The 61,745-nt window shown below is 32.5% G+C and overlaps 1 protein-coding gene across 1 annotated transcript; it reads right to left on the bottom strand.

Moving 5' to 3' along the window:
* Positions 1-41,922: 41,922 nt before the first annotated feature.
* On the bottom strand, positions 41,923-61,504 carry LOC134687702 (interferon-induced very large GTPase 1-like). Its single transcript, XM_063548160.1, has 8 exons — positions 61,361-61,504; positions 60,404-60,553; positions 59,012-59,203; positions 57,692-57,778; positions 55,786-55,854; positions 54,889-55,014; positions 46,411-46,509; positions 41,923-45,219 (listed from the first exon to the last, which is right to left on the bottom strand). The coding sequence occupies exons 1-8, from the start codon at positions 61,502-61,504 to the stop codon at positions 41,923-41,925; spliced, it is 4,164 nt and encodes a 1,387-aa protein (XP_063404230.1).
* Positions 61,505-61,745: the final 241 nt, after the last annotated feature.

Below are 61,745 nucleotides of genomic sequence, written 5' to 3'. Positions count from 1 at the left end.
GAATATACAGGATAAAAATTGTTCATACAGTATGGTTGTATCTAGTATTCTGGGGGCTCTGAGTGAGATTAAAACCAATTGTTTTAAGTTACATGGCATAAGGCTAAAGCATTAATTGCATGGGTTAAAGTACATGGAAAAGTATTCTTTTTATTTTTTCATTTGTATTTAATAAGGAAGAAAAATCAGAGTATGATTTTGAAAGTCTTAGAATATTCTGTCAACTTTTGAGCGACGTAGTCTAAAACAAATGTATGGATATGTCATTTCATTAATCTCTGGTAAACGAAACGTGTGTATAACTAGTAAATCATGCATGATTGAAATGATATGATCCTTTTAATATTTTTGAAAAAAGAACATTATTTATAATCTTAAATCGCTGATTTTTTTAATTAAAACACGTATACAATAGTCAGACTTTAGTGCAAAATATTTGAATACCCAAATCTAAATATACACAAGTTGATGAAAAATACACACAAAATTTTTCTAAATATGCTGCCGACATTTTCCCTTAAGGAACTTACTTTAAATAGATCAAATGTTAACTTTTTTTTTGTTATTTCGAAAAGACAGATAAAATTTTACAGTTATTTCTTATAATTTAATTCTAAATTCCATTTAAAACCAGAGAAAATCATGAAAAAACGTTGATGACGTCACGGTCACATGACTGAATTTTGTCTGATAAACTAAACAACGTCAGCAAATCAGAAGACTCGTTTCATCCAAAACTAAATTATTCATGGATGATAATAACTAACGATAACGAAACGTCGCGATAATAAGTCCGTAACAATACATAAGATGGACGTAACCCTTACAAAAGTAGCGTTTTATCTGTTAAGGCTTGGTTTGTACTTTTGTATAAACATAATTTCTTTATATAATAAATATGTTAAACTTTTCCTGAAATGCTGTAGTTCAAGCTACAAAAATATGTTTTGTCATTCATCCAATTTCACCTCGAGAGATGCACACGCCTGATGAAGTTAATTTGTTTAGCGAAATATTGCCTATTTCTATTTAAAATTTAACAGAAATTTTTAATATATAAATTAGTGTGTTTAAGTTATAATCTCAGACATTAATATAATACGATATCACAGTAGCATGGGTTCGAATCCCGGCGAGGGAAGAACCAAAAATTTGCGAAAGCAAATTTACACATCTCACATTTTTGGGTTGATGTTTAGACGAGTTGTATATACATTATGTACACAGCCATGTATCACCATCATTGATGGCGATCCGATGGATACATCTGTTGTAGAGTTGTCACTGACTCAGACGTACTTATATATATATATATATATATGTCTAACATTGTTGGGTTGATGTTTAGACGAGTTGTATATATATATATATATGTATATATAAAACGTTTAAATAATAGTCAACGATTTTCCTCACGAGGGCGCTGGATCGTTACGAGTAACGATACATGAACATAATAAATGAATCAGGCGTTTTATATATATATATATATAAAACGTCTGAATAGTAGTCAACGATTTTCCCCACGAGGGCGCTGGATCGTTACGTGTTACGATAAATGTACACAATAAATAAATTATATAAACGCCTAAAAAAGTGTACACAACAACACTGTGTCTAAACCACACCGACAAAATTTGTTCGGACTCGATGGTATCTAACATCCGGCACAATGACGGAACATTAATAGACAGAAGAAAGATAGGTTTCTCCTTATTTTCTTATTTTTTTCTATGATATCGAAGTATATATATACATATACAACTATTTTCTATTATTATATGCAGTATTTTCTACAACCGTTCTATATTAACGAAGAAATAAGTAAAAATGCATGTCAAAATGACGAATTGAGTGAACCTTGCCTCAAAATTGTTTAATTTCTCGTTAAATTGTTTACATTGTACGGAAAGAAAGGTACGGGAAGATATATACTGACACAGAGATTGCAAAACTTGTTTTTATGAACATGTCAATTCTTGTATTTCTGAGTATGGAACGAAAGAAATGGGTCATGTCAAAATGGAACTGGCCGGTTTCGTCAATGTTTTCTTTGCATTCAAAATTTTTTAACAGCAGAATAGATAGAAATGAAGGTTATAACGAAAATTGAGGTTAAAGCTCTCAAATATGCGTTTTCTTTATGAACTATGGAGAAATTAGAGTTAAACTTTAAGGTCTTAAAAAATCGAAACACACAATTGATATGTGATTTTCTCATACAATAGGATAGGCACCTTTATAAGTAATCTAATCATTCTATGTATGTTATCTTTTCTATGATCGTTAAAAATAAATCTTCTTAAGGATAAACGTTGATGATAAGAAAAATGTATATATGCATGCATAATCGACATGGAAATTGAATGTTTGTTTATAGGAAGAAAAGGATTACAACTACCATGCATCAAAGGTGGGGTCGGGGGGGGGGGGGCAATCTGTACGTCTTCTAGATTCGCCACTTATCTTATAAAGTGTTTACCGAATTAAAATATTGTAAGAAATAAGAAAACAGGGAAACCCGCAAAATCGGATTATGTGAGTTTGATTATGTTTATTATAAACATTCTCATTGATATTTTTAAACAAGCGACACTAAGTGATTCGAATTCATAGCGTTTTGAACTATTTGTATAAAACTGCATACGTCAAAAGTTAGAAGGTTTGACTGTAACATATATGAGTATGGAACACAGATATAACGATTTCCCCCCTATTTGCCATATGTCTATTGCCCTTGCCCTTGACCTCATTTATATATTATTGTTCATTCGGCCACAGACATTCATCAAAAATTAAATTACGACCATTTAAGCATTTGTGACATGTCAGTGCGTACACTTTAATATAAATAATATGTCTTTTTTTTTTTTTATTGAAAAAAAAAACGCCAGTGAAGTTGTTTGCTATGTCCGATCCGGTTCGTGAAATTTGAAATTTTCAGTTGTTACACTTTTTTTTTTAAATTAAAGAACGGTGTTATTTTGTTTGGAATTCTTGATTATTTTAGCTCACTTGACCCAACAGGAAAAGTTTTTTTTCCATCACTTGCCACTGGTCGACCGTCGTTCATTATCTTTCAATACAATTTTTTACATAAATGTTCACATCTAAAATTACTAGGCTGCATTTAACAAATTTTATTTAAAATCATATGTCTTTTTTAATTATAATTAGGGTATCTAGTTTTAAAAAGTTTACTGTGACCCCGCTTGTCAACCAAGAAATAAACAAAGAAGGGGGAGGGGGCATGTAAGTGCATGATGTCAATTAATTAAAAACAGCTTTTTATCAATTTCTATCTATTTTTTATTTTCAAACATATATATAAAAGTCATATAGCAAAAATAGAAGATATACAAATAAATCGACTTGGCCGATATCCTAATAAAACTTATTGATAAAATTGAGAATGGAAATGGGGAATGCGTCAAAGAGACAACAACCCGACCATAGAATAAAACAACAGCAGAGGGTCACCAACAGGTCTTCAATGTACCGAGAAATTTCCGCACCCGGAGGCGTCCTTCAGCTGGCCCCTAAACAAATATATACTAGTTGACCTTTACTTTAGAGTTTTTTTTCATTTCATTGCGTTTTTACACGCCCGTCACAATTTTGACAGGACGTATTATTGTATACATCCGTCCGTCTGTCCTTCCTTCAATCTATCCTTCTGTCCAGCGTAAACATGTCGCACTGTAACTTGAGAACAGCTTATCTAGTTTTCATGAAACTTAACAAAGTTATTTCTTGAAATGGTCAAACGATCTGTAAACCGTTTTAGTGAAAATAAAATTTAATCTTTTTGAGTTACAGAACTTTGTAAGTAAAACAGGAGTGTGTTTTTTTAACATGTCACGCCATATCTCAAAACGATTTATCATTATTGCATCAAACTTTACACACTTCTTAGTAGTATAAATCTTCTGCATACTTTTTGGTGATGTTTTATTAAATTTTGTTTATTAAGCGTTATTTAGTTGTTTTTTTTGTAAAAATAAGGTGGGGGGGGGGGGGTCACATATTGCGATGTATCTCAAAACCTATATAAAAATATCATAATGTTAATGTTAAAAAAGTAATTAGATATCAGTGTTTGCTATTGAGTATTTATATTCCATTTAAAATTAGTTTGGAGATCAGTGAAATAACGGATACGCCTTTCATTAGGAAAATGTGTAGTACTATAATTACCTATGTAAATAAATGAAAACACGCCAAGTTTACTTTATAATAAACATATATTTAAATTCTTTCGAAAGACAATGTTCAGATCCGTGTTAACGTTGCTTTTCATAAATTGTTGGTTTTAAGAACAAATAAAAAAAAACCGGGTGATATATAGAGACGAAACTGGGTGATTGGAAATAAACAACAATGACGAAACCGGTGTATTTAAATTTGACATGACCCATTTCTTTCGTTCCATACACAGAAATACAAGTATTGAGATGCTCATAATGACTAGTTTTGCAATCTCCGTGTCAGTATCTATCTTTCCGTACCTTTCATTCCGTACAATGTGAACAATTTAACGAGAAATTAAACAATTTCGAGGCAAGGTTCACTCAATTCGTCATTTTGACATGCATTTTTACTTATTTCTTCGTTAATATAGAACGGTTGTAGAAAATATTGCATATCACAATAGAAAATAGTTGTATATGTATATATAGTCTTCGATATCATAAAAAAAAGAAAATAAGGAGAAACCTAGCTTTCTTCTGTCTATTAATGTTCCGTCATTGTGCCGGATGTTAGATACCATCGAGTCCGAACAAATTTTGCCGGTGTGGTTTAGACACAGTGAACAACTCCAAATACAAAAAAAGGTAACTATAAATTTAATTATTTATAAATATTTCGGATAACAGATATCATTCGTCAGTCAGATTCTGATGTCAAAGATCGTAAAGATGATTCATTTGACATCAGAATGTAACTGACGAAGGATATCTGTTATGCGAAATATTTATAAATATTTACATTTATAGTTACCTTTTTTGTATTTGGAGTTATTGTGTACACTTTTTTAGGCGTATATATATATATATATATATATAAGTGCCTATAAATAGCAGCACATGACATACAAATCTATGGGAGTGTGGATTAATCAGTACAGAGATTAATTCAATTACACAAATAAAATTATAGATTGCCTAACAATGTAATTTTAACACACTATTTAATATGTAAATATAAGAATGTTTAAAATATTTACAAAATGATGAAAATAAACGCAATATTTCGCTAGACCAACTAGCTTTATCAAGCGTGCATCTATCCAGGTGAAATCGGATGTAGATGATAAGAAACTTTTGCAGCTCAATGTATATGTTGAACTTAGCTGCCTTGAAAATAAGAAAAATTATTAAGAAAGTTTTGCAGCTCAATGTCTATGTTGAATTTGGATTGAGCTGCCTTAAAAATAAAAAAATAAATAAATTTTTGCAGCTCCATGTAAATGTTGCTCTTGGATTTAGCTGCCTTAAAAATACATAATTGGAAGTTGAAATTAGCAACGTCCATTGGTCCAATTGCTAATTTCAACTTCCAATTATGTATTTTTAAGGCAGCTAAATCCAAGAGCAACATTTACATGGAGCTGCAAAAATTTATTTATTTTTTTATTTTTAAGGCAGCTCAATCCAAATTCAACATAGACATTGAGCTGCAAAACTTACTTAATAATTTTTCTTATTTTCAAGGCAGCTAAGTTCAACATATACATTGAGCTGCAAAAGTTTCTTATCATCTACATCCGATTTCACCTGGATAGATGCACGCTTGATAAAGCTAGTTGGTCTAGCGAAATATTGCGTTTATTTTCATCATTTTGTAAATATTTTAAACATTCTTATATTTACATATTAAATAGTGTGTTAAAATTACATTGTTAGGCAATCTATATATATATATATATATAGATATACTAGTAGTCAATTGGATTTTAAATAGACCTTTGCATATAAGGTATCTCAGTGCATACCACGGTTATATAGATTTGAAAATCTGCCATATCAATAATGTTTTAAAATAGTTATCAAACAAAATCTCATAAATTGGATTTTGAAAAGGACTTGTCAGATAGCCAAGCAACTTTCTATTTTAAATCCTCACATATTTTTTTATTTCATCCGGGGTGATCTGATTGAGTACAACCTTGAAGTGAATAATACATCCGGTTGCCATTAATGAATTGCACCGACCAGGTTTTGATCCTTCAACTGGACCCAAATATTTAGTTCTAATACAACTTAATTAATATTAAATCTGAAAAAAAGGATTGAAAATACTTATCACAAATAAATTCTGATTGGTTGCTTAATGATGCGGCTGAGCTACAGCAACAGCTTTTGGCTTAAATAAGATAAAGAATTTCAGTCTTTCTCGTCTCAGGATAAGACATTAAAAAAAATGCAGTTCCGATCAACTGTCATTAATTCATGATCGATTTACTATGCATATATTGCACATTGAATATATAAAAAAGAAGATGTGGTATGATTGCCAATGAGACAACTATCCACAAAAGACCAAAATGACACAAACATTAACAACTATAGGTCACCGTACGGCCTTCAACAATAAGCAAAGCCCATACCGCATAGTCAGCTATAAAAGGCCCCGATGAGACAATGAAAACTAACGGCCTTATCTATGTAAAAAAAATGAACGAAAAACAAGTATGCAACACATAAACAAACGACAACAATTGAATTTCAGGCTCCTGACTTGGGATAGGCACATACATAAATAATGTGGCGGGGTTAAACATGTTAGCGGGATCCCAACCCTTCCCCTAACCTGGGACAGTGGTATAACAGTACAACATAAGAACGAACTATAAAAATCTGTTGAAAAAGGCTTAACTCATCAGATAGACAAAACATACAAGTGGACGTTGCCGGGTACTTATACATCCCGACAAAAAAAACACAATGAACAGATCTGAGAGTACTCGCAGTTATCTGACAGCTAGTTCAAAGCCACTAACAACTAATAAAAAAATCATGCCTCTAAGACTAAACACTCAATCCGTACACATCCAACATACAATGGATTTAGTGTAAAGACGTCATAAACAGCCAGAAAAAAACATGACCTTGTGCAATGCTAAGTTACAGGTATCGACAGATTGTAGATCCATGAAAATGTATATGTTTATAACAAACTAGTAATATTTAGTTAGCTTTTAATCTACTGATAACAAAATTGATATTTATACCAATAAAAACAATATTCAAAGATCTTATTACAGTGTTGAATAGGTATCCTTTTAGAATAAGTTTATTTAAAGGGGCAACAAGTTTACATGGATCATTTCTAAATTTCCGGGCAAGGTTAACAACATTTCCGTAAAAATGAGGATGTGCTATCCCGTTTGAAATAAGTTTTCTACAGGTACAACCAAACTTCAAAACCAAATCTTTATATCTATGGAAAAAATAAGTAATGGTTTTAAGTAATTTATGGTAACGATATCCCTGGTTTAATAATTTACCAGTAATACATAGGTTGTATAATTATAGAAATTCAGTTTTGAAATATCAATTATTAATACATGTTTATTTGCTTTGTTAATCTGCAATATGCACCATTTGTTTGGCTATACAATGTTGCTTTACAATTTAAAAAAAAATCATTATCTGTATCTTATAACATCCGCCAATTTAGGCACACATCCATAAAAGCAGAGTCGTGTCTATTTGTAAATGTTTTCAACAAGTAAAGTTAACATTTTTTTTAAATCAAGGATGTATAACGCAATGTTATGATTGTCGTATCACATGCTTCAACAATGGAGAAAAATTATCCTTTTTAGTGATTCTCTTGTTGGAGTTTAAAAAGTGCAAAGTTTACGGACGTCGGACGGCAAATGAGGTACATCCGTTAAAAAAAAATTCCGTCATATTCATCAACTGAGAAGAAAAACAGTTGTATTATAATGCATATATTCTACCATATATAGACTATTGTAGTTCAGTTTGGGGAAATTACTAACAAACAGATTCAGATAGAATCACAAAACTTCAAAAAAGAGTAGCAAGAATTGTACTGGAATGCGATATTTTTTCATATTTAAAATAGCTATCTTTTACCAAAGAATAAAATACCAACAATCAATTATAATGTATAAAATAGTAAATGGACTAACACCTGGTTACTCAGCAATGCTAAACATTGGTAATGTGCAACACCACAACTTACAATATGTCTCAAATAATGATCTTTTTGTTCCAAGACCAAATACAAATTTTTATAAAAATATCTTTTCCTTTCCTGCAACCAAACTTTACCACTCGAAATAAAAAGATGTCGTAATGTGGAATCATTAAAGCAACATTGTTATAATCATTTTCTTGAAAATAATTCAAATAATTTGTTTTCCTGTAACATAATTTTATCAAATATTGCCATTTATTACCATTTGTATATTTGAATAATTGACTTGTGTATATACTAGTTGTATATATTGTAATTTATATTGTATTTTAATGTAAGAATGTATAAATGTTAACTGTATGCATGTATTTTGTTTGAGGGCCTCAATGAAAATTAGACTAGTTCTTATTGAGTTACCCTCTTTAAATAAAGAATTTATTATTATTATTATTATTATTATTATTATTATTATTATTATTATTATTATTATTATTATTATTATTATTATTATTATTATTATTATTATTATAATCTTATAATAATATTATTATTATTATTATTATTATTATTATTAATCTTTTTAAGTTTTTTTTTTATTGACGATAAAAAAAAGTCGACAAAACATAAATAAGGTGGAAACTTTTATAATTAAATTAACGGTACCAATTTTGTTTCACCAGATGCGCATTTCGACAATACATGTCTCTTCAGTGATGTTCGTGGTCAAAATATTTGAAATCCAAAGCTTATATAAAAGATGAAGAGCTATAATCCAAAAAGTCCAAAAAGTATAGGCAAATCCGTGAAAGGAATCAGAGCTTTGCATGAGGGAGAAGCATTCCTTAATTTATAATAATTTCTAATATTTTGTAACAGCAAATTTTAATAACACAAAATATTCGTTACTGTATCTTATTTTTTTTGCATTTGTATTCTAAACGATATATTTTCCTGTATCCTAATAAATGTTTTAACCCTACTGTGTATTGGTTTTTGTTACTGACAACGTACCATTGAGGTGTACTGAGGTGTATTTTCAGGAATTTTCCGAGTATTACCAGAACGCCATGCGATAACGTCACGGAAAGGCATGTGATAGAAATCAAAGCATCTGATAATTTATCTTCTCGGCAATTCGTATATTTTCCCTTTGATCTTACTGCCTAATATTTTCGAGTATCAACGTACTGGCTGTATCACTGAAAATATTAGGCAATACATTGTGTGACGTCAAAATTACCGACTAACGGGCTCGTCTATATATTCCACATGATATAGTCAGTATAAAAAAACGAAACTACCTATTATTCTATATATATCAGCCCGTTAAACATCAGCTCATGGCCAAAATCATTTCCTGAGACTGCCGGCTCTCGGGCTGATAAGAGGTCTGATATGAAAAAGGGCATGTTATATTCTATGTTTACCATATACTTTGATAAAAAATTACTTTTTACAGTATGATGTTAACACCAAAATTAACGTAAATTCCAAATTTCATGTAATAAAGTTTAACGGGCTGATGTGAAAACTTTATCAACTGCTTCCGGTTATTATCGCATGCCTTTCCGTGACGTTATCTCATGGCCACTCGACGTCACTTTGCAAATTCAGGAAAATACACCTCATTACATGCTATTTTAAATATCAGATGATATTTAAAACTATTATAATGCATCGGATATGAAAAACACCATGCAAAAATCGGACAGTGTTTATTGTCATTTGAATCCCATTTTTTCTACCAGTTGATTTTGCTAAATTGATAGATACCTCATTTCTGTTTAAATAATTGTATTATCGATCAATATTTAATAATTTTAAATAGAGCCATGAAGATAAGGTATATCAGTGCATCACGGAAATATAGATTTTTTGAAAACCTGCCAAACCAATCAATACTGTTTTAAAATAGTTATCAAACAAAATATGACTAACTTGATTTTGAAAAGAACTTGTCAGATAGCCAAAAAAATATGAGTATGGTACATATATAGATTTTTAAAAACCTATGTTGTATCTTACAATGCATACTAAAAAGAATTACCTTGAATCTATCATAAGAGTTTTGTTTTTCACGTTTTCTCCCTTCGTCAGTAGGAAAATAATATAAAAAATTACGCTTATATGTTACAAAGTAATTTTATTTCTTTTGAAAATAAATAAATTCAAAAAAATCAACATTGAGGTTCAAAGAACATTCTTATCCTTGTATGCTATTTGCAAAATAATGTTTGTCCTGAGAAAAAAAGCAAATATTTAAAATTAAGGTGTGGTCACGTCTCTCCAACATTTGGTAATTAGACTAAAATAACATAAGGGATTATGGGGTCCTCTTAAGGACTGGATCTTGATATCTACCTGTAATTCACCTGTTCTTAATCAAAATATTGTTAAAAAGGTAAATATTTTTTTAAAGTTATATATGTTTTTAATAGTCTCCCAAAATTGTAAAAGTCGATATAATCTAAGGCAATGATGTATTTTTTTCTTTTATATCAAAAAAGATGTGCATGGTATGATAGACAATAAGACAACTCTCTACAAGAGACCAAATGACATTGAAGTTAACAATTATACATAAAAAATGAAGATGTGGTATGATTGCCAATGAGAAAACTATAGTCACAAATGACACAGATATTAAAACAAATATATGTCACCGTACGGCCTTCAACACTGAGCAAAGTCATACCGCATAGTCAGCTATAAAAGGACACGAGAAGCTTAAGACAAATGTTTAACAAATCAAACGAGAAAACTAACGGCCTAATTTATGTAAAAAAATAATGAACGAAAAACGAATATATTACAATTAGTATAAACGACAACCACTGAAGTACAGGCTCCAACACTCCCCCTTATCTTGAGACATTTGGTGCAACAGAACAATAAAAGAACTATACAAAAACAGAAATAAGCAACAAATAATTTAAGACTAAATTATCAATCACTACGCATCCAGTATCCGTTACCGTACGGCCGGAAGCAATTTTTTTGCTTTTTCTTTTAATAATTTTGTCTATTTTTCATAGTAATGTATTATAGATTACAATGTTTCGATCTTGAATGAAAATTAACATTTTGTATTTTGAGAGCTATTAAGAATTTATTTATCTTGAGTCATGAAGCTTATACAAAAGTACAAAACGCAGCTTATTATCACCGATACAGTTTATATAAAATTCTCAGTCAACTTGCATTGAACATCAAAAATACTAGTAGTGCACAATATTCACCAAGTCAGTTCCCACAGTTAAACACTATATAGATCACGACGAGAAGTGATATACCCAATTTGTATCAGCTCCGTTTTCGTGGAAAAGAGGACAGATATACGACTGACTCTTTCATCTGCTAATATAAAAAAGAAGATGTAGTATGATTGCCAATTAGATAACTATCGACAAAAGACCAAAATGGCACAAACATTAACAACTATAGGTCACCGTACGGCCTTCAACAATGAGCAAAGCCCATACCACATAGTCAGCTATAAAAGGTCCCGATAAGACAATGTAAAACAATTCAAAAGAGAAAACTAACGGCCTTATTTTTGTAAAAAAAAATGAACGAAAAACAAATATGTAACACATAAACAAACGACAACCACTGAATTACAGGCTCCTGACTTGGGACAGGCACATACATAAGCATGACATGAAAACTGGCTTCGGCTCTTGTGAAACAGAACGACTAAGTAGATATATGGTTCTTCGCACTAGAAGACAATAGCTTTCGGTGACTTTTTACATAAATAAAACTTGGCTGTTTTGCATTGGTTTAGATTTTAACTTTTTCATGTTACACAAATACAAAAATATATCAAGTACTAGAATAAATTACAAAAATGAGGTACAGTCAGTGAACATTTCGATTTTTCATGTTACTTTTAATAAAAAAAAATCTTTAAAAAAAATTTATTTCGAGATTATTTCTTGATATTTTTTTATGAAATTTTCAGTTTGTTTACGATTTCCATTGTCTATACAAGATTTTTTTTTGTTCAATAAAGTTTTTAATTTTGTAAATCAAATACGGATGAAAATAACTATGTAACAGTTTCGGGTTATACTCGACCAAAAATATATGGTTTGTTAATGTTTTAATATAACTTTTTTTTTAACAATATCCCTTTTTACAATATTTTAGTTAAGACCTGATATAGGTGAATTACAGGTAATTATCACGATACCAGTCCTTATGAGGACCCCCTTATCCCTAATGTTGTTTTAGTCTAAATATCAAATGTTGGAGAAACGTGACTAAACCAAAATTAAAGATAGGATATGTAGATTTTAATTTTGACTAGTCATTTTATAAATATATTCGCCGTTCATAAATCTTTACATGCTAAGGAAATGAAATGAAGACCAAAATTTAGTCTCCGACTTTAAGCGATGATAATCAAATTTCACAAGAAATATAGGTTGGTCCAGTTCAGTTTGTTGTTCCTAGAAATAATTGAATAATTAATTTACAATATATCCCAGAAGTACCCTTTCAATTTATTGGTGTTTTCGTTGTTTTGTTTTGTTGTGTTTTGTTTTTGTTTTGTTTGGTGGCTGATTATAAGATGTCTCCTCAGTATATAAAAAACAAGATTTCTTTGTGCTTGAAAACATTTTGAATTCCTTACCTTCATTTTATCATATCCATACTGATTTCAGATTTTTCAAACGTCGGCCATATTTAGCTTACTTCAAAAGGTCTTTGGTTCTCTATACGCTTTACAATGGTGTAACAGTATAGACCAATCAGAGCTTACAGCCATAGAGAATATTCAAGGCCAACCTTGTAAGCTAACATGATATCTTTATAAATAACTATTTTTTTTAATTGAAACATATGATTTGCATTTAAAACATATCTGCATATACATTCAGCATATTATGCAATATCTTGTAATTATAAAGTGGGGGTTCGTACAATGTATAGACTCATTGTAGTGATATGTTGTATTATCAAACACGTCTTAATATACGTACACTACCACAAGAAATTCATTATTATTGCTTAACAAATAAATAAATAAAACCAATCATAAATTAAAAAATATATATCTACAGTTGCGATGTTATAATGGTAACTTAGAGTAAGAAATCCTAAATATCTTATAAATTGTTTTCTATCTTTAACAGTTCTAATATGATCGATACAATTAAAATAAAAGAGAAAGTCTTCAATCAATATGACACAATATACATGTACTTAAAACACAAATAAAGATTGGAGTACACTGTGGTTAAAGGGGCACTAGCTGTCAAATTCATGTTCACCGATTCTAATCAAATTCTCATATTTGATTTATAACAATGTAAAATATTTATCCAAACTATTAAAAGTCTAAATAAAACAATATTCAAGACACAGGCATGAAAATACGTAGCTTCGTTTCGTGTGTATTTGAGTCTAGTCGCCATCTAATTATTTATCGAGTTGACCTCTATAGTCATCAGTTGATCATATAAGCGATGTAGACATACAAATAGACATAAATAGATGAAGTAACCACGTGCTGTTGAATTTTTCAAGGTCTATTTAATTTCATATTACAGATGAAAAATAAACGTTTTTACCTTTTACCTTTTTACGTTTTTAGAATGTTTATTTGTGGATCGAATCAGTCAATCAAATTGTTTACCTTTGTTTCACTTTCAATGTTGACATTCTCTTCCTGTAAATAACTTTACACATACAATTCACATGTTTTCTCCTCTTATATTTAATGCGTTTCCCTCGGTTTTAGTTTGTTATACCGATTTTGTTTTTTGTCCATGGATTTATGAGTTTGAACAGCGGTATACTACTGTTGCCTTTTTTTATCCATCTCAAGCTAGGAGGTTAAATTAAAGTTCACATGAATATGGATTCAATGAGATCGAATAATTCACTTGCAAGTGAATACTTTTTGGCTCATTTTGACAAAATTGAACCTTATTGGCTACTAAAAAGGAAGTTATATTATTATTTGTATTTTATTACTGATTGAGCAAACAAAAATATATTCGGTTTTTATATATCTCGTACCTAGTGCCCCTTTAGATGTAATATGACCAAATTATGGTACGTCGCATCCGGGTGTATACGAAAATAGTTCGAAAAAAATATTCCCTTGAATTTGATAGTTGTAGGTAATTCATCCTACATTTTATTGCAGTAACAGATTTCTGTGTCATAAACATATGTCTTGGGTATTTCAAAGCACCATTGTTTTTCTATTTGGGATTTCTATAGAGTATTTTGTAATATTGAGGTTACATGGTGACTAAACCTTGTACACAGATAAAATAAGGGGAGAAATTTGTTAACTACCAGTGATGGTTATTTTCTTATATGCAATGAAGTGTTATGTGAATTTTTTTCTATAGTACTGGACAGGATAAAACTTTACTCATGCCAAGTATTTATTGGTAGAGGCTGCGGGTAAATATGTTCAAAGATAAATTCTACACATTTTTTTGAAAAGTGCAAATTTAACAAAGACTAATAGGGGAAAATGAATGGTGGTATTACACCTTTAAAGCATTTGTTAAATATAAAATATATAAGAATTTTGGAATACAGATAAAAAAAAACTATGTTTTCAATTTCACTGAATAGAGAATTCGCCAATTTTTGACAAGAAATGACTGATTTTTTTTTTTATTATTATGTATAGTTTTCATTAATTTATACCTGATTGATATTTTTCACAACCAGTTGAATTTTTTTTATATGCAACGTGTTTTCGTTGGTTAATATTCAATGTTCTTGCTGTTCTTTGAAAATCCTGTTATGACGTAATGAAAAAAGCCGGCCATTCATAACGACGTCACATTTACAGAACACATGTTTATCGTGAACAATTATTAGAAATATAAAATTAATCCATCGCTTAAAGCATTCAGCTTAAAGCCGATTATAAGATACTTAGAACGATGTGAAACGTTTTCATCGTCAGTCGTCTCTACGCGCTACGATTGACGTCATATATTGAATATGAAAAATTTACATTCTTTAAAATCGTTTTTCCCCTGCATCGAAAGAGAGGCACACTATACCAGAGTGACATTCAAACTCACATTCCAATAATAAACTGACAAATAGATCATTTATGTTTATATTCAATGTTCTTGCTGTCCTCTGAAAATCCTGTTATGACGTTTCGAAAAACCCGACAATTCATAATGACGTCTAAGAAATCATGTTCTTGAATTTGATGTTATTACAAAATACAGAATAAAGCCATTTTTATACACGAAAGGCATAGACGGAATTAATATATCCTTAGAGATACAGACACTTTATCTTGTTATTGCATTGAAAACGACATTATGAGACCAAATTTATTGCTTTTGTTCGCGGTTTTCGAGAGCAGTCCGGGTTGTTTCTAGTGAGTCTGTGTTTTATCAGGTGATTTTACAAATTTCATATAGCTTTTAATGTTATGTGTCAGTGTATTTACGTTTAAAAACAATAAGAAAAGGGTTCAAATTTAGTAATTTTTAAGGCACGAAACCAATACATACATTAAATTGATAATGGTGTACAAACACTAAGTATCGTTCATACATAGGGGCTTGTTACCATTGCCGGGTTTACTATCCATACGAACCCCTAAAAAAACACAAGGGAGGAAGCTAATTTGCGACAATGCTTCAAATTATTGTTTTTCCGATAGGTGTCGTTTTAGTACTTTCATTTTCAAATTTAGGGCCTCGATTCGTTCTATTTCAGAAATGTTGAGTTTGTTTTAAGGATTACAATAGTTATATAGGTTACTTAAGGTAACAAATATATGTCATTGGAGAGATAATTCAAGTGGGAACATATATATCCAGGTCACAAAGTAAGTGAAAGTCTAAGAAAAAAATTACAACAATAATTTGAAGCATTGTCGCAAATTAGCTTCCTCCCTTGTGTTTTTTTAGGGGTTCGTATGGATAGTAAACCCGGCAATGGTAACAAGCCCCTGTGGTTCATATGTACATTATGTTGTTTGTCACATCCTATGAATTTCATGCACAGTATATATTCGTGATGTCAAAAATCTAATGTAAGCATAGACAATTTGGATTTAACGTGCATACACATAGTGTGTTAAGCTGATGAACTATTCATTTCATTGTTGAAAGTACTGAATATGAAATTTTAATTGTCAATGGCAATAAAATTGGGGTGAATTAAGGTGGTATGGGTGTCTTTCGCCATCTTGGATTGTAAAAAACAGAGAATCTAAGGTCCATATTTTCTTTCAAGTTAGCAAAATTTGATGCAGGAATGCAGATTTTTAATGTGAATTTTCATTTCAAAGAACCAATTTATAAGAAAATAACTTATTAATATTAATTTTTTTTACAAGTGCAGATTATTTTTGGTTGTTTTTTTACTATTTTCAAATTGGCTATTTAAGGGGAGGTAACTCTAAAACAGTGCATTTTCTGAAGGACTCTACATGAAATTTTCATATTTTGTCTTTTAGCCGGAAAAAACGTACGGTGACCCTATCTTTTCTTTTGATATTCTAAAAACATTGTCTGAAAGCAATCTTTTCCTAATTTATTTTACAATTCTATCATTTTGTTTAGTTTCTATTCACAAAATGTTGTTTTTTCCTGTATAATCCATACAAAATTTGTCATTTTGTCACAACCTGTAGCTTGAGAAAATGCGCGGTGACCTATCATTTTTATAATATTTTTGAACATGTATCAATAGATACTACATTTTGGCAAAGTATGAACAAATTCTATCATTTTTATTTTAGACTCCAATACCACCTTAAGTGTGTGTGTATTTCTTATTAATGGATTTATTTGTGGGGGCGGGGTCAAGCCTCATTTGGTAGAATATTTTATTTTACATAGCGTTTTTTTCTGATTCTTCGGTGCTGTCAAGTAGGTTTCTTACTTCTTTTTTAAACAGGGGTCAACCCAAAAAATATATTATTAACTGTAAAACCAAAGTGTCAATAAATGAAGTTGAAAAGATTATGAGTGCCCAGTGCTGTGTTCTAAAGACGGTTTTATAAAGGTTCTAGTAATTTCAAATTTTACACTAGAAACGTGTGGTAGAACGTTTTCCAAACAGAAAACATTAAATTGAAAAAGGTTAACTTTGTCAACATGGAAAACTTTCGGCCTTTTAAATTTGGAAACCCGAAGCGTAACCGTTATATAATTGCTGTATACATTTCTTTAAAATATAAATGTTCAGAGTACTTGATAATCACAAGTTTGGCATGGTTTATATTTTTGAATTCACAAAAATACTGAACCTAGAGGAAAATCAATTCGGAAAGTCCATAATCACATGGCAAAATCAAATAACAAAACGCATAAAAAACGAATGGACAAGAACTGTCATATTCCTGACTTGGTACAGGCATTTTCAAATGTAGAAAATGGTGGATTAAACCTGGTTTTAAAGTGCTAACCCTCTCACTTTGATGACAGTCTCATCAAATTCCGTTATATTTACCATCCTTTTGAAATTAACTAAATCCCACCTTTACACAGCAGCGGCAAAACCGAACCCTCAAACAGGATGTAAAATATTCATCTTTTAAGCATCAAGCAGCAACAACGTCAATATGAAGCATCATCATTTCCAACCTTAAGCACTGGCGACAACATCAAATTCCGGAATTTATTGACTATACACAATTCATTCACTGAAGCAGCAAGAAATAATTTCGAAATCAACTCAATCATATCATTGTGCAGTATCAGCAACAAAATCCAGCACCAGCAACAACAACACCGAAATGAGTGAAACGGGTGTACTTTACAAACTGAAGCAGTTAAAAACAATTTCGAAACTGATATTAAAATAAAAAGAAAAGTTCTAATGACACCTGCAGCATTAGCATGTACAATCCAGCCGTTACAACACCGACCTCAAGCAATGCAAAATACCTCTCTTGGCAAAATAAAATAGAATATTTAAAAGATAAAAAAAAAAAATCTATTTGTAGACCTATTTAATGGAAATCTGAGAAAAATATGCAGCCTCTTTTTGAAACACTGATAAGTATATCAATCACATGCCTTGAGAGATCGACATAGGAATAAAATATAGTGCCAACGTCATTCGAAGTTAAGAATACGGACCTAGCTGAAATTTGAAACTATATAGGAAATGCGTACATATGTCTTCTTGGAAAGCATTATTATCCGGACTTTAACCACTTCCGTCTAGAAACTACTAGTAGACAGAAAATTGAATCATAGCAATCATATGTTAAAACCATTGATACATTATAGTCTACACAACCAACTGAGGAAAAATTGCAGAGTAATCTCATGCTCATATATTTTTTCCTTAGATGTGTTGGTTAGAATTATCTGATTAAAAGTTGAAATGTTCAAATCTGTACATACAAATCGTATAATGTTGAATGACAATGTCAAACGAACAATCTTTAACAATCTTCAAGTTGACGGTGTGTTTATATGAGTCATGTCTAGAGGTACTCGAGTATAGCTCGGTAGTACCGAGAATCTATACCAAATCAATAATCGTCTTATCGATTTCCTGTAACAAAATTGTTGTTTGCTTTATATAAAATTCATCTTCTTAAGAACTGTGTTCTGCTTTAGTCGAGTTGTTGACTCTTTGACACATCGGCCATTTTCATTCTCAATTTTATCACTGGTTGATCATACTGTGAAAGTACTTTTATTCGTGGGGTACCAATTTTCGTGGTTTGCTTGGATGAGTTTATCCACGAATTTAAGTGTCCAAAGAAATAAAACAACCATTTTCCAGATCAGGACATGGAAAGATACCCATGTAGGTTTGACTACTGTTATGATCTAGAGAATATGTTGAATAATGCCAAGTCTGAGAATACTTTAAATAGTAGTCACAGGGCAAATGCATTATGAACTACAACTGCGTGCAGGATTATATCCATTTAATCTTAAATAACCCAACTGTACAACTTTTGATCTTTTAAATCTCATAAAAAATATTTTTTATGGATGAAAGTCAGATTTCCGGTATTGATATGCTAGTTAGATAAAGTGTTCAGTTTAATCCTCATAGATCTCGTACATATGGGAAATAATTATTTCATGCTGGGCTTGATTTTGATAAGAATTATTTTACAATTCAAGATATGTTTATAGCATTTGTTTATGTTACTGTTTTCCTTAGGTGACATGCTGATGGCCTAATTATCACATTTGATGGTCTTTTATCTGTTGGTCACCTTATCTTGGGTTAATTAGTTTTGTCACTACGGTTAATACGGGTTAATGTTTACTTAGCAATTTCCTTCAATCCAGACTAAGTGTAACCGTTGTTTCTAAAGGCTTCAATTTTTCATATTTTTTTTCTTTCTAGAAAACTTAAATCCACAAATTTAAAAACCCACGAACATGTAAATACTGCTGAAACCACGAAAATTGATACCCACGAATTAAAGTACTTTAACAGTACTAGTAAATAAAATACATGTTTTTCGAATTCTTCTGCTAAATTAAAATGTCTACGAAAATACGTGGGCTATACATAGTTAAACACTTTAAACTAAACATGTCTTAACCATTTCGTCACATCAGTACCGTCAGAGCAAATATTATCGTTTGCAGGACTGTAATACTGAGGCCATTCTGTCTCGGTTGCTATCCATCCAATAAGAGCTGTTCGACAGTAATACTTTGTCTCTTTTCAGTAGTAATTTCTTTTCTCCAATCAGGGGGATTGGAATCATTGTGACACTATTTCCTATTTATCTTTTCTGTCAGTTCTTTTATTTCTTTTACTTAATTGGCGACAAACGTTTTATTTGAACCTAACCAGCTCGATACAATTTCGATATCGTTCCATAATATGACACAATTAACATTAATAGGTATCAAAGTTGAAAAATGATTCTAAAAACACAAATTTAAATATTTTGGATAATGCAATAAATAATATTTTTCTTTATTCAAATGAATAATCTTTCACATACATTTCTAATCTGTCTAAAAATTTGCAGATTCAGGCAAAACATTAGACCGATTGTGTAATACTATTATACAATCCAAGAAAGCGGTATGTAATTAATCTATTTTTAATCCGAAACGTGGTACGCACAAGCTCCATAAGCGTTCATGCTATGATTCAGGAATACATGTATTACATTGTCTCTGTTGGAATCTGAACAATTTTTGAAGTAAGGACGATGTAAAACGGTCTGTGTACCTTCATTTATATCTCATCTGATGTCAAAACATGCATACCATTAATATATTTGATATATATGTGTGTAGGTAAAAAGGCGCAAATGAGTTCCTTATATTGGCGTAATTGATGTATTTGAATAACAAATGTGGCGGAAATGATACCCCCGAAAAACAGTAATAAAATCAACGGTACCAATTTTGTTGCACCAGATGCGCATTTCGACAATACATGTCTCTTCAGTGATGCTCGTGGCCAAAATATTTGAAATCCAAAGCATATATAAAAGATGAAGAGCTATCATCCAAAAGGTCCAAAAAGTATAGCCAAATTCGTATAAGGAATCAGAGCTTTGCATGATGGAGATACATTCCGTAATTGGCGCAAAAGGACTTCTGGCATGATTGTTTGTGACATGTTTTAATATAATATCATTTAAATTATAAATTTTAAATAAAGGCAACAGAAGTATACCACTGTTCAAAACTCATAAATCCATGGACAAAAAACAAAATCGGGGTAACAAACCTTCAACTGAGGGAAACACATTAAATATAAGAGGAGAACAACAAATGACCATGTGGCCTTTTAAACTTCTTTGGATTCGAGCGTCACTAACGAGTCTGCTGTAGACGAAACGCGCGTATCTATGATGAGTTTATGGACAATACAAGACATGTCTTCGTTTAGAGAATAACTGAATGGAATGAAATTGCAATCAAACATGGCATGAATTTTCATTATGAGGTGCTGACCAATTGTTGTTACTTTGAAGCAGATCGATCATCCAAGATGGCCGCCGGGAAGGACTTAATTTTACATAGAACCCTGTTGGAAGTGCATACACTTGTCTTCTGTTAGAGAACCACGAAATGGAATGAAATAAAACATGGCATGAGTGTTCCTATGAGGTGCTGACCAATTGTTATAACTTTGGAGGCCATCAATCATCCAAGATGGCGGTCAATTGGTTCTTAGTTTGACATAGGACGCTATGAGTAATACATAAAAATGTTTACATAAAAATCACATATTGTAACTGCTTACTAGAATGTGTAAAAAAACATATTTAGGGGTAACATTTAGTGCATGAAGTACAACTTCATATTGCAGAGGATCTAAGCCAAAAAGGCATGAAAGCATTGTTTAAGCTGAAGAGATCGTTTTAAGGAAAACCAAATAGTATATTACTACTATTTTACATTTATTTAATCACACAGCGGGGCCAATACCTTTATATGGATTCTGAAATTTGGGAATATATGTCTTCCTATATATATAATTGATCCAAAAAAGTACATACAAAAATCTGTAAATTTGCACTTGTCGGTAAAAATAAATCATCCAACTTGGCCTGAATAGAGGTATATAAGAACATATTGTGAATTCAAAAACATTTTCAAAATTAGAAAAATATTTAAGTTGTGGTAATGAAAATGAAAGAAGGTGTTAACTAGTGTTTCTCTAGAAGAAAACGTTTGTATGAATTTCCCTTAGGGTCCTATGTTAAACTTACTCGACCAGCTGGCAGCCATGGTGAATGAAAAATCAGCTATAAGTAACAACACTTGGTCGGCATCTCAAAAGAAACGCTCATACCATGTTTGGTTTCAATCCATTAAGCGGTTTTCCAGAAGAAAACATTAGTATATATTTCCCATAGGGTTCTTTTTAAACTAAGTCACCCGTTGACAGCCATCTTGGTTGTTGAATTAGCTGCAAAGTAACAACACTTTGTCTGCACCTCATCAGGAACATTCAAGCCAAAAAACAAATAAATACAAATTATTTTTTCACTAATCACGTACTAAGGCAGAATGATTACAGTTTTATTATAACTACAAGACACAACATACAATACTGAACATGATTTGAATGATTGGGTTGATTAAAACATTGAACATATACACATTCATTAATGCAAAAAACTGCATAAAAGGAACAAAACTGTTGAATAAAACCCAGCAATATGAGTGCCACCTGGGAAAAAAATTCATACATTAATATAAATTCAATAAAGTGGACAGCTTTTAATTCAATTGTTCAATAATAGTGTATCTCTTTGTTTTGACAGTTGGTTTAGAAGATTATTAATCATATAAATGGTGCCTATATCTTCGTTGCTTAACAGCCAAATTAATTTGTTTTCATCTGAAAGTTTACTAAAATCCTTATTTACTTTTTTAAAATACGTACTGTTGTTAAGCATGGGCATTGGATTAAAAAAGAGGATCTCATCTTAAACAGAATTTTTACATAAGCTATATTTTATTTTATTTTATCTAAGGAACAAGATCTTCCATTTTCAATGTTTAGATTATGTGAGATTGCTCTAGAATGAAACCAAACATAGTACGACTGTCTCTAATGATGTAGTCACCAAGTGTTGTTACTTTGTGGCCAAATTATCATCCAAGATGGTCACCAGCAGGGAAATTAGTTTATCATAAGACCCTACTGGAAATACACACAAATGCTTCTTCAAGAAGAGCACTAAATGGAATGTAACCAAACTTTTGAGATGCTGATGTTGTTGTTTGTTGACGATTTTTTTTAAAGATAGCCACCAGGAGGACCTAGGAGGAGATTTTAATCTGCCACATATACCAACTAGCAAACAACAACTGTAAATCCTAATCCACAGTAAGAAAAAACATTAAATGAAAAGCTAATTGAAATCTCAAATAACAACGACATGAAACAAATGGTAAATGAAACAACTAAAGGACAAAATACACTAGACCTACTCATGACAACCAATCAAGGACTTGTAAGTAAAATCGAAGTACATCCTGGAATGAGTAACCATAGTAAATAGAGATAAGAAGACCATAACATCAAAAATGAAACACAGACTGGTGCACCTATTTGAAAAGGACGACATGAATGGACTCCAAGAAAACATCCCAGTCAACTTTGGGAAAACACCGTTAGAGAAAACTGGATATATTTCTAAATGATCATACTACAAGCAATTAAAGAATTCATCCCAAAGAAAAGTATAGATAGTGAAGAACATGTGCCATTGATGTCTACACTTATCAAAAGACTGATACGACGTAGACAGCGAAGATACAGTGCTGCTAAAAAACATAACACCAAAAAAAATTGGAACAAGTACAAACAGATGAGAGACCTTGTCAAGGAGACAATGAACGAGACCCACGATAACTATGTTCGACAAATCCTAAATCAAGAGAACGAAGAAAACACTTAACCAAACCTTAGCAAAAAAATCTGGAAGTATATACCGGTAAATCAGGCAAAAAGACAAAACGGGAATATGTTACATATCAGACCGAAAGGGGTTGAGATACTGCTTAAATTTCTAGACCTAACGGTCCAGATGAACTACCGACTAGAATCTTGATAGAAACACACTGCGAAATTGCACCTATCCTCACAAAAATTTTCCTGTGACAAGTAAACATCACAGTTATCTACGAAAAGGGTGACAACAGTCGAGCAGTAAACTACCGCCCTGTATCGTTAACCACAAATTGTTGTTAAGTCATGGAACACATAATCTATAAGCACATCATGGAACATCTTGAAGAAAACTAAATCCTATCCGACTTCCAACACGGATTCAGACCAACTGACCATGTGAAACCAAAGTCATTAACACCATAGAAACAGTTGCAAGAGAACTGGACCATCGAGGACAAATATGCATGCTTATCCTTGATTTATCGAAAGCGTTCAATACAGTTCCCCACCAAAGACTTCTAAAGAAAATCTCACACTATGGGATAACATAAAACGTAAAACACTCTACAATGGATTTCTGCATGGCTCACTGAGCGACACCAGATATAATGTCTTGATGGAGAACCAAGTGAGAATAAACCAGTACGATTAAGAGTTTCACAGGATACAGTATTGGGACCACTTTTGTTGCCTAATATACATCAACAATAAGGGAGAAACAATCTCATCCGTCTATTTGCTGACGACTCGCTAACATATCGATCAAGGGTAGTGAGGACAGCTTGCAACTACAACAAGATCCAACAGAACTGACTAAATGGTCGGAGAGGTGGCAAATAACATTCCACCCAGCTTAATGCTACACTGAGGGTAACAAGAAAGAAAAATCCAGCAATAAAAGAGTATTCTCATTTGGGATCCACACATGAAGTAAGTCATAACGAAAACAACCCGAGTACAATTATTCATAAGACGTATCTGGAAGTGTCCACAAGACATCAAAGCGCATGCCTATACATCGCTAGTACGCCCACATCTTGAGTACGCCTCTGCAGTATGTGATCCGTATCGACAACATCACATTGACTCCCTAGGAATGGTCCCCAAAAAAGCTGCCAGATTTAAGACATCAACATACAGTCGACAACAGGGACAGTTACAAACATCATGTAATTCCTAGACTGGCAAATAGAATTTAGACGAACATCCAGTAGACTGGGCATGTTTTACAAAGCAACACATGAAAAGCGACTGTCAACATATACCACCATACGTGAAAAGACCATATACCTCAACAAGACAATACCATCCTGAAAAATTCCCCCAAGACCTGTGCCTCTACAGATGCTTCCAAATGCAGCTATATACAACCCACCATCGACGACTGGAACAGTCTGTCTCTTGAAGTCTTCCAAGCTACATCTCTGGAACACGTAATGATTTGAATTATTGTAAGCTATTTTTCATGATTTCCAAAACCAAAGTAAATTCAAGTGAGCAAACACCAGCTTTTGTTAGCCTCTAGTTTTATAAATATTTTGTAATACAAAAATTTGTAACTTAAGCCATATCATACAATAATTTGTAAAACCAAGGATTTTTATAGTACTATACAAATCTTTGGTAAAACAAACCTCGGGGGAGGGAGCACTTCCTATATACAAGGTGATAGGATGTGCCGCTGGAATAGGTAACTTTTCTAGCTTGAAAATATGGGAATAGGTTGGGAAAACAATAAGAGATGTATAATAAGGTCAATAAAGTTCCAATGACTTGTAGTATATGAAAAGCCCTGTCATTTTTTTCACAGCCGGAAGTCTCGCCGTAAGTAAACATTACGAACAGAATCTTAAAATTGAGAATGGAAATGGGGAATGTGTCAAAGAGACAACAACCCGACCAAATAAAACCAGATGCTCCGCAGGGCGTAGCTTTATACGACCGCAGAGGTTGAACCCTGAACAGTTGGGGCAAGTATGGACACAACATTCAAGCTGGATTCAGCTCTAAATTTGGATTGTGATTAAATAGTTGACACAGCATAGGTTTCTGACACAGAATGAATGTGTTCTAATGAACTTAAAATTTTTGTTTTCTCTCAGTGCAATTCACTATGCTGTTGAATATTAATCCTCTCAAAAAAATGTTTGAAGAAATTTTCTTTTTATTTATGAAATTTCAAATGAGAAAAATTGAACCCAATTTTTTAATCACATCCCCCTTTCCCTTATTCCAAAACTGATCTCAATTAAAATATTCTAATGGAGTTTGCAACAATAACTACTCATTTAAATACATCATAAAATATTAAGATGTAAAAAAAATGCTTGTTATCACTGAATGGTAAAGATTATTTAAATTTATCAGTTGGTGGTAAAAAGTGAATATACATTGTATATTGTATATAACAAAGATTTAAGTTGATTCTGGACAAAGAAAGATAACTCCAATTAAAAAAAAATCTTGCTATTGCACAATATTATGCAATAAGATATTTCTTGCTTACTATTCTGGACAAAGAAAGATAACTCTAATAAAAAAAAATTTGCTATTTCACAATATTGTGTAATTAGATGTTTCTTGCCATTGCGCAATACTGTGCAATTGAAAAGACTTGCTATTGCACAATACTTAATATAATAATTTTAGATCCTGGTTTGGACCAACTTGAAAACTGGGCCCATAATCAAAAATCTAAGTACATGTTTAGATTCAGCATATCAAAGAGGCCTAAGAATTTAATTTTTGTTAAAATCAAACTAAGTTTAATTTTGGACCCTTTGGACTTTTAATGTAGACCAATTTGAAAACAGGACCAAAAATGAAGAATTTACATACACAGTTAGATTTGGCATATCAAAGAACCCCATTTATTCAATTTTTGATGAAATCAAACAAAGTTTAATTTTGGACCCCGATTTGGACCAACTTGAAAACTGGGCCAATAATCAAGAATCTAAGTTCATTTTTAGATTCAACATATCAAAGAACCCAACCGATTCATTTTTTGTCAAAATCAAACTAAGTTTAATTTTGGACCCTTTGGACCTTAATGTAGACCAATTCGAAAACGGGACAAAAAGTTAAGAATCTACATACACAGTTAGATTCGACATATCAAAGAACCCCAATTATTCAATTTTGATGAAATCAAACAAAGTTTAATTTTGGACCCTTTGGGCCCCTTTTTCCTAAACTGTTGGGACCAAAACTCCCAAAATCAATACCAACCTTCCTTTTATGGTCATAAACCTTGTGTTTCAATTTCATAGATCTCTATTAAATTATACTAATGTTATGGTGCGAAAACCAAGAATAATGCTTATTTGGGTCCCTTTTTGGCCCCTAATTCCTAAACTGTTGGGACCTAAACTCCCAAAATCAATACCAACCTTTCTTTTGTGGTCATAAACATTGTGTTTAAATTTCATTGATTTCTATTTACTTAAACTAAAGTTATTGTGCGACAACCAAGAATAATGCTTATTTGGGCCCTTTTTGGCCCCTAATTCCTAAACTGTTGTAACCAAAACTCTCAAAATCAATCCAAACCTTTCTTTTGTGGTCATAAACCTTGTGTCAAAATTTCATAGATTTCTTTTAACTTAAACTAAAGTTATAGTGCGAAAACCAAGAAAATGCTTATTTAGGCCCTTTTTGGCCCCAAATTCCTAAAATGTTGGAACCAAATCTCCCAAAATCAATACCAACCTTCCTTTCATGGTCATAAACCTTGTGTTAAAATTTCATAGATTTTTATTCACTTTTACTAAAGTAAGAGTGCGAAAACTAAAAGTATTCGGACGACGACGACGACGCCGACGACGACGCCGCCGACGACGACGACGCCAACGTGATAGCAATATACGACGAAATTTTTTTCAAAATTTGCGGTCGTATAAAAACCACAGCAGAAGGTCACCAACAGGTCTTCAATGTAGCGAGAAATATTCCCGCACCCGGAGGCGTCCTTCAGCTGGCTATCGTTTCACAAAGAATCGTACGACAATCTTAGATCGTACGTCGGTCGTAAGTCATTTTTTTATTTCCAGTGTGTTGATGTTGATGTTGATAATTTTTAATTTAATAAATTTATAATCATTATAATTATATGTGTGGTTTGTTGAAAGACATTTCGTTTTCTGAAAGAAAACCGCTCAGTGGTTAATTATGTGATTGTGTAAAGCAAAATTATATCCGGATGAAATTTGATCCGTAGGTAAAAATGTCACAGTAGATGTTGTTATTTTTTTATCCGGAGGAAAATATTTCCCTGGGATATTTTTTCTTTTGCCGTGAAATTCTATCTGGGTACTTGACTTATTGAATAGTTATAAGAAAAAACTTATGCATTAAAAAATCTATGAAATAATAATATTTAGTGTATTTGAATTAAAGCGAATAGTTAAAAAAAAATAATATATATATAATGGGAAATGATAATTTCACAAATTATCATCGAAAAAAGTTCCTGAAATATTCGAGTCAATATCATCCTTTTAAAAAAAAATTATCATGAAACATAGGGAAGAAAACCAGAAGTAATTTCAAAGATCGTAATTGTGAAAATAATATCATGATTAAAAAAGGTTAGTAAAATATATGATCATATATGTAAAAGTGAGTTGTTTTCCGATCTCAGTACAAATATAAACAATGTATAAGTAAGGTAGAAATATAGTTGCATTACTACTGTTAACAGTAATAGAAGAATTTGAGTATGATGATATTTTTAACCACATAAATAGTTTTGTCTGGGGACAAAGATGTAGTGGTAAATTATATGGAAATCAGATATATCATAGCATAACGATATATTGGAACAAAAGCGTGTTTAACAGCTGGATAGTATTTACCTGTGAAATGTGATCTGTCTTATTAAATCAAATTGTAAAATTGTAAGTCATCTTTTTATATAAAAGAGTATATAAAAAATAACTCTTCACAAGAGACCAAAATGACACAGAAATGAACAACTATAGGTAATCGTACAGTCTTCAACCATGAGCAAAACCCACCCATACCTCATAGTCAGCTATAATGACCAGTTAAACAATTCAAACGGAAAACGAACTGACTGCCATACTTATATAAAAAAGAACAAAAAACAAAGTGTTAACACATCAACAAACAACGTGTTTATCGCAATATTCAGTAAAAAATCTCTTCAAATATTCTAAAGATCCAGCACACCTTGACACTGGAGGATTTTTTTGTTCAGATATAAATCCTATCATTAGATAAATCAGTAGGTAAATAATAAAATATGAAGCATTATAATGTTAAAAATATTTTCTACTAACACGAAAAAACTAAGACATGTTCAACGCAAAGTTCAGTAAAAAATATCCTTTTCATATTCTATGGATCTACCTCAGGGTGCACTGAGATACTTCAGGGAGTTAAAATATCCATATCTACGGATATTAACGTAGAAAACTTATATTATATTGCTAAAAAAATATTGGGTACGACTTAGTAGAAGTACGAGTTGGTAGAAGTACGAGTTGCCGAAAGTACGAGTTGGCTGAGTACGAGTTGCCGAAAGTGCGAGTTGACATGTATCCTCTGATAGCATGCAGGAAGTCCGAAAATAGAGGAGAGAGACCTAAAGCAGGTATCGTTTTTCCTTCCTGAAATATTTCTCCAGTTTATGGAGCACTAATATGCGGCCCTTATATGCAAGGTCTAATATTTATATTTAAAAAATAGATTAATCACAGTAATGATTGGGTCATTTTATGTTTTTACGTTTAAGGAGAGGATTAAGTCCGTTTTCGGGTGCGGGATTTTCTCACTGTGAAGACGGGAAAAAACGACGTTTTGGCCAAGGATTTCGTAATAAAATAAAAAAGTAGTTTACAACATTCATACTTTTATCTTATATTCCATTTGAACACTAGCGAAAAATCTACCTAGACACATTCCTCATTTCCATTTTAAATTTGACGAAAAGCGTGTTTTTTTATTGATCATTATTTATTTTTTTTGGGGGGGGGATTATTTTGTGTTTGTTTGTTATAATCTTTATGCATCTCGGTGCCCAAAATTAGATAATAAAAATTAAATTATCTTATAATTGTTAATCATTTTAGTGTCTATCTGATACAGAGGGTACAAAGATATATTTATATGCAAAATCAACTATTCAGCAGTTGTTGTAAAAAAATATACTTACTTGTCAGTTATTGACTGCCACACATTTGTTTTCCTTTCATTGGTGACTGAGAGAGTAAATTTGGATTTTATTACATCAATATTAGGAGTAACCTCCTCCACCAGTTTCTTTATTTCCTTGGAAGACTGACCAGTTCGGTTTTCTGGACATGTTTTCAGGCTTATTTTCCGGAGAAGCAGAGGTCAATTTACCCGGATGTTACAATCGTCAAAGCCCAATTTGCCTCTCCTTCACTAGAGAGCTAATCTTAAGACAAACGTAAACGTAAGTCTACGTTTTCGTTTACGATCACCTTTGTGAAACACTCGTAGCTGAAATCTTACGCTAAGCGTACGTTTAATCGTAAACGTAGATCGTACGATTCTTTGTGAAACGATAGCCTGGCCCCTAAACAAATATATACTAGTTCAGTGATAATGAACGCCATACTAATTTCCAAATTGTACACAAGAAACTAAAACTAAAATAATACAAGACTAACAAAGGCCAGAGGCTCCTGACTTGGGACAGGCGCAAAAATGCGGCTGGGTTAAACATGTTTGTGAGATCTCAACCCTCCCCCTATACCTCTAACCAATGTAGAAAAGTAAACGCATAACAATACGCACATTAAAATTCAGTTCAAGAGAAGTCCGTGTCTGATGTCAGAAGATGTAACCAAAGAAAATAAACAAAATGACAATAATACATAAATAACAACAGACTACTAGCAGTTAACTGATGTGTTGTCTTTAATATTCCCATTTTCAAACACAGAAATCCCAACCAATATGGGAAAAGGTTTTGAAGATCTGGATTTTATGAAAAGTATGGGATAACAAAACCCTAGCGACACCCCGTATCATTTAAGTATTGAAGTGAACGTAGATTGTTTCGCCTGATTTTCAATGTTTTGAAATGGAGGTATCTCTGAAATAGGGCATTTTCTAAAGGAATATATTTAAGCCGGAAAAAACTTACGGGGGCCATATCTTTTCTTTTGATATTCTCAAGCATTCTTTAAAAGCTATCTTCGCGTATTTTATCTTACAATTCCATCATTTAGTTTAATTAGCTTCTATAATCATATAATGCTGTTTCCCTGTATAATCTATACAACATTTGTCTTTTTGTCTTTTTTGTCATAACTTGTAACTTGAGAAAATTATCGGTGACCTATTATTGTTATATTATTTACAAATTGAAATATCATGATATATACTATATTTATACTATACCACCTTAATTAGTAGACGTGTAAAGCCCCAGTCACAACAGATGGTACGATTTTTTGTATTGAAGATCTATAAGATAAAGTTGTCGTGGCACTATCATGCAAAATGTCAAAATAAAATATTTCGAGTGGTCACATCAGCTACGATATGTCCACGATGGGTACACTATACTGCCCAAACATCAGGCGCCGTTCGATCCAAGGCGTCGGGCGTTTCGTTGGTTCCTATACTGTTCACGGGTCGAATCAACGCTAACAGGACAATATTTTGCTTTTGTTGGAGTCCGGCAAGGCGCCTATTCAGCAGGGCCAAGTGTAACCGTTCTTGTGGATGCAGGAATTTGGAAGGTGGGGGCGAAGTTTTAAATTTTTTTTGGACCTTTTTGGGGCTAAAAAACATGAAATGAGGGTAAGATGCACTTTTTAACGGTTCCTGGCGTGAGGCATGCATATACTATAGTTGCTGTAAGGTGTAAGGGATGGACATTTTTTATGCTGTAATCTCTTTATTGATTGTCTATGGCATAAAATGATAGTATGGATCCAAAGCTATGTCTGGGACTTGTCAGTAAAAAATAGACATGAAAAATTCAAGTTTGTTGTATGTTAAGTTAATATAACCTCAAGATTTCTTGTTGTAAACAAGAAATACGCTGGGCGATTCGATGAAATTTACAATACGACCGACACCAGTTAAAAGAGTCAAACAAGCAACTTTTATCCAAATGTTTGGTTGATATGTTTCACCCAACAAAATTAAGGGAGGTGAGGGGTTCCAAATCAACCAAAGGCTACGAATGAGTCTGAAATGACAAGGAATTTATGAATGACGGTCGACAAATGGAGACATAAAGGCCACACTCAGCAGTCAGGTTGCAGTCTGGTCTTGAAAAAAGTATTCAAAATATCACTTCGGTGACATTCCGGTCAGACATGCAAATCCCGGCCTAAAAAAAATACGCCCGTTTTTTATTTATCATGTCCTTTTAATGTTTAATAATTCTGTTAAGAATTTTCGTTTCTAAAAGCAAAAAAGTCCACAAGATTATTGTTTTCAATCCAGATACGGCCAGAATTTTTATGTAATGCAAAAATCAGAGTCATATATTTTCTCTCAAATACCTTAGACTGCCTCCTCAAATCAAATGGTTCGTACCTTAGACTTTAAATCTATCTAGAGCTTATACTGACTGGAGATCATTATTCAGCTATCATGTTATTTTAAAATAGGCTGGAGCGTTTGGGGTTTGACATGATTTCGTAGGTAAATTATATTGCTGTGGATTTTTTTTTTATGAGAGTGCAATAGATATAGAGTATTATTTTCTGATCCTTTCTGCTTGGTTGAATTGTGAAATTAGAAGTCACTACGTTCTTGCTCAATCATGTGTCGCTTTGAAGGTATCATGGTTGTCATCCTCAGCCTAAACAATGTGTTACTGTAATTTTGAATTTCAAAATCATGGACTGAGGGACGATTTTTAGACTCACTGGTCAACTCCACCATAGCGAATCACATGACTTTGACTTAAGCGAAACATATCTTTATAAGTAAAGAATTGTCGCATAAAAATTAAATACACGGGAAATGGCAAAGTTCACGAAGTCTAGTCTGATTAACCATTTTCCAAAAAAAAAAGTCCAGGCAATGGGGGGAAGGGGGAGTACACCACGGTCGGTCTATGCCCCCTCTGGATCCGCCACTGGTTGATTTCTGTGTCATTTGGGCATTTGTGATTTGTGGAGAGTTGTTGCATTTGCAATTTTACCACATCTACTTTCTTATATTTAGTGATCTCAAACTTAAACTGATCTTCTTCATTGCAGTGGTCATCGTCAAAACCAAGTTAAGCATCACATAAATTAATAGTTCAAGTGATAAGTAAAATCGCAAAAATACTGAACTCCGATGAAAATTCAAAACCGAAAGTTCCTGATCAAATCGTAAAATCAAAAGCTCGAACACATCAAACGAATGGATAACATATTTGCGAAAAAAAACTAGAGGCTCTAAAGAGCCTGTGTCGCTCACCTTGGTCTATGTGAATATTAAATAAAGGACGCAGATGGATTCATCACAAAATTGTGTTTTGATGATGGTGATGTGTTTGTACATCTTACTTTACTGAACATTCTTGCTGCTTACAATTATCTCTATCTATAATGAACCTGGGCCAGTAGTTTCAGTGGAAAATTGTTAAAAATTGACTGTAAAGGACAATAACTCCTTAGGGGGTCAATTGACCATTTAGGTCATGTTGACTTATTTGTAAATCTTACTTCGCTGAACATTATTGCTGTTTACAGTTTCTGTCTATCTATAATAATATTTAAGATAATAACCAAAACAGCAAAATTTCCTTAAAATTTCCAATTCAGGGGCAGCAATCCAACAATGGGTTGTCCAATTCATCTGAAAATTTCAGGGCAGATAGATCTTGACCTGATAAACAATTCTACCCCCGTGACAGATTTGCTCTAAATGCTTTGGTTTTTGAGTTATAAGCCAAAAAACTGCATTTTACCCCTATGTTCTACTTTTAGCCGTGGCAGCCATCCTGGTTGGATGGCCGGGTCACCGGACACATTTTTTTAACTAAATACCCCAAAGATGATTTTGGTTAAGTTTGGATTGATTTAGCTCAGTAGTTTCAGAGGAAAAGATTTTTGTAAAAGATTACTAAGATTTACGAAAAATGGTTAAAAATTGGCTATAAAGGGCAATAACTCCTAAAGGGGTCATATGACCATTTTAGTCATTTGACTTATTTGTAGATCTTACTTTGCTGAACATTATTGCTGTTTACAGTTTACCTCTATCTATAATAATATTCAAGATAATAACCAAAAACAGCAAAAATTCCTTAAAATTACCAATTCAGGGGCAGCAACCCAACAACGGGTTGTCAGATTCATTTACAAATTTCAGGGCAGATAGATCTTGACCTGATAAACAATTGTACCCCATGTCAGATTTGCTCTAAATGCTTTGCTTTTTGAGTTATAAGCCAAAAACTGCATTTTACCCCTGTGTTCTATTTTTAGCCATGGCGGCCATCTTGGTTGGTTGGCCGGGTCACAGGACACAGTTTTTAAACTAAATACCCCAATGATGATTGTGGCCAAGTTTGGTTTAATTTGGCCCAGTAGTTTCAGAGGAGATGATATTTGTAAAAGTTAACGACGCCTGACGACGGACGACGACGGACGACGGACGACGGACGCCGGACGCCGGACGCCGGACGACGGACGCAAAGTGATGGGAAAAGCTCACTTGGCCCTTTGCGCCAGGTAAGCTAGAAACCAGTCTTGGGACCAAATTTCCCTCGCCTAGCTGCTCGTGAATTCCAGTCCTATTACTGGTATTTTTCGCAAATATCCCTCCATAACATGATATATCTGTTGAAAATACCGTGTTTTATTAAGGCAGTGTTCAAATTTCATCAATTGATTGAAATGACAAATCACAGTTACAATCAAACATTGACGGAATAACACACAGTCATAAGGAGCAAGACTTGCATGTGTGCGTAAACACGATCAGCGTCTGCTGCTTCAATGTATGCATGAATTACCAAACATGCGAATCTACACTGTCAAAATATGTAATATATCCTAACGATCGACCTATTCGTTATAGTGACCGTAAACTTTACACAAATGCATGAAGGTGGCTCGGGTGTCTTCCTCCATTTTTTAATTTGAAGTAGCGTAGAACTTTATTGAAATGTTAAAACTTTGAGAATAGTATGTACGAAGAAATTTAGGTGTGTCTGAGACTTTTCAGATTTGAGGAAAGTACATGCAAATTTTAGCAAAAGGAGCAATATCCTGCTAGAAATGGCCGTACAAGTTGAATGTGAACCTGCACGAATGAAAAATATATGTTGAAATATAACTCAGGAGAAAGTTGATGAATTTCGGAAAGTTGAAATCATATCATTTGTCGAAGGTTCTAATTTGAAGTCTTCAACATGAATTAATATCGAAGAAACGATCAACATATAAAACAGAATTTTTTAGTTTTGGCATTATATCCATTGATATATTTAAGATTCGAGTATTGAAGAAAATGCATGTACGGAGTCATGAATATGACAGCTGTTATCCATTCGTTTGATGTGTTCGATGTTTTGATTTTGCTTTAAATTTGATTAGGGACTTTCCACGGAGTTCGTAATTTTACAGTTATTTTACTTTTCACAGAAATAAGGTTAAAATAAATTAAAGAAATAAGAAAAAAAACTTAAATGCACGATGTATACAGGGAGCGATGCGCTGGTCTATCATTATTGTGTTGGTCTATCATTATTGTGTTATGTTGGTATCTTTGAATTCCATCATGTGTAAATGTGTAATGCAGTCTGGGACAATCTATAGAGAGGGGTGTTCGCGGAAGAAGGCCGGAAAAATACAATAGGAAAGATTGATTGATTTTAACGCCACTTTCCGAACATTGTGATATTTCGAGTCGGTCAGTTTTTACTGGTGGAGGAAGACAACAAGAAAGACAATATCAAACAACTCGCTAATAATTTAATAAAGAAACACATTAAAATGTTTACAACGTACTTTTATAGTACAGTTCAACTTTCAAAATAAAATAACACCGAAACAACAACAAAATACAAAATAAAAGTCCAATTAAATGGCAGTAGCTGTTAATTTCAATCTTTCTGAATCAAGATAACAAGATAATGTCTAAAATAAAATCAACATGACTGAATATAGTTATTGGACGGATTCAGGACAAAACTTAAAGGTTGCATAGAAACAGTATTTTCTTCAATTTCTCTCATTTACTGTTTTTTTTTAATATTACCAAATTATGTTTAAAATACATTTATTAACATTTTCCTGTTAAAATATAAAACAATTCAATACTCAAAATATATACTGTACAACATGATATAACACTGTTATAAATATAAATATAAATTATTAACAAAGTATAGCTTTTGAAAATATTGATCAAAATATATTGACAATTTTTTTTTAACGTAGACTGACCACTGTCAAAACACGGACATTTAAGATGGATCTTGTCTACTACTGTTCATTCTAAATGAAGTAAAAGTTGTATTGCCAAACAAGTCCAAAGTCAGGTCTTAACAATCAAGAAGATAAAGTAAAGAAAGTAGTATCAAAATGTAGCAAAATATAAAAGGGGTTTCTTTGACGAACGAGAGTCTATACCTTTTTGGGAGACATATTAAGCTTAAGAAAAAGCCTACATTTCTTATAAACATAAAAATTATTTTAAAGCAATAACTGTATTTCAAAAATATGTCTTATAAATATTCTTAATGGTTGATAAAATTCAGACATTTAAAATATAATATAATAATAGATAAAACTGAAACAAATGATATCATGCTTTGATGTTTGACTTTATATATATATAATTTAATTTTGGATGTAACGCGTCTTCTGATTGGCTGACGTTATTTTCTTATGAGCCCTTAGACATAATTTAGTCATGTGACCGTGACGTCATCAACGTTTTTTCATGTTTTTCTAGGTTTAAAAAGGAATTTATAATTAAATTATAAGAAATGACTGTAATATTTTTTTCTGTCTATTCGAAATAACATAAAAAATTTGGTGCACACTGTTAAAAAACCCGCTACGCACGTTATTCAGTGTGCACCAAATTTTTTATGTTATTTCTTCATAGACAGAAAAAATGATACAGTCATTCCTTAAATATTTTTCATTATTAAGAATATTGAATGAATTTTTTTTTTGGAAGATAACAGTGTCAAAATAGATCATATGTTTATAGTATTTGTAAACTGTAAATATATTTGCGAAAGCAGATTTGCAGATCTAACATTGTTGGGTTGATGTTTAGACGAGTGGTATATACATTATGTACACAGCCATGTATCACCATCATTGATGGCGATCCGATGGATACATCTGTTGTAGAGTTGTCACTGACTCACACGTACTTATATATATATATATATACACACGTATAAAAATTGCGGTTTTTATCCAACGCAGTCATAGGTTTGAACGTAGTTTTCAATTTAGACTCGTTTATATTTTTTGTTTGGGCATGTATCATATTTTCCCTCCGGTTTATATGATCCGTTCATCCTATACATTGACTCTTAAAATTCAAGAGTTAATCTAAAAATGAGGGTACTTTCTCTAAAAAATGAGGGTACTTTTTATATGGCCTTCCAAATACCGTTTCGATCCCTAACATCACTGAAGAGACATTTATTGTCGAAATCCGGATATGGTGTACTAAAGAAATATTTACACCGAATGTTTGTGGCACAACATCCTGTCCACAAGTTAACAATTTTTTTTTCTGTGACGTATTAAATTTATATTAAGATCCAGTTTGTTACATCTTGTGATCAATTTTATTTGGCAATCGTCAATGGCAGTCAGCAGGGTTAAAGAACATCAGTTGTTCGACCTGTTAGTCAAATGGGTTTTGTTTAAATATACTTTTTCACTCTTTTGGTCTTTTGGAAAATGTTGTTTGTGCTGTTTTTAGACCCTTCTACAACGAAATTTGTTTGACATGCACACGTATAAAAATTGCGGTTTTTATCCAACGCAGTCATAGGGTTGAACGTAGTTTTCAATTTAGACTCGTATATATATATATATATATATACGAGTCTAAATTGATATATATATCTGAGAGCCCAGGTGGTCGTGTGGTCTAGCGGGACGGCTGCAGTGCAGGCGATTTGGTGTCACGATATCACAGTAGCATGGGTTCGAATCCCGGCGAGGGAAGAACCAAAAATTTGCGAAAGCAAATTTACAGATCTAACATTGTTGGGTTGATGTTTAGACGAGTTGTATATATATATATATATATATAAAACAAACAAACTGCATTTTTCTATTACAATAATAACCTTTGGATTCTCTGACGGTCAATTACAAAAATACTACAGACAGGTGAGTTATAAATTTTCTTTATGGTTACTAAAACTCTGATATTTTAAAAAATAAATTGAAACAAATGAGTTGATCCGTCACCGAAACAAACTCGACAATTATACGCGCCTTTATGACGTCATTTACCAGATAGAGAGGGTCGCCTGTATACCTGCACTTTTTACGTTCATCAAGCGTCTTAGTGATCGTCATTGTGCAGGATAAACTAGAAATAATGGTTGTTCTGTAGGTACTTAATTCCCTAATGACAGCAATGCTGATTGTCAACTTTTCAATATGCCGAATAATTCGTACAATATAGAATTATAGTTGTCCAACCACTCGGTTAACATTGGAATGGATGTGACGACGCCCCTAAACGCACAAATGATGTTCACTAAAACCAGAGTTTTTGACGGAAATGCATCGAACTCGAAAGTTTTCTATTCTTTGATGTATGACTTTGAATTTTTTTTTATTCATTATTAAGAAAACTGAATAAATTATTTTTTTGAGATTAACAGTTACATGCTCTATCAACCTAAACATACTAACATTGTCACAAATAATTAAGTATATATCAATATAAACATTATTAAAAACTAGAGGCTCACAAGAGACTGTGTCGCTCACATGTGTTTACTGTTGTTTGCGTAATCATGTAAAATAAGATCAAATTAATACGTAATAGTATATAATACCTAATAATGATAAGGCCAAGTAGTAAATTACAATCAGGTCGTCCAATTGTAGTCTTAAACTAGTCACCAATGACCCCTGATCGTTATTCACGACGGACGAAGGACGCCAAGTGATGAGTAAAACTCACTTGGCCCTTTAGACCAGTTGAGCTAATTCGTAAAAAAAAAAAAAAAAAAAAAAAAAAAAAACACAAACTATAAGCTAACAAGATGCTCTAATCGGCATACCGGATTTCAAATAATTATAATACATTTTGATATATTTGGCTACAAAAAGTACTTTTGTAAAAAGCTGTAGTTTGATTAATTCATTTATAAGAATTAGTTGAGTTGTCAGCTTTTACTCTAAAAATGTAACAGCATTAGCTAATATCTTTTTTCTTTGTGTATCTTCATTTTACCAACATCTATTGTAACTTTAAGTAATACTACATATTAAAATTTGTGAGAGAATAAAAATTAGAATTGTAATAAGCATCTACGGTAAATTCAAAGCAGAAATCTAAAGTTTTATTCCTATAAATGCTTATTCTTCTACAATCATGTTTCTTTGGGTATTTGAAAAGCCACTTTATATAAACCACAGAACAAAGACAAAGCTTTTATAAATTTGACACGCTACTTAAATTTTAATATATATTTTTAAGGCAAAACTTTTTTGATATTTTAGTAACATAAGAACAACTATATATTTAGCAGTTGCTTACACTACCACATTTCACTTTTTTTAAAATTGTAATACATTGTTTAAGGGTTGTTAAATGGATACTGGAATGAAGTTTTGAACATAGATATTAAGCCATTAGCAGTTAATCTTGATTAAATTTTCTTATAACCTTAAAAAAACTTGCTAACACATTCTTTCTGAAGGCTGATTTGTGAAGATAATAAACATGTGATATAAGATGGATATCGCTTGCGCATGTGCAAATATCGTCCGTTATCATGATTATTAAATAGAAAGGAATATTAAAGTAAAAAAAGGTAGACTGGTAACACAGTTATTTGACCAATTTCGACAGCGGATGAGGCCGAAATTATGCTGATGTGCATCTGAATCAACGTCTCTATATCTGTTAAAATATTTGTATATGCATAAATCAGGGCCAACTTCGGAGTACATGTCGATGATTCATCTGATAGTGTTTAGTTTACATATATACAAAATGTTTATGCTCTGTAAACTATTCGTGCATTGTTGATTGTATCACATATGGAACTTTTTTCAGTTTATTTACGTTTTAGTATGCTATATATAAATCAGATTTCCGAGTTTGAGACAATTCGGTACTATTCATGATTTTGACAGCCTCTTTCAGATTGAAATGCTGTCTGATTAAATAATTAGTAAACCTTATGCATGCAGAAATTATAACCTTTTTTCATTTCAAATCAACACACTATTTCTATTAAACTGAAAGATATAAAAAAAAGGGGTAATTTTTGCTTTTTACATGTTTCAATCTTTAAACTATTTGTCGCTTCTTTTTTTGCAATTTTCTTCCAGCTCTTTGGAATGGGGTCGAATTTTCGTTTGTGTTTTTCTTCAAATTCGTTTTGATACTTACAAAGCAACCATATCCAATACTTTGAGTTATCTGGTGATGGTTCAATATACCACTTCGGGTATTCGCTTTTGTAGGCATTGAATTTTACCCATTTCTCTTCATCTCCATCTCTTTTCAAAAAAGAAATCGTATCTTCTTGTACGTCTACATTACAAAAATGTAGGGTCAGTCTGTCAGAACCTTTCCATTTCCTTCCACTGAGGCCTTTAATTCTATGTTGTAAACACTGATGGTCAACTCCTAACTCCGTATGATCTTTGTCTGTGTTTGTGCAAGGTTCATAACAAAATGGGCACGTAGCAGTGCATCCCCATAACTGATCCATCAATTCACTCATAGGGCTTTTTTTCCATTTGATATTGATGACACTTGTTTTCGAAAAATGTTTACAGACAGTTTCTTCCATATCTTCCAGCTGATCAAGAACAATCTGTGTAAAACTGGATACATCAATCTCCGAATTTGCAGTGACATGTGAAAAACAAAAGTCATATATTGGTAACAAAGACTCTTTTGTAAGGTTTGCTGTAAAGGAAGATATCCACTTTTTAATTGGGCTAGCATGTAAAAGGCGATGAGAAAGAAGACTTATTTTTGATGTAACGCTTTTAACTGCTTTTTCAATAGGTATGGAATTTACAGCCTTTTTAATTCCTTGAAATATTTTTCGAATCCTTTTTTTTGCAAATAGTGTGTACTGATTGCTTTTCCCTATCGTCTCGTCGAACACTAACGTGTGCATTTGTTTTGTTAACCATTCCTGAACAAACGTGCTGGGATCTACAATATAACGATAGCACTCATCAAAATCATTCTTGTCAGCTAAATATATCATAACATCTCTTATGACGCTGTATTTCTGATGGGAAAATTTAGACATCATCATGTCTTGTATATCTATAGGAATTAGATCTAAAACATGATCTATAACTGCCTTTGTCAACGCTTGTTTGAAAAATCCAGCAGTGATGTGATCTTCAGTTTTCTTATCGACAACATTCTTGAATAATTGCCAAGCAGTTTCACGATATTCCTCAAGCTGACCTCGTAAACTGTGCCGTCTGGTATACTCTTCTTCTTGATTGGTAAAAAAGTTAGTGATATAACGAACTGCATGCTGAATAAGTAATGCTTTATATGGTGGAAGTAGATTAAACTGCCAATGTTGAGACTTCTTAGTGTTGTGATCATCAATAGCATTTTCAATAATTCTTAGAATATCTGCAACAGATTTGACGTTGAACCTAGCATCTTGGCTTGCAGTATCACGGAGTGTAACATCAATTCGTCTGAAGATTGTATCACATATTTCCGTGGCCTGAATTTTGTACTTACTAAAATTCTCCTGAGTGATGCCCAATGCATTTGAGATGGTACCCAACGATAATCGTTTGTGAATTTCTAAATGTGTTTCAATCTCAAAATCTTCGGGTTTAAGGCTCCCTACAAGACAGGTCAACGTTTCATACACATATGCTCTTTGTTGGGTTTTCATGTAGCTGGCAATCGATGGAAAACGATCCCATACCAATTTTTCTATCTTATCTTGGACTGACCATTCATCATGCACGTCGAGGAGTGTCGATGAAAAGTTCTTTAACCAATCTGACCACATAATTTCGAATTTTTCTTCCATCATCCGTTTGTCTGCCTTTTTCCCTTTAAGTGTCTTTGCAAGTTGTATCGCCCGTTCATTTATTTCAACTTCGTGCTTTGTCCTTTCAGTCATCTGTAGAATATGTATCCTTTTTTCCTCCCTTATATTCATTATGTCAGTTTCAGTTGAAGATAGCAGATCTTCTTTTAAAATCTTCAAACGCAATGCCCTTGTCGGGGTCCACTGAGACATGCATCTTTTAAGTCACTAGTGTTGACAAACGAATCCAATTCGGCTAAAAGAATGTTCACAATAGACTCTGCTTCCTGTTTTAATTCCTTTCTTATCTGTACACTTCTTGTTTCCAGGTCATCTTCTTCACTGCTACTCTCGATCACCGTTTTTGCCTTGTTTATAACAAATTCATAGAAAAACTTGTGCAAGTTCCAATGTACTTCTTGATATCTTTTCTCCATGGTGCTGTATGCTTTCATTTCAAGACTGTTTCGAAAACCATATACAAAGTCATCTCTCAATATACCAGTCCATAAATCTTCCATACGAATCAGTGTGTCTTTTATGGTAAAAAATGTGTCTCTTTTGGGTGTAAGTTCATATAATATAGCGTGTTTAACATCTGCAACACTTTTACTGTAACCTGGATTAGTTGGTGCCATAGGGGGATCTCCAACCCAAAGATCTGAAAAATACCATACATTTTTCTCACTATCAAAGTCGATTACCTGGTCAAAAGTCTGCACATTTGTTATTTGTTCTTGTTTAGCGGCTTCTATTGTCATTTCGTCAAGACTTTCAACCAGTTTCTTACGCCCGTGTAACATTTTATCACTTGCATCTGTAGCAGGTACATTTTGATGGACAAATATGCATTTTTGTTTAAGATTTAACTTTTGATTTACCAACTTCAGCCGAAGGAATGCGTGAACAGCTATTTGTAATATATCTGTTATTTCTGCTGTATTTTCTCCTTTTATGTTGATAATAGTAATGTCACCTAGTCCGATAACAAAAGTTGCCAGTTTATTGTCATGATCCCGTTTTTGGTTTCCAAGTTCTGAGGCACGAAGGCCTTCTGTGTCAACGACAAGAATATAGTCAAATTTAAATTGTTCACTGTTCACTGGCACAAGCTGAACATAAACCCCTCTTGTACAACGACCAGCACTTACCGCAAATTGTAAACCAAACATAGTGTTAAGCAATGTTGATTTGCCTGAACTTTGTATACCTAAAACGGATAAGGCAAGTATTTTCTTGTTTCTGGTTATTTTTCGTAACTGTGTGAAAACAGCTCTGATCCATTTTATAGGTACATTTGCAGCATCGCCATCCATTATTTCAAATGGTTGTCCTAACAGAATAATTTTTGCGCAAATTTTGCTTAGATCTTTTGCTTTGGTAATCAGATCTTTTTCATCACATTCTATAATGCATTCATATATCTGACCACATTCTCGGACAAGATGTTCGTAACCGAACGAAGCGTTAGCTAAATTATATTCTGCCTGTTTAAGCCTTTCTTGTAAAACTTCCATCTTCTTTTCCTTGTTATCTCTTTCAGTTTTAAGCTCTTGCCATGCCATTTGATATTGATTAAGGTATGCAGGCAGGCTGTTTCTTGAGACATCATCTAGAAATAACCTTAAGTAGGTGATAAATAGAATACAATCTTCGTCAGATTTGTTGTCTAAAAGGTTTGATTGAAACCTTTTCATAAGATTTCTTTGTTGTTTAAGTATTTTAAGCTGCTCTTTGCGATGTCTCATCATTTCTTCTTTTTTATTTTCCTCGTCGGTGATAGGTTGGTGCAAAGTTGACTGCTTTTTTGCCTTTTGTATTTCACTAAATTGTCGCCAAAGATTTCCTTGCAGGGGGACATGTCTATCTTTTAAATTACTGCTATCATCTTGTAGCAACTGAGTAATTTCTGCTGCTTTTTTAATGGCTTGTTGAAACATTTTTGAATCCTCATCAATATGATAACAGTCTTTCTTAGTTTTATTTAGCCGTTTCGAAAATGATATCATTGGATCACAACTGGCGATATCGGTCACTCCTTTCATCATTTCTTTCTTTATTAAAGAAAAACTTGATATAGTATCGTCAACAGCAAGTTTGCAAACTTTAATCTTATTACGGTAATTTGAATTGTCTGTTAAATGTTTCAAACAAATTGCTCTAGCTTCGAGATCAGATCTATTGCATGCATCTATGCCGAGAACTACGCCTGTTGTACTTTCATACATCTTATGTAAAATTTCCGTAGATGATGTTTGACTGAGAAGACTTATGTCCATCAAAATCACTACTACAGAGGAAATTTGAGATATAACATGTATTTGCGTGTCATGCAGTAACCCATCACCACGTAAATTAAGGTATAACATGACATTTTCTGAATTTTCTCTTGGTAAATGCCAAGCTGCTTCAAGCAAGCCGTCGCTAATTAGACGTTTAGTTGTACCCAAAGGACAGTCTCGGTTGAAAAACGTGTCATGGTACTGTTCTGATAGGAGCTGATTTATCAGTTTCGATTTTGATATACATATCTTTCCCAACCTAATGAATGATACGACATGGCATGGACACTTATATGCTGACGTTTGTAACGTTCCACCAATTGTCTTCTGCTCTATGATGATTTGACGTATTCCCCAGACAGATAAAACAGGTAGACTATCCTCTCTTGGTGGTAATGAAAATGGAATTGAAAGACGACACATGAACATTTTAGTAGACAGAACCTGTAGTAAAATTGGAGAACAACACTGCCATAAAGCGACAATCAAATCAAGTGGATTGATCGTCTGCGGAGTGTTTTTTGGTACATCTGTATCTTTGTTCGTACTTTCGAAATTCCAATCCTCTGTCGACATCTGCTGCGATTCCCATAATCTTTCTAAATGTCGTTCAATTAAGATATCTCGAGCTGTCCAGTTAATCATCATGATATTTCTCATAAAAACCCACGGTATATCATCAAATCTATCATGATTGCTTAGTTTTTGAATTCGTATAATGCTTTGTAATGTAAGCCCATTTGGGAAAAAGCCACGCAATCCAAGTTTGTTGACAACGGCCAGTGTTTGCTCCTGTGAGATATGAACAGAAACGTTTTCTGAATTATCATTGTCAATTTTTGATTTCTTTTGGCCAAAATGGTTTTCACTCGTTCTTTTGGACACTGTTTCTTCAGTGCTTCCTTTTGTAGCATCACTTTTATATTTTACATTGGATTCGTCTTGAATGAACAATTTGTCTAATGCCTTTTTCTCCCAGTTATGACGAACATGTTCTTTCAGCTTTTGTGTGTCCTCTCCATCTAAGTATTCTAGTTGTTGTACTGTTGTAACACCTAGATGATCCTTCAATATTCTTGACCAGTGACAATTATCTAATCCATATTCTTCTAATGTACATTGAAGCCTGTTGTCCGAACTTGTCGACTCTATCAAAGAGTTTTCAACACTTGCACACGTGATATTCAAAATCTAAAAAAATGAAAATTTAAAACAAAAATCAAGTTTCTTATATTGAGTAATACAATCTATTTTTAAAGGAATATTAAAACTGCTTAGTTGATGTTGTGATTGGTTAAATATTACAAAAAACTATCGCAATACACTGTTCTTTTTCCTAAAGAAAATATAAAACTAAATAAGTAACTAAAATAGGAAGTCTTAACTTTTTTGTTGTATCATTTTCATTACTGACCAAAACACAACTATACAGCCCTTGGATGGTGTAATCTTCCCCAAAAAAACGTGTATGTTGAAATATTGTATGTTATTGGGGCAATGGTGGAAGATTGATGGTCCGATTATGTATGTTGTAAGGGGAATGATGTAATGGTGTAACGTGCGATCGGGAATGGTGTGAATGAACAGTGTACAACATTTAAAACTATGCAAAATATTGATAATAACTGATATTTTAATTTAGACATTAATTTACAATACTGTAATTAAAATTCTTTTTTTTAAAAAGATAAAGAATTTTGGAGTCGCATTTGCGCGCGTACGCTTTCTTCAAAATGTAATTGTATTGTGCTGTAATGTTTATGGCTTATGGTTTATGGTGTAATAGTGTAATGGTGTATGGTGTAAGAAGAAGTTTACACCATCCAAAAACTGTAAGAAAACCCAGTTTAATTGATTCCACCAATGTTAATCAAGTTTGCTTACAAAAAACTTATATGAAACTCATTAATTATTCTGTTTTCATACTTGCTAAAAAAATGTTATTACTACCGACATAATCTGTATTTTGGTGAAATTTCGACTAAGACAAAGCAATTTAACTTTGTTTCTTGCTAATTGAGAGGAACATCTAAAATTTGGTTGCCATTTTGTTGTATATATTTTTCTACGTGATGTGTTGTCTATCGATTCTGTGGACTTTTGGTTGCTGCTTACAACCGATCCAAAAGGAATTTATTTGTTTTAGACTTCTGGACATATCATATGTCAATATGTTTACGATTGTGAAAAAGTATTTGAATTCAAATAACCATTTGACAATCACAGGACATTGTTTTTTTTATAAAACTATTATTATAAAACGTGTAACATTATCTTTGTATCTGCATTCTTAAAAAGGAATAACATTGCATTTAAACTAACACACAAGTGATGTAAATATCGGAATGATAGATTAAACTGATATTCCCCAAATATAAATACCTCTGTAGAATTGATAATGTTTGTTTCGTCGATCACTTGTTCAGCTATTTTGGTACCAGATTTATCGTTAGCGGACTGGCCTTTTTGCATATCTAATGCCTGAAACATGTTTTATTGATTGTGATGATATTTCAAATATTGCATATTATAAATACATATATAGCAAAGAGCCAAAAAAACAATAAAAAAAGTTGAAACAAAGTGGATAAAACCAATGAATATCTAAACTGATAATTATATAAGTCGAAGACAAACCGACAACGCTATTTCTGAAACACAAACAAGTCTATACAACCCAAGACAAAAAGTAGCCTTATTTAATGTTTTGAAATTCAATCCAATAAAATATTTCATATTTCATAGTACTTAAATACATGTAGCATAAAATTATAACAAATGAGAGTAAATGAAAAAAAGTACTTGGCATGCATGTACAAATTTTATTCAGTCCCGTACTATAGACAAATTTCACATACAGTTTATTGCATATAAGAAAATAGCCATCATTGTTATACTTGTTTGGCTTAATAAATATTTTGATATAATTCTTATATCATTTGCATATCTATAAATACTTGAATTGGATTGGTCAAGTAGAATTTTTCTTTTGGTTTACACTTCGATAAACCATGTTTCCGAAACTACTTTTGTAATCTATTCATGCGCGATACACATTCTTGCAGGGATACTGGGGTTTCAAGCAAGTTGAGATTACAAAACATTTGCATAACAGTTGTTTCTATTCTATATATGCATATATAACCAAAAAAAAAAGAAATAAAATAAATGCATTAAAGCTTCGAAAATGCATAAAAATAAAATTTGAATAAAATTCCGGGAAATTTCACGAATGATTTGGCGAATTTACGAATTGGCAAAACACGACGTCATACGATTGAAAACTTTCAGACGGATGATTATTTCGTTACTTCTAGGCTTCAAATTCGGATATTCTCTAATTAAAATGAAGTTTTTGAGGTAGGTGCTAGTTCATTTTAGATTCTGTTGCATTATCGAACATTTAAGTTTTTTAGAAAGTCAAGATGGCGACGTACTCCTTAGTTTCGACATGCCATTGTGCTTCTGATGGTACATATAGTAGCCATCAAAGTAATAATGTTAATTAATAATCGCGTATGTTTGGCGGAAGAATTATAAGGATTAAACACATTTTTTCTAGAGGTTATTGATGTGTAAACCGGGTCTCTAACTCACAAACTTGACATGAACTTATTCAGTTTGTGAGTTAATCGCCCCGATTTACACATCAATAACCTCTAGAAAAAAAGTGTTTAATCCTATAATGAGCGTCACTGATTAGTCTTATGTCCCCGAGGGTATCACCAACCCAGAAGTCAACACTTCGGTGTTGACATGAATATCATTAATGTGGTCATTTTACAAATTCCTGTTTACAAAACTTTGAATTTACCGAAAAACTAAGGATTTCCTTATCCCAGGCATAGATTACCTTAGCCGAATTTGGCACAACTTTTTGGACTTTTAAATCCTCAATGCTCTTCAACTTTTTACTTGTTTGGCTTAATAAATATTTTGATATGAAGGTCACTGATGAGTCTTATGTAGACGAAACGCGCTTCAGGCGTGCTAAGTTATAATCCTGGTACCTTTGATAACTATCTACACCACTGGATCAATGCCACTGATGGTGGACGTTTCGTCCCCAAGGGTATCACCAGCCCAGTAGTCAACACTTCGGTGTTGACATGAATATCATTAATGTTGTCATTTTATAAATTCCTGTTTACAAAACTTTGATTTTACCGAAAAACAAATGATTTTCTTATCCCAGGCATAGATTACCCTAGCCGAATTTGGCACAACTTTTTGGACTTTAGGATCCTCAATGCTCTTCAACTTTTTACTTGTTTGGCTTAATAAATATTTTGATATGAACGTCACTGATGAGTCTTATGTAGACGAAACGTGCGTCTGGCGTACTAAATTATAATCCTGGTACCTTTGATAACTATCTACACCACTGGGTCGATGCCACTGCTGGTGGACGTTTTGTCCCCGAGGATATCACCAGCCCAGTAGTCAACACTTCGGTGTTGACATGAATATCATTAATGTGGTCATTTTATAAATTCCTGTTTACTAAACTTTGAATTTACCGAAAAACTAAGGATTTTCTTATCCCAGGCATAGATTACCTTAGCCGAATTCGGCACAACTTTTTGGACTTTTAAATCCTCAATGCTCTTCAACTTTTTACTTGTTTGGCTTAATAAATATTTTGATATGAGCGTCACTGATGAGTCTTATGTAGACGAAACGCGCGTCTGGCGTACTAAATTATAATCCTGGTACCTTTGATAACTATTCACACCACTGGGTCGATGCCAATGCTGGTGGACGTTTCGTCCCCGAGGGTATCACCAGCCCAGTAGTCAACACTTCGGTGTTGACATGAATATCATTAATGTGGTCATTTTATAAATTCCTGTTTACAAAACTTTGAATTTATCGAAAAACTAAGGATTTTCTTATCCAAGGCATAGATTACCTTAGCCGAATATGGCACAACTTTTTGGACTTTTGGATCCTCAATGCTCTTCAACTTTTTACTTGTTTGGCTTAATAAATTTTTTGATATGAGCGTCACTGATGAGTCTTATGTAGACGAAACGCGCATCTGGCGTACTAAATTATAATCCTGGTACCTTTGATAACTATTTACACCACTGGGTCGATGCCACTGCTGGTGGACATTTCGTTCCTGAGGGTATCACAAGCCCAGAAGTCAACACTTCGGTGTTGACATGAATATCATTAATGTGGTCGTTTTATAAATTCCTGTTTACAAAACTTTGAATTTACCGAAAAACTAAGGTTTTTCTTATCCCAGGCATAGATTACCTTAGCCGAATTTGGCACAACTTTTTGGACCTTTAAATCCTCAATGCTCTTCAACTTTTTACTTGTTTGGCTTAATAAATATTTTGATATGACCGTCACCGATGAGTCTTATGTAGACGAAACGCGCGTCTGGCGTACTAAATTATAATCCTGGTACCTTTGATAACTATTTTTACCACTGGGTCGATGCCACTGCTGGTGGACATTTCGTTCCTGAGGGTATCACAAGCCCAGAAGTCAAAACTTCGGTGTTGACATGAATATCATTAATGTGGTCGTTTTATAAATTCCTGTTTACAAAACTTTGAATTTACCGAAAAACTAAGGTTTTTCTTATCCCAGGCATAGATTACCTTAGCCGAATTTGGCACAACTTTTTGGACTTTTAAATCCTCAATGCTCTTCAATTTTTTACTTGTTTGGCTTAATAAATATTTTGATATGAGCGTCACTGATGAGTCTTATGTACACGAAACGCGCGTCTGGCGTACTAAATTATAATCCTGGTAACTTTGATAACTATCTACACCACTGGGTCGATGCCACTGCTGGTGGACGTTTCGTCCCCGAGGGTATCACCAGCTAAGTAGTCAACACTTCGGTGTTGACATGAATATCATTAATGTGGTCATTTTATAAATTCCTGTTTACAAAACTTTGAATTTACCGAAAAACTAAGGATTTCCTTATCCCAGGCATAGATTACCTTACCCGAATTTGGCACAACTTTTTGGACTTTTAAATTTCAATGCTCTTCAATTTTTTACTTGTTTGGCTTAATAAATATTTTGATATGAGCGTCACTGATGAGTCTTATGTAGACGAAACGCGCGTCTGGCGTACTAAATTATAATCCTGGTACCTTTGATAACTATCTACACCACTGAGTCGATGCCACTGCTGGTGGACGTTTCGTCCCCGAGGGTATCACCAGCCCAGTAGTCAACACTTCGGTGTTGACATAAATATCATTTATGTGGTCATTTTATAAATTCCTGTTTACAAAACTTTGAATTTACCGAAAAACTAAGGTTTTTCTTATCCCAGGCATAGATTACCTTAGCCGAATTTGGCACAACTTTTTGGACTTTTAAATTCTCAATGCTCTTCAACTTTTTACTTGTTTGGCTTAATAAATATTTTGATATGAACGTCACTGATGAGTCTTATGTAGACGAAACGCGCGTCTGGCGTACTGAATTATAATCCTGGTACCTTTGATAACTATTTACACCACTGGGTCGATGCCACTGCTGGTGGACGTTTCGTCCCCGAGGGTATCACCAGCCCAGTAGTCAACACTTCGGTGTTGACATGAATATCATTAATGTTGTCATTTTATAAATTCCTGTTTACAAAACTTTGAATTTACCGAAAAACTAAGGATTTCCTTATCTCAGGCATTGATTACCTTAGCCGAATTTGGCACAACTTTTTGGACTTTTAAATCCTTAATGCTCTTCAACTTTTTACTTGTTTGGCTTAAGAAATATTTTGATATGAGCGTCACTGATGAGTCTTATGTACACGAAACGCGCGTCTGGCGTACTAAATTATAATCCTGGTACCTTTGATAACTATCTACACCACTGGGTCGATGCCACTGCTGGTGGACGTTTCGTCCCCGAGGGTATTACCAGCCCAGTAGTCAACACTTCGAAACGCGAAACGCGCGTTTGGCGTACTAAATTATAATCCTGGTACCTGTGATAACTATTTTACCTGTGTGCAAGCTTTTCAATTCAGTTACAATGTAACTAAGTTTCCAAGATATTTCATTGAAACACAAAATTAAAAATAACGGTTATTTCAAACACGTAAGAGATATCTGCATGACACAGACATGTTTTTTGTTACAATGAAATATGGAATTAACTTCCTACAACTGTCAAATTTACAGTTTCTCTTGTCTTTCATATGTATTTTCACGATAATTGGCAATAAGAAAAGAACAAATCGTAACATTTCCCATTCACACGAACATATGCAGCAAAGACTTATCAAGTTACATCTGTGGCAGCAAAGGTAGGACTGAAAATAAATGCAAAGAAAACGAAAGTGATAAAGGTATCTACAAAGAACAAAAAAAATAATAAGAGGAAACAGAAACGAGCTCGAGCAAGCAAATTCATTCAACAATCTGGGAATTAGAATCGATGAGATAGAGAATAAGAAGTCATCATTTGTATTAGCAAAGCAGCTGTGGCATTCAAAAATTGTACAACTATGGAAAACAACAGAATTTATGGAGAAGTCTAAGATAAAATTGTATGTGAGCAATTTTAGGTAAGTTTTGCTATACTATCCAGAAACATCTACATGTAGGCCTAAGACGATTTAAATCAGAGCCAATTTTTCCATAAAGCTGCTTTGATATGCAATTGCGGATATTCTGAATTCAGTACGTTGAATGCGCTAAGAAAATAAAGTGTAGTTGTTAACAGGATCTCTGAATTATGGATTGTTTTAATATTCCAATGTTAAAATTGTTGCAGTTTTGTAGTTATCAGCAGAATATTTTATTATTAAATGGCAGGCATTTTTTTCAAGAACTGTTTCTGCACTAACAAATCAGTTGATGAAGGCTTCATCTACAGCAAGAAGAAGGAATTGCATTAATATACAAGATTGATTTGCATTTAAATTGCTCAAAATACAATCTAAATATTGGTGTTTATCTTTCATTCATCTTCAGAAACATTAAGATACCTTTGTACAGCTTTCTGTGTTAACTTTGTCAATGTTTACTTGTTTGGGTAATTCGGTAAAGTCTTTATCGTTTGTTGTCTCGACTGTTGAAACTTCAAATGCCTGAAATCATTCCAATAAATACGAAATTAGTACTACAACGTGTTATATATATCACTCAGGTTATAGAAAAACGAATTTATCATAGTCTGTCGATGTCTTTTTGGTTCTTGTAAATTGACAAAAGAAAGTGAATGGATGTACGAGGCTTCATTATCATGTCTATTCTTGTAGAATCCTTTCCAATTTTCCTGAATTGTGTACGATAAGTGACTTTCTATACAGACTATATCTTAATCAATCTAATCAAAAAGATTATGCAAGCGCTATGCAAATAGAAAAGTTTGAGGCATTCTCCTCCAAAATCAATGGGGTTTGTATTTGTGTATATATCATTGTTATCCTACAATAGTTTCAATTTTAACGGATAGAAAAAAATTCACAGACAATAACTTTGACATTAAAAGTAAAATCACAAAAGTCCCTAATCAACTGGCAAGATAAAAAAAAAAGTTCTAACACATTAAACCAATGGATAATAACTTTCATATTCCTTATGTAGAAAATTGTGAATAAAAACTGGATTGATAGCTAGCTATTATTCTCAGTTGTATGGCAGACGCATAAATTCCATTATATGACAACTATATGTAACCACTTCAAACAGAAATAATAGGTTAACTTTCAAAAATAAGGATACAGAAGTCAACATTGTGTTATAATATTGATCACTATAGAACAAAACAAAGAAGTAACAAAGAAGCACAAAAGGCATATAGACATAGCACATTAGCAAATTAAAGACAAAAATACAAAAAATTATCACAGTTTGATAACACAATGACGAGATATATAAGTGCAGAGTCACATCATATGTATCAAAGAAACACAAAATGACACAAAGACAAAGCACATTAGCATAAATGAAAGAAGAAATACCAAAATTATCATAGAACAATAACAAAATGACGGTATGTATAACTTTAGAGTCACGTCAAATAGATATCACCAAAAACAGACTAACCCCACCACATTCTGCATGTGTGTGCCTGACCCAAGTCAGGAGTTTGTAATTCAGTGGTTGTCGTTTGTTTATGTGTTGCATATTTGTTTTTCGTTCATTTTTTGTACTTAAAAAAGCCGTTAGTTTTCTCGTTTGAATTGTTTTACATTGTCATTTCGGTGCCTTTTACAGCTGACTATGCGGTATTGGCTTTGCTCATTGTTGAAGGCCGTATGGTGAGCTATAGTTGTTAATTTCTGTGTCATTTTGGTCTTTTGTGGAGAGTTGTCTCATTGACAATTTTACCACATCTTTTTTCTTATATATAAACAGTAAAAATAATGTTCATGAAGACAAATAATATAAGATGACTGATAATTAAGCATTATTTTGAATTTAACTGTTGACACAAAAGTAAATCTCGCTTGAATATAGTTTAATCAAGTAATTCAAATGTTGAACATTTAGCTATACATGTACTTTGGAATACCAAATATGCAAAAACATTCAAAGTATATATGTTACAGTGAATTTGTATAATTAGGGATTATTAGAATTAATTTCTGATTTTTCAGGAAATATGTAGAATCACTAAAATCATTAGTAATTATATATAATCCCTAAAAATGACTAGTGATTTTACATAATCACTGAACATTTTAATGATTATTCTACAAATTCCCTAATATAATTTCAGGGATTATGAATAATTTAAGGATCCTTTGTTTGATAAAAATATATATATATATATATCGACAAATTATCATTTTTTACTTTCATATTCCTTGCCAAATGAAATAACTTGCAAGATGAAATAATTTTGCTTTTAAACACAGAGGATGATCTGAAAGATATTAACCAACACAGGGTTTTCGAAATAAAGTTGAAGACTTCAAAATTAATAATATCAAGATTCCCTTTATAGCGATAACTTTAAATGTATTGTTTGTTTATTAAAAGCCATCATCAAATGGATATTCATGTTCTATTTGTAAATCCACAGAGCATGTTATTTGTTGTACATGTAAAACAAATGGGAAAGAAGATTATGGAATATCTGTTTTTTGTTTTTTTCATTTTTGTTCAAATGAACAAGAAATTCAAAAAAATATTGTATCTTGTCGAACCAGTTCGAGTTTGATAATTCCCTTTCTTGGAGTTACCTACAGATGTTTTAACTGAACACTTTATTTCTCTAAGGCGGGTCATAAAATCTGATTCCATATGTGAAGGAAAAGTTTTTGTAAAATGTGGATATTGTGGTTAAAACAGATGTGAAGCATATTATTTTAACATATTGTGTTTAACATTTTAATATGTTGTGTCTAACCTTTAAAGAAAATAGGGTTATCATTTTGATATTTAGTGCTTAACATTTTACAATTTATGTTTATACAGTGTAATGCTGTTTTAATATGATTTTATAGCATAAATTATTTGACTTTTACTCATTTTCTTTATTATTAAAACTATTTCCTCATTTCAGTTATTATGTATAATCCCTGACGTTTTTTCTAGTGATTATACATAATTCCTGAACATTTTAGTGATTATATATAATCCCTAAACTGGCCAGTTATTCTACATAATCACTGATTACACAAATTCACTGTAACATATATACCATGTCTGAGGGTATAGGGTCAAATATAATCCTTGTTAATAAGATGTGTCAGTGCTATTACAACTGCATACCATCATAACCATGTCATAAGTGATTCCCCAGTTTGATAATTAAATAAATAATTGTGAACTTCATACAAACTTTGATATTTTTTTAAATATCAAAATTCCTGTATAAAGAGCTGCATAAGATTCTTGTCTACATTTTTATAAGTACTCACCTTTTCAATGTTTTCAGTGCTTTTGATTTTGATCCTCTCGTTAGTTTCGTGTGATATACATTGAGCTGTAGTTGTGTTTTCGGTACTTCGACCATAGACACTACCTAATACACGTACATCCATCTCCTAAAAGGAAAACAAAATTGACTTGATGCGGGTTTTTTTTATTAGATACCTAGGTTTGTTTCCCTGTCAGCCATTTATATTATGAAGGTTTAATTTTTCCGTCTTCGTGTTGTGTTAAAAAAAAAACATTGCTTATGTGACGGTCAATATATCAAGAATGTTGAATAATCACTCAAAATTTAAAGTATACGTATATGTGAAATCCGCAGCGGTAATATTATTTTTTCTTTGTGTACATCTGCCAAAAGATACTATGATTAGAAGGATACTAATTTTTCGTTTATTAAACGCAACTCAAAACAGACTTAAAACGCTGCTTATAAACTGATAAATGTGTAGGACTTCTATTGATGCCCTTTATCAAACCAAATCGTATTGTGCAAAAGCCTATTACATGAATAGATTTCTTTTAATTAACTTAAAAAATAAAACCGTTAAATGTGTTTTGCAAAACAATATTCAACCCGATCGCATGCTGTTCCTGTACAAATTAGCCTATCGGCTCTATGGGCTGTTGGTTGTTATGTATATTTTCGGAGGATGTTTTCTTTGTTTATTGTTCTTTTTGGCAGTTCCTTTAATCCTTTTTTATACGTATTCAACATTATCAAAACAGGCTCATGTGGGCATTTAGTTTCTATACCTTTTACGTTTAATGAAACTGAAACATTTTTCAAACGAGTGTAGATTATCTGATTAGAAGCAAAAATTGACTTAGAAATTACGAACAAAACTTCAGACAAAAAAAAGAAATACAAGTGTCACAATTACCTTTTCTTTAATACTGGTAGCCTCTGGCTTTTTGTCATCTTCGTGGCTTTTTACTTCACTGACGAATTCCTTGCAAAAAGTTAAACAAACCATTAAAATAGCACTCAAATACGACGAACATCAAATAACTGCTGATGTCGGTATTTGACCGATTTTCGTGCGTGAAACTGCAGTCTCGAAGAAACTAAGAAATGCTAATAACAAGCAAATAATCTTCAAAAGTTACATTCTGTTCTTTTAACGGACATCAGGACTTGATCATCATGTACAAATTCAATTTCGAAACAATTTACAAAAAAGTGTTATACATTTGTAACCAACTATTTAACTTGGAACACGTATTAGAAATCAGTTTATGGTCACCAACCATACATTTTTCTTAATAACCATCATTGTACCATGCTCGATCAAGGAATGACATGCTCGCCAAAACTTCGTGTTCTACCTTCTTCTGATCGTTTTACAATCAATGTAGAGGTATTTTGTATATTAGACTTTAGAATACAATTGTACTAATTTGAAAATTCACAACCTTTTTAAAGTATGTCAAAGGAGAAGTTTTTACAAAATTGACGGACGATGGACGACAGAGGGCAAGTGATTATATAATTTAGATAAGAAAAAATTAATTCATGACTGTATCTCAGTCTATACTATTATGTGATATTACTAGATATAAAAAAAAATTAAAAAAAATTATACTATAAAGACATCTTAATAAAACTTCGAGCAACTTTACCATACTATTTTCCTACCTTTTTGTCACATAAGTTCATCTATCTTACTACGATTTTGTAAACAATACAAGCATCTCGATATAAAATGGATCCACTTTTTCAAACTATCCTACCACTGCATTATGTTATTCAGATAGCTGATATAACAGTAATGCTGACCAAGGAATATAAAAAAGGCACAATTGTTTTTTATTAAATAAATTCGAGGTGAATATGGCGAGTGCAAAATTGCCTCCCCTTTTGAAAGGAAAAGAATGCATCACTCTGAAAAGGAAAAATCAAAATTCCACAAAAAAATCATACATACCATTAAACTATCATTAACAACAACGGTGTAAGGTTTGAAGCATTCCAAAATTCTCAGTTTTAATGAATAAAGTCCATAAAACTAAATGAAAGGTTAAAATTTCACCGAAAAGTATGGAGAATAGTCACCTTGAGAACAGTTATACGGCAAGGCTTTCGCAAAATACGGTGCGATATGTGGAAAATTGCCTCCTTCTTTTTTGAATGTCTGTCATCTTGGTTAGCACCCAAGGTCATCGGATATATTTGTACACTACATACCCTAATGAGGAATGTGGGTATTAAAGTTTGGTGAAATTTATCTCAGAACAGAAGAGTCATAGTTAACAGTTAACAGACGCCGACGGACAACGGGGCGCCAAGTGATGAGAAAACCTTACTTGGTTCTTTTGACTAGGTGAACTAAAAAGGAATAAATGTTATTATAAAGCGAGAAAAAAAGTAAGTCATTGTCCTGAGAAAACATTCCTTCCAAGTAATCACTTCGACCTTGATAATCTTTAGATGCGAAAGAAACTTAAGATACATAAACAAACATGACGCATTTGGCAGTTCATTACATTTCTAAACAATAAGGCCTAAAAAATAAGATTTTAAACTAGCAAGATAATTAACATTGAATGCAATGCATTAAAAACAAGCTAAAAATTTATCAGGCAGAAGCTGTGAATGTACATATTAAATATTGTTGAGCTAAATGTAAGACGAATTATATATATATATATGGTGTTAGCCTTCTTAAACCACGGATCATTCGATGGAAAATGACTGTCATAAAGTTGTCCGTTTCACAGATGATACCGGATATGTTCCATATGTGTTACACCTTTTGTGCAATTCTTTAGACTTATAAGTATCAGTACCTCTCTGTCTTCCCTGTCCTCTTCGTGAAAGCTTGTGCCTGCTTTATTAGCTGTGTCGCTGTAAATAGCAGCTACGTTTGTGTCATCCTTGTGAACAAAAAGTAATTTGAAAAAACAACCACCGTTTATGATTAAAAAGAACTGTTATATTTCTTTTCTATAATTATTGCTGTTTTATGTTATCTGCATGTTGTATTGACATGAAACTACGTGTATATGATTTTTTGTTTATGTTCCTAAGGGATCGATTTGACTTCTTAACGAAACTCATATTTAGTATTTGGTCTGGTATTGCATAATAACAAAACTCACAATGTAAAAACTGCTATAATATATTTGTACATTTCGTATTGTTTCTGGTTCACAATATCGCTTGTATGTTCATCACTGTTCCCCTTTTTTTATCAGTATAGTTCTTATCTAAATATGCATGCGATCAACCCGTCTCAAAAGTCTGAATTTTCTTCATACTTATAGTTGTTATACAATCAAATCCTGGTACGTCACATTCGGTTGTATACGAAAATATGTACCCGAAAATATTCCCTTGAATATGACAGTTGTAGGATTAATTCTACATTTCATTGCATTAAAACTTTTCTGTCTCATAAACATATACATGTATTTCAAAGCACCATTATGTTTTTATTTGGGGGTTCCATAGAATATTACGGAAATTTGAGGGTACATGGTTACTAAAGTTTGTACACAGGTTAAATAAAGGGCGAAATTTGATTGGTTAACTTCCAGTGATGGTTATTTTGTTATATGCAATGAAATGGTATGTGATTTTTTTTTCTATAGGACTTGACAGGATAAAACTTCAATTTTTTTATTTGAAACAAAGATAAATTCTGCACAATTTTTAGAAAGTTGATACGATATTCCAGACATGAGTTTCAGGGTTGCTGCTCAAAAGAATTCTATTAAATCAAGATTTTCAAGTGGTGCAGTTGAAACCATCCTTTCTAAATGTTACAGACGTCATCATCAGACGACGAAATATATGTTCCAATTATCTAAACCATAATCCTGTCATCATTTTATTGAATATGAACCAAACGCAAAAGACGTATCACTGTGTTTGAACTATTGTTTGGTTATGAGGGTTTTTCCCGTTGTGTTTTGTATACTTTTTGTTGTTTATGATTGTTTTTCGTTTTTATGACATGTCGTTGTTAGTTGTTTTCGACTTATGATTTGTAATGTCCATTTGGTATATGTTGCCTCTCTTAAACAAAATTCATTATTTAGTTTTCAATCTGGTATTGCATACTAGTAATGTTGAAACTCATAATGTGAAAATTGTATAATATGTACCCTTAGCGTTGTCTCTGAAAATGTTTCTCCTATTTGATAATATCGCTTTTTATCACTGTGCTCCTCTTTCGTATCAACAGTACAATAATCTACATTTGCATCCAATCGATCCGTCTCCGGAGTCTTAATATTATCTATACTTTTATCTGCACCTATTATAAGTATATTGGTCTGAAGATCTTTTTTAGGTTCCTGTAAAATTAATCATACAAAGTGAGATTAATAAAGTCTTTGAAATTCATACAACTGAAATATATTTTAACAAGAGTGCACATTCTGAAATGTCTCGCACGTTTTACCAACCATTGAAAATGAATGATCAGACGATCAAAATAGAAACATAGTAAACAAAAGACTGAGCTGCAAAAAATCGGGGTGAAACTCAGGCGCTCTGGCTTGATAAGCAGTGCCTGCTTCACATTAGTTACCTGTCATGTCTACTTATGCAAGGACAATAATTTGAAATGCGTGTCGGTTAAAAAAAAAATGAAAATTACAGGTTGTTTTTAAGTCGCAATTTATTATGATGTCATTGAACTATTATAGTGGTATTTTTTTCAATTTCAGCAACAAATCTTCCTATATCTAATTATTTCAAGAAACATTTCGACTATACCGTAATACAGCAGAGGCATCACCAAATTAAGTTTTATTTTTTTATCCTGTGTAATTCTTTTTGGGGACAAAGCTCTGTAATATTTCTCTCTGAGAGAAAAAAAAAACAAAATATTTGCATATGCGATTTTGCGGAATAAACTGTCTTTTCATGGTTGCATAGTCAATGAGAGTAAAAAATGAAACACAATGATAAAGAACATAGATTTCAGATTAAAATTTAAGTCATTTCAAAAGCACAATTTGTTATATGGTCTACTTTATGGGTCTAACATGTAAATACAGGTTTTGATAATTTCCACAAGAGTAACTTAGAAATCGGTGTCCGATATTTATCGCTTTCGTTCTACGTTACTTTTTATGATTGCTATATATATGTATATATGAGTACCTCTCTGTCCCTTTCGTGAAGGATTATTCCTGCTTTATTGGTTGTGTCGCTGTAAATAGCTGCTTCTTTTGTGTCATCCTTGAGAACAAAAGAGGTGTAATAATTTTAAAAAATCGAACACGATTAGGGAGTTTAAAAAAATCTTTTAATTACTTTTGTATTTTCTTTATTGATGTTTTACTTTTTCACCGTGTCATATTGTCATAGAAATATATGTATCCTTTTTTTTCTTCTAAAAGTTGAACATTACTACATAACGAAATTAATTTTTACTTTTCTGTTTGCAATTGCATAATGGAACATGTGAAGCTGTTATTATATTTGACCTTTTGTGTTGCTTCTGAATATTTTTCTTCTATTTGACAATCGCGCTTTATATGACATACCTTTTCATCATTTTCTCCCTCATTTCTGTCAACATTACAGTTTTCATCGTCATTTGCATGCATTCGACTCATCTCCAAAGTTTGAATATTCCTTGCACTGCTACATTTATCTGAACCTCTTATATTGGTCTGCAGATCTTTTCTAAATTTCTGTAAACATGCATATACAACGAAAGATTTTAATTGAGTCCATGTTTCTTACGCTTGAATTATATTTCAAAAGTGTTCTTGAAAATTACCCTCAACAAATTCAGATCAGATATGTTTTGAAACAAATATTCTTTTATTCAGAAATTGTGACACAATTGTGAATGCTTAAAGATGGCTTAATCAGTAATTGTGTGAGATTTTGGTAACATTGAGTGATTACCAAAAAGGATATACTTGACGTAAAGGTTCAGCGTCATTCAGATACATATGATATATTTCGATGAAAGATGTTAATCATTGCATAATTTAGCCAAAATATATATGATATTTAATATTGCTTCCGGTCGAAAGATGTAGGGCTGAATTTCATTTTGATTAGATTGAAAGATTTAAAATTGATGAGAGTTTTTTTTTAAACCATATTTGAATGCAAGATTGATTTTTGAAATTAATCCTATGAGTGAACCAAGTACAGTGAGAGTTGGCCCTTATTCTTGATGTACCTATTCCGAGCCAGGAAATCGGTATCCTCGATAACTGTCCTTGAAAGATTTCAAAAAGAGCAACACCAAAAACATTCTATTTTCATACATTCTGGGTACCTTATATATTTACTTTCACATTTGTCGTTTAAAAAAAAAAAATCGAAGCTTTCTTTTCCACGAAATAACTTGTTGATGATTTATACTAAAACAGCATAAATCAAATAGCAAACAAACTGAGTTGCTGACGATTTTTTTAAAATCAAAATAGAAGTTTGTTTTCCTGTACTAGAACAATTATAATGTCTATGAATCTGAACATTACTTGATTGTCTGTCACTGCTATTTGTCTTCGAACAGCTACTCCGGTTCCAACAATTGTCAGAAGACAAGCAACGAATGTCCACTGATAATAGATTAATACCGCAAGGATTGCTATAACCAACCCAACAAACACTCTATCATCCATATTCCTTTTATACAGCCTTTTTAAATGTATTTCTGTAAATAGACAATTGGATATACAGCATAAAAATTGTTTATACAGTATGGTTGTATCTAGTATTCTGGGGGGGGGGGGGGGGGGGGGGCTTTGAATGAGATTCAAAACAATTGTTTTAAGTTACATGGCTTAAGGTTAAAGCATTAATTGCAAGGGTTAAAGTACATAAAAAAATATTCTTTTTATTTTTTCATTTGTATTTAATAAA

This window comes from Mytilus trossulus, chromosome 10 (genome assembly GCF_036588685.1).
Source record: "Mytilus trossulus isolate FHL-02 chromosome 10, PNRI_Mtr1.1.1.hap1, whole genome shotgun sequence".
In the NCBI taxonomy this organism is placed as follows: domain Eukaryota; kingdom Metazoa; phylum Mollusca; class Bivalvia; order Mytilida; family Mytilidae; genus Mytilus; species Mytilus trossulus.
The sequence above is the reverse complement of the archived record's forward strand: the minus strand, read 5'-3'. Positions and strand labels throughout refer to the sequence as shown.

What these genes read in the sequence shown, in the direction of transcription:
- LOC134687702 (XM_063548160.1), bottom strand. Translation starts at nt 61,504, where the DNA reads ATGGATGATAGAGTGTTTGTTGGGTTGGTTATAGCAATCCTTGCGGTA. An exon ending in TAGCAGTGACAGACAATCAA is followed by an intron (nt 60,554 to 61,360) that starts GTAATGTTCAGA and finishes GCATGTTTACAG; the next exon opens with AAATTTAGAAAAGATCTGCA. An exon ending in CTACCAGTATTAAAGAAAAG is followed by an intron (nt 55,015 to 55,785) that starts GTAATTGTGACA and finishes TTTTCCTTTTAG; the next exon opens with GAGATGGATGTACGTGTATT.